This window comes from Malus domestica, chromosome 10 (genome assembly GCF_042453785.1).
Source record: "Malus domestica chromosome 10, GDT2T_hap1".
In the NCBI taxonomy this organism is placed as follows: domain Eukaryota; kingdom Viridiplantae; phylum Streptophyta; class Magnoliopsida; order Rosales; family Rosaceae; genus Malus; species Malus domestica.
In genome coordinates this window covers 5,874,203-5,933,205 of record NC_091670.1, presented here as the reverse complement: position 1 = coordinate 5,933,205, position 59,003 = coordinate 5,874,203, and the positions used below count along the sequence as shown (strand labels likewise).

The window sequence follows — 59,003 nt, the reverse complement described above, 5'->3', positions numbered from 1 at the left end:
AGACTATCTTAATAATGGTTTCGAAAAACCCATATCATGTGCAAACATTGAATCACCATTTAGTTGTAGCTAGCAATCTTCGAATTAATTGAAACTAAGACTACGTCAAAAATGGTTCCTTCAAAGTCAACCATTCTCTTTGATTGTAGTCACCTTAAGCTACCAATTAGCTTATGAAGGTTTCATTATTTCGGGTTAAATGGTACTTTACCATTTCCTTGAGTATATATTGTATATACACTCAATGTAGTCATAAGGATTTTCATTCTTATTTCTTTCGAATTAAGAGGTGTAACTCTATGACATAGTCATAAAGTTCAAACCATTCAACTGAGACGGTTTATAAATCCTTCTTGACTACCTTGAAGCTTGTGGTATGGGAACTAGGTTGTTATATTTGTTGATTACTATCTTGTCTCTCAAAGAACCCATTCTTTGAGTTCTATCTCTCGTTCATTTGCTCTTAGGCAAATCACATTGTAGGATTACAATGAACTACCCAACAAAACAACATTTGTTAGTTGGTTTATAGAAGCGATATCCAAAAGTTAATTTAAGGATATCCTACAAGATTGTTATCAAACAAATATTGCTTATAAGCACACAACCCCAAATCTTAACATGTTTTAAGATTTGTCTTTCTTTCCAACTACATCTTATGGAGTCATGAAAATATTGGAAGATCTTCTAATTGACAATCATATTGTCTTAGAAGTATATATATCCTATATATGGGTAATAGATAACAACCAACGAACTAAATCTTATTCGAATTCCCCAAATCTTAACATGTTTTAAGATTTGTCTTTCTTTCCAACTACATCTTATGGAGTCATGAAAATATTGGAAGATCTTCTAATTGACAATCATATTGTCTTAGAAGTATATATCCTATATATGGGTAATAGATAACAACCAACGAACTAAATCTTATTCGAATTCGTTCTTCTCTTAATGGAGAAATTCATTATCTTATGATGCTATTTTCCTTGATATCTTTCAAGGAAACTCATCTAAAGTGTTACCTTTCCTTGGATCAAATCTAAGGAGGTAAATACTTTAGATGTCTTACTCATCTACTTACATTTCTTGAATTCTTTGAAACATTTTGCAAAGTATTCAGACTTGTGTTTATTCAAAATAAACTATAGTCCAACCGAGAGTGATCTTCGGTGAATGTCATCCAACATGAGTAGTATTATGTTGTGGACAAGTGCCACTAACATCTAAGTGAATTAATCTCAACAACTTTGTGATTCTTTCTTCTTTCCAAAAGAATAAAGATTCGAACATTTCGCCTCCATACAATTTTAATAAGAAGGTATTGGATCCGGATCTAACGATCCAAAGCATCCATCTATGACCAACTCATAATTTATGTTTTAGAGGTATCACAACTTTAGTTGGGATTAGTCACTACCTTGCAACCTTTTGGGTTTTAAGCATCATTATATTCTAAACAGTTAACACTACCATATCATCTCTACTATAGAGATAATTAATTAGATTACAATAATCTAATCATTCATTAATAAAGAACAATGTTTTGTCAAACAAAACATTTATCCATTTTACATAGTGATGGAATTTAGTTCCTTAAAATTGGAATATAAAGACAATCTATGTTTTTCCAATTTCTTTGGTAGTTCATATGAGGAAGTAAGTACCATCTGCTTTCGCAGAGATCTACATTTGATTCACGTTTCGAATGTGAAGTACTTTCTCTTCTCTCATTAATCTTCTACTTCTTATTAGCCACATTTTTACAACGATTGTAAAACATAGTTACTAATACGGAATCAAGAATTCAAGTAGAAGAACCAACTGTTTTGAACTTTTCAAGAACAATTTACAACACCTTCGAAAGGTGTGTTCTTGACACTTGCAAGACATTTCTTGCAAATACCCTTTCCAATGTCCATCCTTTCATAAAGAAAGTTTGTTCCCTTGGAGTTAATTTACTCTTCTTCATTTGACTTCTTCTTTGACTACAATAGTCATGGTCCCTAAACTCCCACTATCTCTCTTGAAACTTATTTCAATTGTGTTATACACATCAAACATTTTGGAAAGCATGTGGTTATTGTTCACTACATAGTTTACAATAAACTTAGTGAACCATTAGGATAGAGACACAAAGGTGAAGTCCTTGCCTAGTTTCCGTCTCGTTAAGTGATTTATCACTTCAACACTCAATGATTCAAAATCATCATAAGTCAATGTTAATGGACTATTTTTGTCAACCAACCATTATGTTCTAAACATAATTACAAACTTTCAAGAGTTGTACAAGGCAACTCTCATTTCTTCATACAACAATTTGTAAGTGAAGAATCATGGCACATAAAGTGTCCATGCCTTTGTGCTTTCTTCCCAAGTTTTTTGTTCATATAACAAAGAAACAAGCACTAAGGGTTGTTCAAAGCAACTCATTATTTCTTCATACAACGATTTGTAAGTGAAGAACTAATAACACTAAAAGTGTCCTTTTCTTTATGCTAATCTTCGTAAGTTCCTTTGTTCATATAACGAAGGAATAAGCATTGGTTGTTTGTGTTGTCCTCTTCATGATAGACTTTTCTAACATGTTCTTCCAATGATACATTATCATTAGGAAGATTGTGAGGATGAGACTACTTAGGTACATATACAATCCATTTAAGACAATCTTTGGGATTGTGTTACCAAGTCCGGAAACTAAAGCATTCGGCTTTTCTTTGTCAAGTTTTGGATAGCGTTTGCAAATATATTGGTAAACAAATACATAACGAATATAAATTGATTGATTTTAAGCCATTTGATTCGGGTCTTTAAATCAAATAGCACCACCCATTATTTTTGGCAAATTCCATATCCCTCATTGGAATTCGAGAGTTTTGGATGAAACTCCTAGTAGGGTATAGGAGGCTCACTATTACCAAGCCCACCTCATAATTATATCATGTTGGCTAGCGTTAATAATAATGAGAGAATACACTTACTCATTTGCATCTAATGCAAGTACTCATCTTATTTGGCCTCTAGAGAATGATTGCCTCAGAATTATATCATGTTGGCGTCATTGCACTTAGTTAAGTCATTCCCACCATGCCTAGTTCGTGTAGGGGTTCAAGCATAGCCTCAGAATTATATCATGTTGGCTAAACTCGTTGCCTACCTCACTTCATCATGTATGTATATAGAACTCCTCATGAGTGTAAGCACGCACTTTGTACTCCCCCATTATAGGGTGAAGCCGGTGTACGAGTCACAAACGATCGGAGCCTACCATGGTGGAAGGCCTCGAAAGAGTGTTCAAAGCACTCTCATGCTTATCAACTTAATAATGGTTTGGTTGAGGGTTTTAGGTCTCATCACATATAAACATACATTTTAATCTCTATTAAAACTATTTTGGTCCTATTACAACTATTGGTCCATATGATTGTTTTTAGTTGTATATAATACTCCCACTATGCTTATAAAACGGTTTTTAAAGCAAGAGTATATGATACTACTAACATAACCTTTGCATTCATTTGATGGACTATATAGTTGCCTTAGGGCCTTAGGATGACTATGAACCTTTGTTTAGATTCAACACGAGCCTTGTGTTGAATCTCGGTCTAGGGAAGTGATTGATTTTAGTTACGCGTTTAATCACATTAAGGCGTGTTGTCTTAGGGGCGTTGGACCCAACTACTTCATTTTCATGCATATCAAATAAAGCAAGAAAGAAGTACATCAAAGTAAAGGTGAGCTTATGCTCATTACAACATTTGCATAAAACAAATTACTTTAAAGTAAAGAAGGGCTTATGCCCTTTTACAACATTTGATCAAATCAAATTACAACCAAAATCTAATCTACACATTCCCATGGTTCAAACAAATTTGAAACGGCCTATCACATAGCTCAATTATATTAGGCTTAGGTTCATAATCACCCTTTAATTAATTAACACTTTAACTAATTAAATTGAATGCAACATTTTCATTTGGTTTTTGTATCCATAAAATTGATTCAAATGGAGCTAAACAAAATGAAAATCCAATTCTCATTTAAAGAGACAAAACAATTTTGTTCTCTACCTAATTTGGGCCATAAAGCAATTAACCTCAACTTTTGGGCTATATTGCAAAACTTTTGGGGTCACTTTGTAAAGACACAAAAGTCCACTACTTCATGTAATTACAATAGAACCCAAAATTTAATCAATGTAAAAACTTCATTAAAGGAGCAAAACAATTTGTCCTTTAGCGTTTTTGGACCTAAACGTAAAAACGTAAACTTTTGGGCCAAAGTGCAAATACACAAAAGTATCAAAACTTTATGTAATTGCATAAAAGGCCCCAAAAGTACCCCCACTAGGGGGTGGCCGGTTTTGGAAGAGGATAGAGTGATGTGTGTGTTGATTTGTGAGTTTTAGACATAAAGCAACAAGTGGTGCAAGTGGTGTGTGTGAAAGGAAATTAATCCTTACACACCCATCACCATTTCCATCACCATTTCCATCACCATTCAAATAAATATCTAATGCAATAAATCATTTGAAAAACATAAAACATAAACTTTATGAAATAAATCAAAACTTTGAATCAAAACACAAACCTTTTTGTTCTTGGCAAAAATGTCAAGAACAATGAAGAACATTCATGAAAAACCCAAAATTTTTCCATGAACTTTTTTCACCCAAAAACATTCCAAAACCATTCAAACTTTAGGGAAATAACATCTAACCAAACTAGAGTACATAGGGGTTCCAAAAGTCACCTTAAAACACTTTTAACAAGTCAAACAAGAACCCAAAAATCCACCCTTTGGATTTGGCCGAATTTTCCCAAAGTCATGGCACCAAATTTTAGCTCCAATATTCATGCTCATATAAACTACATCTACAACATTTGAGATGGCAAATTTTCTAACAAAATTTACATTCAAAGAAACAAGAATAAAGCTTGTAACAATTACAACTTTTAAATCACAAACTATGAACCACAAAACCCAAAAGGATTCACCAACTACTAGACCTAGGCTCTGATACCACTTGAAGGAATATTTTGTGAAAACATGTTCATTTAAGCAACATCTATAAGCATGCAATTAACAATTAAAGGCGGAATCATGCTTGCATGCACTTAAAAAAACAAAACATTAACCATGAAATTCAAAGCCTAGTAGATTGGTGAACCAAAACTCAACTCAAAACAAAGTGAGTTGAAATTGTACCTTTGTAGATTCCTCTTTGCATAAGCAAAGGCTAATCACCCAAAGAGAGGGCCTTCATTCCTTGCATATTAAATCTATGGATTTGGATGGAAGAATAGCTTTCTCCAAGTTCCCAAAATTGAGAACCTCTAACTCTCTTCACCAAGGAGAGATTGGAGAAGAAATGAGTGACCTTGGAGTAGTGGGATTGCAAGATGCACCCCCCAAGGTGGCCGGCCTCTTTAGAGAGAAATGGAGAGACAAGTTCTCACCAATTTTCTCCAAAACAAACCCTTAATGAATTTTGGCTATAAAGTCATATTTATACCTTTATTCATTTGAGTGGCAAACTTGTAAATAAGTCCAAGTTCACTACCCTAAACAATATGGCCGGCCATTAGGATATTTTGGACTAATTGGGCCTTTGTGAATCATTATTCATTAAGTTGTCATACAACTTAAGTTAATGGGCTTTACGTTCGAAGCCCATTGGGCCTTAAGGTCCAAAACTATCCCGAGGTCTTTAACGAACTTATTCGTTTGATTAATTAACATATTAATTAATCCTTGCCATAAATAAATGATTAAACCATTTAATCATTCTTACTCATCTCCATTGTTTCTTCAATCTCCACCTTACACGGTGTGCGATCCATTAGGTTCCTTTTAGCGAGGCAGTGGGCGATTAAAACCATTTTACATCGATTGTGAATTGAAACTTACTTTCAATTCTCCCTTTAGTGATTACACACGTTTAGGGCTTCCACAAACCATGAGTGACACCTTGCAGCATATCATGGTTACCCAAGCTAATCAGAAGAGGTAGAGAAAACCTATTCAGTTTGGGATTACAAATGCAATACGGTCTTTCTCTAATACAATACTCTTGACCACATTGTTTGGTTTGATAGTTTATTTATTCATGTCTACTATCCAATGTGATTCGTGTGCTTATATGATTACCTTGAATGTGATTTGGAACGCATTCCTAAATCTCATTCATACTCTGGCCAGAGATTCTAAATCATATCATAGAGTATTCTCCCCCAACGGTTTGAAGGTTAGAGATCCCTTGTTGCGCATTCACTTGTCTCCATGGCTAAGTGGCTTAACCCCAAAGATGCCGTGGACACTCCAATGGAATGACGTTTGACATAATCAAAGATCAAGGACTTAACCACAAGACAACTGTGTCAAAGGACTACTTTGCATTATCCCAACCATGAGTTTTCATGTGACATGAGTATGAGAACTCTTCGTTGATCGCGTTCAGTGAACTCATTCTTTACTGAGCACCTACGTACTTGTCTTGATGTCACACACACCAATGACTCGAGACTAGTCACTCTCCCTGAGAGAAGACATAGCACGTACTGATCTTGACTGACTGTCAATGCCCAATTGACAATCCTATGATCAGGAACATTTAGGATGTGTCTACGAAAGAATGGTCTCTTGAATCTAACTTCATTAGATTGCATTATCCCAATCACATATTCCTTGGACTTTATCGTTTAAGCATATAACATTTATATGAGACGGCTCAAACAATAATCTTTACCCTTTATATTAAACTAGATTAGTTTAACATGTGAAATGTCCGTAAAGTATCATCATATGATTGGTTTTAGGGCACATTTCCAACATTGAGAACATGTTTAGTAAATATGCCTATACTGTGCCTGACAAGTTCACGTTAGGAGAGCTGTGGACCATGACCGAGGGGAACAAAGTTGCATTTGATTTCTTTGGATGACACGTCGGTCTTGCTGGAAAGGAGAACAGAGTTGCCTTTGAGAAGATGCCCACTCTAAAAAGAAAAAGCTTCATATTATTATTTCTATCATGATTCCTTTTGTCTGCCAGGTGAAGAAACGGAGAGAGGTGAAGCAGAAAAGAGAAAAGAAGAAAGCAAAAGCAATCAAGTAAACTGAGAAAAACGAAAGTAAAAGCAAAAGCAAAAAGAAAAGGGAAATGGCATTATTTCCTTGTCTGTCATCTGCCGAAAGAAAGAAAAATAAAGAAAAAGCAAAAGAGAGGCACATGGGGACACTGCAAAAGCAAGGAATAAACACCCCACCATAAAGATGTGATTTACTTTTCTTGTTTTTGTATGATGTGATTTATTTTTCGTATCTTTCGGAAATATCTGTATAAACCCCATCAGAGGGTAAAAAAAACGGCAAGCCCAAAATAATGGGCTACAATGTCATGTGGAAGGCAAAGGCTCATATGCCCAAAAGAGCCAGGCCTTCTATTATCACCAACCAGGTGATCAAAAGTACGCCCAGTACTCCAAAAATTATTCGGCAACCTGTCGCTATTACCACCAACCAGGTGATGAAATGTACAACCCATACTCTAATATCATTTGGCAACTAGCCATTCATGCCACCAACCAGGTGATGAAATGTACAACCCGTACTTTCCTTCATGCCACCAACCAGGTGATCCAAAGTACGCCCAGTACTTCAAATCATACATAAGCATTACTCATGTCAATCATACATAAACATTCATGAGTATCACTCATCAAATCATACATAAACATTCATGAGCATCACTCATGTCAACATCCATGAGCATCGCTCACGTCAATCAACAAAAACATTCATGAGCATCACTCATGTCAATCAACTTCAAAAGCTTCATTTACAAAAGCTTCATTTACAAAAGCTCCAACTTCAAAAGCTTCATTTACAGAGCTCCAGCCTCAAAAGCTTCATTTACAGAGCTCTAGCTTTAAAAGTTTCATTTACAAAAGTTCTAGCTTCAAAAGCTTCATTTACAGAGCTCCAGCTTCGAAAGCTTCATTTACAGAGCTCTAGCTTCAAAACTTCACTTGCAAAGCTTCACCTACAAAGCTTCAGTGCAAGGTATATAAATACCGCCTCCGAACAACCGCCACTTCGGCCCATACATGGATTCAATTTGAAGTCTCCAGCCAACAGACTCTATTGACCGAAGACTTGGGGGACTACATTATGTACCATATATTGGGCCTCAACTAGGCCTCATGAAAATACTTGGGGGGACTTAGCCCATTATCTACGTACTGAGGAGCGAGCCCTTATTCTATAAAAGGGACTCCCTCACTTTCATTAGAGAGCACTCATGAAAAATACTTGGGGGACTTAGCCCATCACTTATGTATTGAGGAGCGAACCCTTATTTTATAAAAGGGATTCCCTCACATTCATTAGAGAGCACCGCCGCCAGCTGAGCAACCGCATCGCCACGAGCATCACTTCTAACCCATTATTCATGTACTGAGGAGTGAGCCCTTATTTTATAAAAGGGACTCTCTCACCTCCGTTAAAGAGCATCGTCGCCAGCTGAGCAACCGCATCGCCGCAAGCATCACTCCTAACCCATCATTTATGTATTGAGGAGTGAGCTCTTATTCTATAAAAGGGACTCCCTCACCATCATTAGAGAGCATCAACTCTAGCCCATCATCCATGTATTGAGAAGTGAGCCCTTATTCTATAAAAGGGACTCCCTCACCTTCATACGCCACAAGCCGAGCCAACCAAGGCAACATAAGCCACGAGCCGAGCAGCCTTGCAGCATTTCCTACTTCTAGTTGAACATCATTTCAGATTGAGCACCGCCTCATATCGAGCATCAGTTCAAGACAACATCTAGTTACTTCGGCCCACACATGGACTGAATTTCAAGTCTCCAGCCAAAAGACTATTTTGACTGAAGACTTGGGGGACTACTGTTTATACCATATTTAGGGCCTCGTATTTAGACCTCGTATAAATACTCGGGGGACTTAAATGTAATTATGTGATAAAGAAAGGGGCAAATATGTAATAAGTAAGGAGTCCTTATTCTATGAAATGACCATTCACCCTTACAATAACGGGATGCCAACTCTTAGGCCTAAAACCCTCTCACATCCCCTCTTATATTACAAAGGCTCTCTCCCTCACTTCTAAGAGAAATACAATACAATTAGTGTGGACGTAGCCCAAACCTTGGGGTGAACCACGATACATCTTGTGTTATTTACTTTACTTGCAGATTCACGATCGGATTTACGTTGTTCCAAGACCTCCGGTTTTGTGCATCAACATCCCCTACTGGTCCTCTTACCATTGGGGACTTTGTTATGAAGAATGATATGACCGCTGCTGTGGTGGCCTAGAACATTCTCACTCCCAAAGATAACAGACTACTTTCCAAACGTTCTGATGAGTTGGCTGTTAAGGATTCTCTCACTCTCAGTGTTCAGTGTGCAGGTTCTGTGTCTAATATGGCCCAACGCCTATTTGCTCGAACCCGCTAAATTGAATCATTGGCGGCTGAAGTGATAAGTCTCAAACAGGAGATCAGAGGGCTCAAGCATGAGAATAAACAGTTGCACAGGCTAGTACATAACTATGCTACAAACATGAAGAGAAAACTCGACCAGCTGCAGGAATCTGATGGTCAGATTTTACTTGATCGTCAGAGGTTTGTGGGTTTGTTCCGAAGGCATTTATTGCCTTTGTCTTCTGGGGCTGTACCGCGTAATGAAGCTCCAAATGATCAACCTTCAGTGCCTCCTCATTCTTGGGTTCTGCTTAGTACTGAGGCTCCGAATAATCACCCTCTGGTGCCTCCTCTTGCTGGGGCTCTGCCAATTGCTGAGACTTTTCTTAAGCAACCTTTATGAAGGCTCCTTCTTGTTTGTTTATTTTGATTCATGTATATGTACATATTTGTAACTTATCGAAGATATCAATAAACAAGCTTTGCTTCATTTCAACATATTGTGTTAAATACACCAAGGCCTTCTTCACTAAGTTCTTTGAATTTTTCCTTTTGTTGAATCTTGTATGTTGAAGCTTTGTGAGTAAAGCATGTAGGTTGAGGTAGTGTTCCCTTAATTTCTCGAGTGAGGAAAACTTCTCAGTTGAAGACTTGAAAAAATCCAAGTCACTGAGTGGTCGTAAGACTTCCGAGAATCAAGGTGTAGTAGCGTATAGTAGAAGTCCCCCAAGTCTCCAGTCGAGGGAGTTGACAAATGAGGTGTCTTGCTAGTAGCCAAGTTTCCAAAGTAACAAAACTTCACCATTTTCCTTTCTAAGTGGTAGCCCAAAACTCCTTTTTCATATATATTTGTTATGAAAGTTGTTAGGCCCAAAGAAGAGGAGGCCTAGGCTTTTTTTTTTTTTTTTTTTTTTTTTTGAATTTTCTAATTTCCGAATTTCCGAATTTCCGAATTTTCGAATTTCTGAATTTTTGAATTTCCGAAAATATATATATATATATATATATATATATATATATATATATATTAAGATTTATAGGTGAAGCTTTAAGGTTAAAGCTTTGTTGGGTACCATGAATTGATTTTGCTTCACACTATCTTGATCAAGATAGTGTGAAGCTTTTGTAGGTGAAGCTTTTGTGTTGAAGCTTTGTAGGTGAAGCTTTTGTTGGTGAAGCTTTTGTGGTGGGGGAAGCTTTTGTGGGTGAAGCTTTTGTTGGTGAAGCTTTTATGGGTGAAGCTTTTGTGGTGGGTGAAGCTTTTCTTGGTGAAGCTTTTATGGGTGAAGCTTTTGTAGGTGAAGCTATTGTGGGTGAAGCTTTTGTAGGTGAAGCTTTTGTAGGTGAAGCTTTTGTGGTGGGTGAAGCTTTTATGGGTGAAGCTTTTGTAGGTGAAGCTATTGTGGGTGAAGCTTTTGTAGGTGAAGCTTTGGAGTTGAAGCTTTGTAGGTGAAGCATTGAAGTTGAAGTTTTTGTTGGGTAGCATGAATTGATTTTGCTTCACACTATCCTGATCAAGATAGTGTGAAGCTTTTGAGAATTTGTAGTTGTCCTCCATTGATGAAACTTTGTTGAATTTCCCTTTTTTTTTTTTTGGGAAACTAGAAATTTGAAAATGTGGGAGAGACAACATATACAAATTTTTCTTCCACACTATTGAGCAAGAGATTGTGATGCAAGCCACACCTTGTAGTAGTCAAAGGTTTGGATGAACTATATAAATTGAATTTGCTTCGAACAGTCTTGAATTTGTCTCGAAGGTTTGAGAATTGTAGTTGCCCTACATTGATGAAGCTTTTGTTGGCACCATAAATTGGTTTTGCTTCACACTGTCTTGATCAAGAGTGTGTGAAACTTTTGAGAATTGTGATTGCCCTCCATTGATGAAGCTCTTGTTGGCACCATAAATTGGTTTTGCTTCATACTGTCTTGATCAAGAGTGTGTGAAGCTTTTGAGAATTATGGTTGCCCTCCATTGATGAAGCTCTTGTTGGCACCATAAATTGGTTTTGCTTCACACTGTCTTGATCAAGAGTGTGTGAAGCTTTTGAGAATTATGGTTGCCCTCTATTGATGAAGCTCTTGTTGGCACTATAAATTGGTTTTGCTTCACACTATCTTAATCAAGAGTGTGTGAAGCTTTTGAGAATTGTGGTTGAACTCCTTTGATGAAGCTCTTATTGGCACCATAAATTGATTTTGCTTCACACTATCTTGATCAAGAGTGTGAAGCTTTCTACGAGTTGTAGTGTTTGCATTGTTACAGAGGGGAAATGTCTGAAGCTGATGCAAGAGGGCTGAATAGCTTGACCTTCATATGCCATGCACTGAAGTTGTTGTTGGTTTGCAATAAGACTTTGTTGGTGACTATAATTCTTGTTGGGCATAAGTGCTCCCCTAGTTGAGTTGTCAAGCTTGAGCGTTTTTTATTATTTGTGAATGCTAGGAGTTCACATGTACAAGTTGTACCACTCGTCTTCTGATAGATGGAATGAATGGTGAGTTACTTTCATCACTTGGTTGGTGGTACGAAGGTGAGTTCTTTCATCATCTTTCATCACATTTCATCACCTAGTTGGTGGCACGAGGATGAGTTCCTTCTTCACCTGGTTGGTGGCATGAATGGCAGGTTGCCAAATGATACTAGAGTATGGGTTGTACATTTCATCACCTGGTTGGTGGCATGAAGGAGAGTATGAGTTGTACATTTCATCACCTGGTTGGTGGCATGAAGATGAGTTCCTTCTTCACTTGGTTGGTGGCATGAGTGGCAAGTTGTCAAATGATATTAGAGTACGGGTTGTACATTTCATCACCTGGTTGGTGGCATGAAGGAGAGTATGGGTTGTACATTTCATCACATGGTTGGTGGCATGAAGATGAGTTCCTTCTTCACATTTCATCACCTGGTTGGTGAGAATAAGAGCAAGGTGTCGAGGCACATTGTAGCAAGTGTCGAAGACACAAAGTATGTTGAACCCTTTTAAAGCACAGTTGGCTTATGTGTGGATGTGTTGGAATGTATGATGTTTATGTATGAATGTGTTAGAATGTATAATGTTTATGTATGAATGTGTTGGAATGTATAATGTTTATGTTGATAGATATGAGTGATGCTTATGAATGTTTTGCTATGCATGAAGGGATCCATGCTTTTGATATGTGAACCATGTTGGTTGTAACACTTAGTCTCACATACTGTGTCAAAGTACACATGTTGAAGCTCTGAGTTGGAGTATAAGGGTAGGTCAGCGTAGACCAAGTGTTCCAGTGATAGGAATGCAAAAGACATAAAAGAAGTTGTCTGAATTCCCTCTTCTTTAAATATTTGTTGAATGGCTTGTGTGACAAAAGATCTCAAGCGGTTGAGAGTCAAAAACATTTGTAATGTGTATGCCTTCTTTTGATAGCATTTCTTTCAGTACCTAGTCCTTCATTTTGAAAGAGTGAGGCTTGGCCCCATAGTCATAATAGTCGACGGTACGTTCACCCCTGATTGTCTTGATACGAACTTTTATCCCTCTTGTTGTAATGGGCTTACTGAGAGTAAAAATCTTTCATCTTACCAAGAGACAGATACGTTTGGTGACTTAGCGAGTAGCTAAATGAGGCAAGAGATGATGCAATGGGTGTTTGAATGGTCAATATCTCTTCACTTGGTAGAACTTGACTTCCACTTCCCATTTGTTGATAGGGGTTAACCATATGGGAGTCCCCTTGTTATGTCCTTACTTCGGCGGATGCGTGGTTGTAAGCTTGTGCCATCACTTCAGAGTAAGTCTTCAAAGTGTTGGCATTGATCATGTACTTGAAGAAACAATCATGTAGACCTGCCATGAAGGCCTTGAGGGCGGTCTTGTCATCTGCCTCAGCGTAACGAGAATACGCATGGCTGAAGCAACCGGCATACTCTCGTAGTGACTCGTCCGGCTTCTGGCGAATAGTGTACAAGTCACTGCAGAATGCAAGTGATCAGTCTGGAAGATGTTTTGAGAGACAAATAGTTTCCTCAATTCCTCAAATGAGTCTACTGTCTCAGGTGGAAGACCGCAATACCAGTTTAGAGCTCCGCAGAGAGTGTGGAGAGGAAGAGAAGACATCGCTCTTCGTCAGTATGCATCTGATATGCCATGTTGGACTCAAAGAGGTTAAAGTGTTCAATTGGGTCATCCCTTCCAGTATAGAGTTGTAAACTAAGCTTTTGTTTTGTCTTCGCTTGAAGGGGGTGTCGAGGATCCTTCTTGTGAGAGGGTCAGGCCTGGGTTAATTCCAGTTAGATATCTCGGCCTGACTTTCGACCTTCAACTTGTTTACTTCCTCAATGAGATGTAGGACAATGGGGTCATGAGTGGAGTTATGTACCACTGGAATTTTCTTTTGTAAGTCTCCATCGCCTCTTGGAAGTAGGAAAGTTTGAGCCTGGGCGTATGGTTTTTTCTTGGACTCGCCGTACTGACTTCTAGGGCGAGTCTGTCATAATACCTCAAAGTCCCCCGTACCTTTATGTTCCTCTGGGACCTGTCATTCTTTCCCTAGATTGGCAGCTGGACTGGATCGTGGGAAGGGACCGAGTCTTTCAGAAACCCTTGGGTCATTGATCTTCGAGCATATGTGGAGGGGATTCTCTCGACGTTGCTTTAGAAAGTCTCGGCAGTCACGATAAATGGCTTTCGATCTTTCCAACCCTTCTGCAATGAGGTGTCTTCCTCCACTTTTTCTACTTCGAGTCGAAGCATCTGGGTTGAGAGAAGTCTCATGTTGATCAATGTTTTGATGATTAGCTCGCTCCTCATCAGGGATACCCATGTGGAATAGAGGTGACCCTTTGTGTTAGGGGGCACCCAGATGATGATTAATGTCCACAGGGACAACGAGCTCGCATGTTTGAGTACGCCTAATTTCGTGGAGCGTCTCAAAGAGATTCTCATACTGCTCCTGGAGTACCTCATTCTTCATTGCTATCTTGTTATTCTGATTTTCTAACTCATCGACTTTAGCTTGAAGAGCAACCTTCTTTCCTTCCTTCTTTTGTTGCTTCGCACTAGGTGCAATAGGGGTGTCATTCTGTATGTTGTGGCTTCCTTCGCTCCCCATATTGGAAAGGGATGCCTGGTCAAAAGAGAGTGTACGAATGGTGGAAACCAACTTGGCAAAGCTAAAGAGAGTGGAAATAAGTGTCGTTCCCACAGACGGCGCCAAATGTTAATGCACAAAATCAGCGAGGACTTTGGTACAACATAAAATGTTAAGTTTGTGACCCTTGCTAGATTGCTTCGGTCACTAGTGTGGATAAGTAAGTAAATGGATAAGGACAGGGAAGCAAACACAAGATGTACGTGGTTCACCCAGATTGGCTAGTCCACGGAGTAAAGGAGTTCTCATTAATTGTGAAGGGTTTACACAAGTACATAGGTTCAAGCTCTCCTTTAGTAAGTACTAGTGAATGATTTAGTACAAATGATATTAGGAAATATCATGAGAGAATGATCTCTATTTATAGAAGAGAGTTTCTAGTTTCATTCTGACATTGACACGTGTCGTCTTGTGATTGGCTTCTGATGTTGACACGTATTACGCTATGATTGGCTTCTGATGTTGACACGTGTCGCACTGTGATTGGCCTCCTAGTTGGAGGGAAACTCTTCTGGGCCCTTGATGGTATAACGTTGACCGATGCTCAGTAGTTTCGGGATTGGTCAAGTATAGTACAAACAGTTTTAATAGGGTATAGCAGTTAGGGATGGGCAAAATACCCATGGGTGTGGGTAACCGCTGTTACCCACCCATTTAAAGTTGACAGTTATGGTTATGGGTAACCGTTTAGACAAATAAACGGTTATGGGTATAACCGTTTATCCATGAAATTTAAATGGGCGGTTATGGGTATTATCCGTGGTTATAACGGGTATCCATCGGTTATGAGTAATATTCGCGGTTATAACGGGTATCCATTTACCCATTTAATTTAATATATGTAAAATTTAAAAAAAAAATTAAAAACCCTCGGAGAATAAGTTACAACTCCGTCACTCTCTCTCTCCACCACTCTCTCTTAAATGGGGCCCCGAACGAGTTCACGGGCTACGAAACTAACGCCAATGTCGTCAGGGTCCGGGTTCACGGGTTACGGCCAATCTGGGAACGAAGCAAATGACAAGTTCAGTAATTACGGAAATGACCAGAACAATTCGGCAAACAATTTCCAGAGCTACGGCGACGGAGGCAATGCCGGAGTCGAGACATTCACTAGCTATAGAGAAAGTGCCAATGTTGGCGACGACTCGTTTCAGTCGTACGCCAAGAACTCCAACGGCGAGAAGATGGATTTCACGAGTTACGGCAAGTCGTTCAATATCGGGTCGGATACGTTCACCGGGTACAGGAAGGGCGCGAAGGGGCAGGATATCGAGTTCAAGATCTACGGCATGAACACGACTTTCAAGGACTACGCCAAGAAGGAGACCGTAAGTTTCAAAAGCTTCACCAAGGCCGACGGCGGCTAGTGGCAGTTTGGTGAAAAAATGGGTGGAGCCGGGCAAATTCTTCCGGGAGTCGATGCTCAAGAAAGGAGTCGTGATGCCAATGCCCGACATTCAAGATAAAATGCCCAAAAGGTCGTTTCTGCCCCGGACAATTCTCTCCAAATTACTGTTTGCCATTTCCAAAATCGTCGCCCTCAAGCAAATCTTCCACGCGGCGAAATCTTCCGATGACATTGACGTTAGTTTCGTAGCCCGTGAACTCGTTTGGGGGCCCATTGCCAGTAAATGGGTAAAAAGGATAAACGGGCGAAAAAACGGGTAAATGGTTATGATTATGGTTAAATGGATAAATGGTTATGGTTAAATGGGTACACGGTTATGGGTATGGATAACCGTTTATAAACGGTTATGGTTATGGGTATCAAGGTATTAAATATCGGTAATATCGGAAATATCGGTAGTCCGAAAACACGGAAATATCGATGGAAATATCGGGATAATATCGATATCGATAAAAATTACATGGAAACCACGAAATTGTAAGAAAAACTTGGAAATTTTTATTGAAATTTTCCAAGATGTTTATTTAGTCAATTATCTATTAGTTTATCACAAAAAATTGGAAAGAAATGCATTGCATGATGGATTTAACATTATCAAGTTGATTATATAGCGAGCTGACAAACATTATGAGTGTATAAAATATGTAGTAATTAATGAAAGAAGTCTTTTTTTTTTATCATTTATATATAATGAATTAGTACAATATTTTACACTTTATACATTGCATGGTAAGATACATGAGTGACTTAGTACCACATAGAGTTCCTATGAGGTTCAAAATTTTCACCTTGGTGTTTTTTAAAATATAGAAATTTATCCTAGATAATAAATATTAGCTTGCAAGCCTTGCAGACATCTTAACGACCATATAAATATTACAGGCTGAATATGCAATCACAAACACATCTGTAGCGAGTTGGATAAAGCCCAAGTGCGTGGTTGACAAAGGGAGGGTTCGAATATAATCTGTTTGCTTAGTAAAAAAAAACAAAATATTATCTAAATAATTTATATAACATTTATATATATATATATATATATATATATATATATATATAATATCCTAAACTTTTAAAAATATAAATGGATGGCCTTCATTATTAAAAGTTAAAACCATCAGAGGTGCACCTCACCTCTTTCACGTCACCTGTCCACCTCATAATTACAAGTTACAACCATCAAAGCCAATGGTTTTGTTTGTTTAATTCTCCCGTCCACTACCCGTCCACCTTGGGTGGTATGTTAAAGTCTCTCTCTCTCTCTCCCCGCACTGTCTCCTCCCTCATCTTCACAGATGCGTCTCTGTTCCTCAGTAGTTTTTCACCTTCTTCTTCCCTCTGACGCTCTATCTCTCTCTCTCTCCTCTCTTTCAGCCGCTGATCGAATACGATCTGTGAAATGCTTGCTCATTGATCTCTCAGCTCCATCCGATCCGCGGCCTTCCAAAGATGATGATCTTTAGCACTGTAACTGTCGGTCAGGTACTCGATTTCTCAGCTTCTACTGTTTTCTTCCAGATCTTGCTCGAATTCAAGCCCTTGCTTCTCGGATTAGTGTAATTTTGTCACTAATTTTGGTATAAAGTGGTGATTTTTGTTGAAAGATAGTGATGATTTTGTTCCGTTTGGTTGCAGGTTTCGTTCTTGCTCGGAGTTATTCCGATTCTCCGGTGAGGTTGTGAGCAATGAAGAAAAAATCGATAATATCGGCGAAATATCGCCGATATTATCGTTTTTTCAGAGGTCCGATATTTTTTTAACTATCCAAATTATTTTCGTCAAAATATCACGATATTATCGATAATATCACGATATTTTCAAAATTATCGATAATGTCACGATATAATACTAAAAAATACTTAAATATGTTGAGAAAACTCAACACATACTTCACTTGATCATAGCCCAAAGGCCGAACAAGCTATGCTTTTCTCAGCAGGGGAATGTGGGTTTTATAGGGGCGATGTGGGACTCGCCCAATGGGAGAGAAAATCAGAATTTCGGCCGAAAATTTACACCCACTTTAAACGGCCATACCTTTGTCAAAACTCAACGAAATCAAGCAAGAAAAAAAGGAAAGTTGTAGCCCTCGAAGAGACGAAGAGAATGGTACCTCACACGACGTCTGAATCATCGTGGTTTGGCCGAAAAATGCCTCGAAAGTCACTGAGGTCGCCGGAAACTGGGTAAGATTCAAATGAGTATAACTTTTTCAATACGCAACGAAATTGAGTGAAACAAAAAGGAAAGTTGTACTACTCGACGAGACGAAGAGATTGATACCTTGTACGCCGGCCAACTCGCCGTGGTTTGGCAGGAAATTTCCTCGAAAGCCACTGAGGTCGCCGGAAACTAGGTAAGATTCAAATGCGTATAACTTTTTCAATACGCAACGAAATTGAGTGAAACAAAAAGGAAAGTTGTAGCCCTCGAAGAGACGAAGAGAATGGTACCTCACACACGTCTGACTCGTTGTGGTTTGGCCGGAAATTGCCTCGAAAGCCACTGAGGTCGCTGGAAACTGGGTAAGATTCAAATGAGTATAACTTTTTCAATACTCAACGAAATTGAGTGAAACAAAAAGGAAAGTTGTACTACTCGACGAGACGAAGAGATTGATACCTTGCACGCCGGCCAAAATTCAATTGACACACTCCTGGCTTCCAAAATTCAATTCTTTTACTTTATATAAACTTGAAAAAACATAATCGGCATCCAAATTAAAGTTTAGTCTTATTCAATGTATTGATTTTCAATCGTTAATTGATATACTATAATTTGGAACTTCAACGCCTAGACGCATGCTTATGTGTAAGAAATTTAAAGTGTCAAATTCGGCACATTATTCTTCATCATTTTATTCACTTCCCTTTTTTTTTTTTAATATCCTAAATAAAACCTCCAAATATTGTACTAATTAATTATATATAAATGATTATGATGTGTTTAAACTTATTTCATTAATTACTACATATTTTCTACATTCACAATGTTTGCCAGCTCGCTATATAATCAACTTAAATCAGTTAAATCCATCATGCAATGCATTTCCTTCCAATTTTTTTGTGATAAACTAATAGATAATTGACTAAATAAACATCCTACAAAGTTTCATTAAAAATTTCCAAGTTTTTCTTACAATTTCCATGGTTTCCATGTAATTTTTATCGATATCGATATTATCCCGATATTTCCATCGATATTTCCGTGTTTTCGTACTACCGATATTTCCGATATTACCGATATTTTCTTCCTTGGTTGTGAGTGTCGAGAAACCAAAATATCGCGATATTATCGATAATATCGCAATATTTTGACAAAAACCATTCGGATACCTATTAAAATATCCATTGCGTGAAAAACCGATAATATCGACGATATTTCGCCGATATTATCGGCATTTTCTTCCTTGATGGGTATAACCATTTATGTAATTACCCAACGGGTAAATGGTTATGCGGGTATGAACATAAACGGTTATGGGTAAATAATTACGGTTACCCGCCCGTCATAACCATTGCCCATCCCTAATAGCAGTGTCAATCCTATCATGTTAATTGTTAGTGTATTCTGAGAGAGCAGTGGAGAAGCATGAACTTTGGATTATTAATTGAATATTCTGTACATACCAGCCACTAAGGAAAGTATAAAACCAGCATCCTTTCCATCTACAGAAATTTAACTTACATTGATCAAAATACATTTCTCACCCTACATTTTGACATTCAAAACGGCCATGACTTCTCTCGTTTCTCAGCATCCATGCCCGCTTCCATGCGTCGCCACCGCCACAACAAAGAGCACACGACAGGGACAAATGCCGCAGATGAACTTACAAGACATACATACACAAGAACCACTTCGCCTGTGCATTCAAATACTTCGAATTGTGTCCACCCGATCAATGACATCCAGTGCTTTGCTCCGGTCGAAATCAAAGTCAATGATAGGAACGGAGGATGGCCTCCTGATTGGAAATGGATCCTTCCTACGTTCACTTGTCGGGGAGTGGTTGCTACTCTTGCTCAGCCGGTTATGCTTGCTGAACCTGGTCCTTGAGGTGTCAAATTCTTGACTCTTACTAATCCCCGGTGTCAGTTTTCTCTTACTTACGTATCGAAGCATTTCTTGGTCTTCAACTGTTAATATGGGTGATGAGCAGTTGGTTTTGTTCATACATAACTGAATTGCCTTCTGGTTGGGGGAGCAAAGAGGGGATTTAACAGGAGATCTTATTCCACAGTTTCCAACCCTCGTTTGGTTGACGAGATGGTGAAGCCACACCACCAGTTCAAGAATGTAAGACTCAGTTCTATGTTTATCAGCATGGTGCAGTGTCTCAATCCTCAGCAAGTCAGTTTGACCAGCAGGTTTTCGGTTCATCTCGGACCTAAAGAATTACAACTAATAAAATTAAGAAAATATCAGGAAATCTCAAGTAAATGGAAGGCAATCTGCAATTAAGAACTCACCCAGTGTTTGCCCATTCTCCAACCCAGCCAAAGCCATGATGAGCTCTACATAAAACTCATCGCAAAGAGTAATCAGTAAACAGAATTGAAGGAAAATGAGAGATGGTTGTGAAAATAAACATTGTCATAAACGAAGAATGTGGCCACCAAAAAGATTGGATAATATGTTAAACCACTCCAGTCAAGGGGGATAAAAGAAAAGCAAATGAAGCTTTACTTGGTTGTGTTAGTGGCAATGGGAACTAGCCACCGCAACGTTTTCTCCATTTCAGCTTTAATTTCAGCGATTGTATGCTGCGAAAAGAAAAAGCATTCAAAGATAAGTTATAGATCAGTACATGCAAGGGCATACAAATATGAGCTTACTTTGTGGTAGTAAAATACAATGTAGGCTGAGTTGTTAATAATTCCACTTGTTAAATAAAACTATAGATACCTCTTCCTTCAACTGAAATGACTGTAGTTTTGAGCGCAAAGCTGATTTCACACCAGGCGGGAGCCCCTGATATAAAGTATCCCGCGTGTTTGAAGGCACAGAACTTGATCGAGACACCTGGTTACATTCAAACATTACCTCAGAGGTCATGGCCTAAGTGATCTGATATAAAGCATAAAATTCCCATTTATCAAGCAAACATAACATTTGATTGAAGGGAAGAATGATTATTGTGCTTTAACAGAAAATGGGAAACTTCCTGTCATAGACCAGGTAACTACTATAACCTGCTATTTGCTAGTTATGCTATACACAACAGAAGAAAAGCTAATACACATACATTGTCCGAACATCCTACATATATGGAATCCAACTGACAGAAATCAGAACCCAATACTTTACAACCACGCTTGAAATCCCCCAGGCATAGGACTGCTCATTAAAAAAATAGTCTAGAGGTAGCAAAAACTTTAAAAGAACAGTACGGAGAGAAACAGACAGAAGGATTTTGGCACTTAAGAAAAAGAGGTTGCATAACCCCACAGAAATACGTTTCCCAAACTGACCTGGATACAACCCACTCTCACACTCAAAGTCGGTTGTTCCACACTAAGATAACCCCCATCCTAAACACATCGAAGCCTAAAAAGGTATTGAAACTTAAAACCTGCTAGCTTACAGTAAAAAAACTGTATTTTCACCACCGTTTTAAGCAGTTCACTGACGATACCAAATACTTGTTTATACTGAAGTAAAAGAAAAGAAAAAATATTATCACAAAGGTTGAAAATTTAGGAAATGAATATAACATCATCAACTCACAAGAAGATCAATTTGAGTGATAATATTTGCATAATGCAAGGCAAGACCAGCAGACCCCAACTTTTTGTGATTGTTCTGAGAACCTTTCACAGGTTTATCAGTATCTGCATGATCACAAAATTCACACAAAGTCACTTAATAATTGAACACTACGATTAACTTCTAAATAATTGTTATGCACAATTGAATACAAGAGATAAACAATACATGTACAGATATATTACAAGAGACATTAGCTTTAATTTTGAGATGTTATCTTTACCAGATTGGAGTGGTTCCAATACCATACCATATATCAACTACACTTAAATTTGGGAATTGTTATTAGCACTCCAAAATTTAGAAAGAAAAACACTTGTGATGAGTGCACAATGAGAATTTTGGAGTGCAAATAACAATTCCCTTAAATTTTTATACTAATTCAACCATGCCAACTTTTTAGCAGTCAGGTGCAAATTTGTTTTGTAAGTATTAAATTTAATCAAAAACAAGAAATAGCATTATCTTTCTCAGCCTCCTGTCCTACTCCCAACTGTCCAAGCAGACTCCAAGCAGACTCCAAGCAGACTTAGAATACCAATATAAAAAATTCCATCCGAACTTTTGACACATACCTGCATTTCCAAATGCTTCATGAATCTCCATATGTAAGAAATGAACAACATCGACAAGTTTCTCCATGACCTGTAAATAAGAGATATAAGGATAGTTGGAGAACTTCAAGGGAAATTCTATTGGCACAGTGCACCCACAATCATCATTCAACAACCCAGAACTTAAGCACACAAGACATAGAATTCACACATCCTAGAATATTCTCAAAATGTCATAATAAAAAAAACAATCTTTTTATTTCTTCAGAACCAAAAAATTTAAATCAAATAAAAGTAAAGGTCCCCTCCCTATCGCTGGCTTTGTTTGTTTATTTTTTTCTTTTCTCCAAAAAACCAATTAAGTAATTTGTTTTCCTCAAGTGGTTTAGGCTTTAATGTCTTTTTATGACATCCCTTCTAGACATTCGGAAGAAGAGTACTTAAAAATATATGGGTGCATTCTCTAGCCGCAAATTGAAGCTTCCAAAGTTTTATTTTGTGACTAACAAATATATACCATCCACTTTATGTGTGCTACATTCGATCAACAGAAAGTTATTTTCAGTTGCACCTAGGTGAGATACACAAATAGAAATATTGACTTGCTACCTCTTCCAAAATTCGGGACCAAAGTGATTTTTTCTTCAAACTTCTCACATGCTTCCTTTGACTCTTCAACTCTGCTCTCAAGATTGCAAGGCTATCTCCTACACGTGACAAGAATATACAGGCACAATAAACCAAAATTACTTTCAGGCAACTCTAATCATTTCGTTGCAAACAAAACAATAAATAGAAGGAAATCAAAATTTCAAAAATATGGAAGGTTTTGTAGGACACGTTTAGATGAGGCCAACCGCCGGTATTAAAGGTTTATTGGCTTAGACCAACAATGGAAAAACATTTGAGTTCCCCGGCACGGCATTATAAAGGTACAAACAAAGAAAAAATCCGGAAATACCAAAATAGTAACAATTAAAAAATTACATAATGAACAAACTTCAGAACAAGTATTAGCTTGGCATCATTATTAGATATGAGAACTGCCGAAACAGACCATGGAAAAATCTACAGTTCCACAGACATACAAATGTATAGAAAGTAGATTGCTGTACTCCTTTCTTTATGACACTCAGTCATCAACTAAAAAAAAGACTGGATAAATACAAAACAGAATAACTTTATTAACCTACAAGACCAAAATATATAGATAAATTTTCATATGACATTGTAAAGGAAATACAAGATGCAAGTTACCTCTTTGGGTAGTACTTGAGTTGTCTTCCTCTTGAAGCTTCCGCCGATAATCTTGTTCAAATCTGTCCAAGGCATGTAACTCATGATATAATTCCTGTAACCAAGAAAAAGGTTTGCTTTCGTTCAGTAAAGTTCTAAGGAACAACATATGCCCAGCAGTTGCAGTAACATTTTTTAACACCACCAATGCTTGTTTACTAAATTTTAAGTTATCGTTCAGTAAAGTTCTAAGGAACAACATATGCCCAGCAGTTGCAGTAACATTTTTTGACACCACCAATGCTTGTTTAATGATTCTGCAACACTAAAGAGTGCTAAATCCTAAATGCAGAACAGAAAATTTGATTGTCTTGCTTGGAAGCCCTTCAACTGAATTAGGACTACAACAAAGCTAAACAACGTTTTGAGTAATTAACTGTAATCTTCATACGGATAGATGATTGACCAAATATTTGGTACTTCAAGCAACAAAACCTATTATACTTAGAATACAGCTGACAAAATATAAAAATATGGAAAGTTATCAACTTTTAACGCTACAGAAACAAAGAAACGAGGAGAAACAGCCTCTTTGATCCATAATATGAAGCATTTTAATTCAGTTTCATTTGATATCCTAGTTATAGAATTCAACCATGTCAGACAAGAAAGCACATAGCTTGAGGAGGGAACCTCATTCAAGATAACTACAAACAATAATGTAAAACTAATCCAATGACATTCTTATGCCAATATGTTTCCCAGTGGAAAGGAGATATTAAAATATTATTATTTTTCTCTCCAACATGTGCATGCTGTTACAGAAACTTCTAAGGTAAGTCAATAATGTCATCAACTGCTACTAGAGGTTGCATTCTCTATACGTGTACTTACAGCTGTATTTAGAACTAACGTCATCAATTGCTGCATCACTGTCTCCGCATCTTCCTTCAATTGCCTTTGTGGTGTAATTTCTGAACCCAACCTAACATTTGGGAGATAGCACAGGTGGCAGTGTCAGAACATCGTCTAAGGAGTTAAACAGAAACAGACATGAGGAAAATATCAAATTTCTGTATAGGTTTACTTTTCAAAATAGCGATCCAGATTATGCCACTGAGGATCTTTACAACGATTTCCAAAACGCACTACTTCTCCCGAGAAAACTTTGAGCTCTTCTCTGCCAGAATTTTACCACAAAATATTAACTCTCCAACCTTCATGTACAATTATTCAATACATAAACACATGTTAAGAAATAAAAATAGTAATAGCTTGTTCCGATCATTCCGAAAATTATACAAGGAATTTTCAATTATCAACCTCTTGTCAGCAGCAGCAATTCTCAGGAGTTCATCCATATCTCTTGATATCAAATTCTGTACCCCTTCTGATGGAAGCACAACCTCTTTTAGATGTTTGATGTTATCCTTAGAAAGGGACTGCATTAAATTTGAACCCTTGACAACCGTGTTTGCGACTTCAAAAGCCAAAATTGAAATTTTATTCCCTTTTGTTGTCACCCCTGAGGTAAAACCACTGCTTGGATTCAAATTCGTCATGCTACTACCAAGGGTGTCCAATACTTCCACTGCCTTCCCAAGGCCAGCAGTACCAGCCCGGCCCAAAAGGGAGCTTACTTCTGATACCTATAACAAATGAATAATAAGAAAAGGAATTAAATAACGGATAAACTGATATGACAACGATGGTAAATAGTTAAAAATAACATTAAAAGGGAACATCCCTATAATTGAGTTGCATCCCCTGAAAAAGATTTTCACATACAAATGGGAACATCTTTCTGTGAAGCTCTTGATCTGTGTATAATGGCCCTCCAATCGGGAAAAGAATTCCTCTGGAGACCGAAACCCACAAAAAATTCCAAATATCTGTTCTATTCCACAAAGCTTCCACCCTCTCCCCTTATCTGTCAAAAAAACCTTCTACTTTTCTGCATTCACACTACCCAAGAGTCAAGACACAGCCTTTGTTCAACACCTCCATAAAACTAGAGCCTTTATCCCTTCCCCAAAAGCCTATAATTATATTCTTCTCACTAAATAGTGTGGTAGATACTGGAATACCCTAGCTCAAATCTGCTCCTTCATACTTCCTTCCTTACTTTCTAATGACGTGTTCTAAATATTTGTTCAACCAAAAGACAATCTAGAAAAAGCCCTGATAATTCCTGAAAGACTTTCGTGTTTAAAGTATTTCACTTGTATTATCACCAAGTCCAGTCAACTCCCTCAATCCAAACCAAGTGGGAGAAACAGACGGACAAACTTTTCTTCTAGTCCAAGTTTCACGCTCAACCTAATTAAAGCCCAACTCAATACGCAATAACTCATAAAACTGGCGTCTTTGAACAGCTTGTCACCCTCATTCTGATGACTACACTTTTAGAGTAACAGTTCCATCCCAACTTGCTACGGAACAATTTGTGGTTCCAAAGGTATAGAAACTAAAATGTGCGTACCGCAATTTCACATCATTCATTCCAACACAACAAGAAGTGAAGGACTAAAAATTAACATAAAAAAGTCAATATTACCTTTGCCACAGCCTGCTTAGACTTGTTAGATCTATTTTTGTGCGATAAGGTCCTCGACAAGTGAGGAATCCCGTCGTTGACATCATCTGTAATGAGCCCATAAGGTACCATATTATTTGTCTCCGGCAACATAAACGGGTCTCGCAATTGTTTATCCACGCCTTCACTAACTGGGGATGGAGTCGAATTGGAATTCAATTTCGGGGGCAGACCACGAGATCCATTACTAGGATGGCCATTAGCAGTAGGAATGCCTCCATTGGGGGCATTATTTACATTGACATCGTCTACAGTGGATCTCCTCGTCTTGGAGCACATCCCACCCATTGTGTTGATGAGCCACAAAGTATATTTCATACAAAATCCAAAGACAAGAACTTGAAGCCTCTTCAAGAGTTAAAGCCAACCCAACTCCGGACGACTATTGCTGTCTATAAAAAGCTAAAGATTGAAGCAACCAGTGGCGAAATCGGAATCATCCTCAACGAGTCATAAAACAAGAATGACCAACTCCAAAGCTGTGAAATAAGTAATACAGATATCCGGGTTCAACATAGATTACCGCAAAACCAATTCTGATCACTTTTGGAGTTCCAATCCATCAACTCTGGATCACAGAAGCTGCAAATTCAAGAAATTAACCATAACCCACCAATCAGAAACATTCATAACCAACATTAAACTACAATGAGGATGGAATCTGCAAAGAACAGAAAAACCCCACATCCAAAAGTCAGATAAATTGCAATATTTGAGATTTTACAAATGGATACAAAGCAAACCAAGCAATAGTAGTTAGAAATTGTACAAGTTAGAGAGAGAGAGAGAGAGAGAGAGAAGAGGGGAGGGGACTTACAGCTGGATCTGTGAGAAGATGGGAGAGATTCTGTACTGCAATACTTTTGAATAGGTTAAGAAACAGAGATGGTGATAGGAATGGAAAGATGGGTTTTTTATTTCCTTTTTTTCAGTACATGCAAAGGGAGGTACACAGCAAAAAAGAAACTAAGAAGAGCAGAGGGAAAACTAGAAAAACCCAGCAAAAAGCAAAAGAGCAGCAGCAGCAGTGAGTGAGAGGCAGTTTTTGCACTCACTCACTCTCTCTCTCTCTCTCTCTCTCTCTCTCTCCTTATTCTCTCTAGGTTTGGTTAGTGGAGGCTCTGGGCCTGGCACAAACAGTCTCTTTCTTTCCCGTTTGAGGAGATAGTGAAGGTAGTCAAAACAAAGTCACCAACTGGACTGCTAATCTTATGTATTTTGCTCAATTTATTTGCACCAAATAAAAATAAAGAAAAACCAATGAAAAGAGTTTCAAAACTTTAAGTTTTAACGATATAAACAAAATAAATGGTAAAGTGAATAGTATCAGGATTGACTTTTTAGTGTAAAAATGTGATTTTTCGTTAAAATAAACAGTATTTGGAGCTTTTTATTAAAGTTCCTTAAAAATAAAACAGCAATTGATCATTTACTATAGTAGTGAAAAAGTATTATGTTTTTACATGACGGCATGAGTTCAAACACCGTTGATAAATAATTTAATATCTAACTTACTAATGTTATCGCTCGGCTCAAAAATTAAAAAAAAAACAAAAAAACAAAATTAACCTGTAATTGTCAACTGAAAAATCATTAGCATTTGACAAAAAAAAAAAGAGTCTTAACGATTAAGCTTCGGTTGGCACTCAACTTTTCTAATATATGTTTGGCCCACAAACAGAAATGGATCTATCTTATTAAAAATACGGTATAAATGTGATATATAATTTTTAATAAGAGTAACATTTTTGCTAGGTTTATTTAGTTTAACCTGACTAGTCAGAATGAGGATCTTCTTCGGATCTTTTTTGTGAGAATTCTAGGAATCCTTAAATAGTGTCCGTTTATCGTATATAGTGCGATCAGAAATTATTTTAAATACTTTTATTTAAAATTAAATATGAATAGTAACTGACGAAAATTAATCACGCAATGTACGATAAACAGACACAATTTGAAAATCTCCAGGATGCTCACAAAGAGTATCCTCATTCGACTAGTCATATATCAATATTGGTATACCGTACGAGATGTGTTAAGTGAATGTGTAAACATCACATTAATTAAAGATTCTATCTTATCAAGTATTATTTTACCTTTTTAGGTGTTGATTGAATATTACATGAAGTGAAACTAAAATGTATTACAAATATATGGTAAATCTAACATTATTTTTTTGGTGAATTATATTTTACAAATTTGTCATTTTAAATTCTCATTCATAGAAAGTTAGAAATGATACTTATTTGCATGAAATTTAAACTTAAGAAATGGTAGTCCCAAATGTCAAGTTTTTTTTCAAGCGGAAATTCTAAATTTATTTACTTATGAATCTAAACAAGAGAATTGGTACATGTCAATTTATAAACTATGACTTTTGTCAAAATTAAGAGAAAATTCAAGAAGAAATCGGCAGTTCACTCCCCGAATATTACCAAACAATACTTGTCTTGGTAGATGTATGAACACTGAAAATTTGTTGCAAATAATATAAAGTGAAGGAGAAAGACACACATACACATCTAAAGAAAATAATATTTTTATTAGGTTTGCAGAATGCGACCAAGGAAGGCGTAGTTTTCATGGATTAATAATGCATGTTTTCTTGTAAGTAATGCTATGCTTTGTCTTTGATTTAAATCCAAAACTAGTTGGACGACCTTCTTGTCGATCTATGATGAACTCTTGCCGAGTCAACTGAGTCATGAGATGTAGGGTCCTTTTTAAAATGATGGTTGTCAACTTTAGCATTTGGATTCTTTCTTGGGACAAATATTTTTTTACAAGCAAGGATAAAGAGGTTTCCTTAATTAACTAATACAATTACACAAGTTGTTAAATGGGTAAATTCTCTGATGACTAATAATTTGATTTGAGGAAAACTCTTACATGACCGCCATATGAACAAGAACCACTGAGAACACACCAAATTATCACCAAATGGCGAGACCATATCACCTGTTAAAGTAGTACAAACAATTACAACAAAACTAAATTAATCTTAATTAAAAAAGAACGAATCCGCCAATTAGCTTCATCTTCATAGTGAGTGTGAAACTGACAGCGTCAATGACATAACTATATGCCTACATTCATATAAGATGAACAATTGATGGTCAAGATTTATTTGGTGATGCCAAGATGGATAAATGATGTGTTGCCTTCGTTTTGAGCAAGACCAAGTCAAGTATGTAACTTGGAAGATCAAACAAAGACTTTTGGGGCATTTTTCGTCTCAAAAATGGTCATATACTTTACTTTGATCTACGGGGTAGTCGAAAGCAACCTTTCCTAAAATCAAAGACATAAATAAAATGATTGAATGTATTTGACTGGGAAAAACTTACGCAAGGGAAATGGTAAGGAGACTCTCTCAACGAGATTGTTTATGGAACATATGTCACCTCACAATTCGACATTGTTGGAGAACAATTCAGAAATAAACAAAATAACAGAAATTCTATTATTTTATTAACTAAAATATACTTGCTGTGCAGAATGAAAATTATACAATAAATACAGAAATTAATGTTACTAACTTGATTGCAGAAGGTAGACGTTAGCGTAAAAGCTATGTCCTTCGAACAGTATTTTCGTCCCACTCCTGTGCTTGTGGTTCTACAACGTCTACTCGATTAGGATTCGACTACCTAATTCTACAATCCGCACTGGATTCTAGAACTCTAGCGAATTTGTTTTTTGTGTGTTTACTCTCTAGAAATTCGTACATACGTCTACTCGACCAGGATTCAACTACCTAATTCTACAATCCGCACTGGATTCTAGAACTCTAGTGAATTTTTTTTTTGTGTATTTACTCTCTAGAAATTCGTACAGAAGAAAGGAACAAGAAAGGATGATCCATTTGGAAACTGTGATTACAGATATATAGGTTATTTCACACCCTTTCAAATACCTGTTCAGTGTATTTGAAGGTAAACAACTCTTTCTAAGAGCTATGTCTTTTAATCAAAACGTTTTTAATTAATAAATTAATTAAAGACTTAATCCGAAAATTAAAATTAATGAATCAGATTAATTTTAAATTCTAAGGCCCAAGGCCCTTGTCTTGATTAATTAATATTAATTGTATTTAGGCTATATTATACAAGCCTAATCCACACAACCATAAGGTCCAAGCCTTCAATCCATTTTCAAATGGCCCATGTTGTAATTACTAAACTAAAACATTAAATCTATATAAAGGCCCTTGGGAATTTTGTTTTCCCCAATGTGGGACAAGAGTCTCAAAACTTCTAACAGACATAATATTTTATAATATTAGCACGAAAATTAATGTTAAACTGTGAGATGACAAAAAATTCATAAAAAGTCTAACTTTTGAGATAGTCTCCTTAGAATTTACACAATATATATTTGTAACTTATGTCGTAAGAATGTTCCCCTTACATTGGGAAGAGTAAGGGAGGAAGACTTGTAGCATTGCTACTCTTTCATGGGCTTATAAGTTGAGTTATGTATTCCTTTATCGTCAATTGATTTTATAGTGGAACCTCAACTTTCTTCACACTTCCCATATTGACAATTAGTTTATGGTAGAATCTCAACTTCTTTCATGGTATCGTGGAGCCTCAACTTTCATCATACTCCTCATATTACAAATTGATTTATGATGAAATCTCAACTTTCTTCGATTTGAAATTCGCTCATGTATGAGATAAATTACACATTCTTAATTGATCTGAGATTATTCATTAAAATATGTTGACTACTTTTTAGATTAATTCCATATGTGTTGGTAAAATGTACAGTGTTGGTAAAATGTACTGAATGTTACTAATATCTTACCAACCCATTCGTGATAACAATCTACTAAAAAATTAATGGAAATTATTTCTATATTATTATTCGATATGCTACTGTATCCATGATTTATTTAGAGTGATAATTGTCACTTTCTATGCAATATTAATAGACAATTAACATGATGCTGAAACTTTTGTCATATTGTAATTATGAAAAGCTTTTTTTTTTTTTTTTTCTTCTTTCATATATGTTGTGTTACTTGTGTATAAAAAAGGCAACCTTACTAGATACACTAGAATTTCTATGAATTTATTTTGTTCACACACAAAAAAAAAAAAAAAATTGAAAAAAAAGAAAAAAGGGCAACCTTGAGTCAATAAAGTTTTTCACCTTGCAAGAATCGGGAGAAACGTCTATCATACACAGTCTTATTCTTACTTTGCAAAAAGTCTTATTTTCACAACTTGAACTAGTAACTTTTCGGTCACAAATGAGCAACATTTTCGTTGCATCAAAATTACGTTACTTGTGTATAGATTGTGCAAGGTCTTAAAGATTGTGCAAGACTGGCAATTTTCTAGTCCGAAAAACAAAGAAGCTTACAGCAGCATACACATAAAGCAAGTTGTATGGTCAACATCGGGCGGGATCCTGCTGGAGTCTAAAATTGTGGTCAAGATTTAAACAAGTAGCAGCAGCTAAATTGCATTTACATCCTCAGATTTGGCAAGAATTGAATCTGCATCTGAATTATCAGGCTTGCGTTGCAGGCTCGCTCTTGCAAGTGAACCAACATTTGATGTCGCTACGTGCCATATTACACAGCCACTATGCATGCTTGAAATACATATCACATCCAATTAGCAAAATGTTGAGCAGGAATGCCAATGAGCAGTTAATACAATCTTTCGACTATCGGAGTTATACGATTTAGACATACAGAGTCATACTTGTCAGAATCATACGGCAAACACCTTTGAAATGCCTAATCATTACGATCCCTAGTGCTCTTGTGTCTCTTGTGTTATGAAATAGTGGAACAGATGATTCGGGAAGAGTTGATAAGCTCTCAGCAGCACTCTACTTGTTCCACAAGAATAATGATGCATCAGATCGCTGCGAAGTGCACAAATACCGGCAGAGTTGGTCAATAAGCAAGCGGACTAATTCCAGCTTTAATGAGCATTGCCGTTATCATTAAGCTACTGCCAAAGGAACAGGAGACAAGGAACGGACAGATGTTATTCAAGATTAACACAGCTATATGTTTAGCTGTTCAACAAAAGTGCTATCTGCTGCACAAGTAATCCTAAAAATACTGCGGACAATCTTCTTTTAAAACACAAGAATTAAGAACGACAAAGGGCATACCTATTTTGAGTTCGTTTCGCTATTCAAATTTGACATGAGCTCTTCCAATTCATCAACTATGGCAGAATAACAGAAAATATATTGCTCCTAATAAATCACAAGTTCAAGAGAGTTAGAACAATTGTTTTAGTAAAGTTGGCACACATAGTGACAGAAAACAGTAACCTAAAATATTATTCTTTACAACAAAACAAACCAGTATTCTGAAATATCAGTGACATTTGCTATCAAATTTTATGAATTAAAAATTTCCAATAAGACCTAAATGTTATAATTCTGACTCTCTGGATCTTGCTCTTTGATGTATCAGGTGGCAATTGACTAAACTTAGCAAATTAGAGAAGAACTAGAAACAAACAAGATTTATATTGGTTCGGCAGAACTTTTGCCTACATGCAACTGTGATTTCCCTGAGTAGAGAAACCATGGCTTCTTTGATTAATAATAGAGTTGCAGCACTTTTGCAAAACCCTAGAACTAATCACCCTTTATCCCTCTCAGCTGTCTCTAGCTTTTCTCTATGTTTCCCTAGCCTTGCCGCACCCTATTTATAAATATAGGGTGTGGTTTATAGCATGTGCATTATGATTATTTTACTCTCTTCAGTTTTGTCTGCAATTAAGTCCAAGGGGAGTTTCCAATTTGCATTACTGCAAGATAGGAACTGGGTAATTCATATAATTATCAAATACCTACTTGGCATCTAGTTAAGTTTTCGACAGTGTTCTATTCTACTCTCAAAGCTGCCAAAAATAATAATAATTGCATGCAGTGAATGGCGCGACGAAATGTTATTGGTAATCGTTTGGCAGTTCTGGTTTAAGCCTTAAAAAGAAGGGAGTTTTAACGAAAAGCCCGTGGTACTGTTCACTTTAATGAAAAACCACATTTTTACAATAAAAAGTCAAACCTGGTACTATTCACTTTACCCTTTATTTTGTCCTTATCGTTAAAACTCAAAGTTTTCGAGCCCTTTTCATTAGTTTTCCTAAAAAGAATAATTAACAGTGGATATTTAGACAAATGAGGAAGAAGTTACCAGTGTCTGGACCATTCCAATTCGCTGAGACCTAAATGTGGTTATTGTATCAACAAGATTTAAAGCAGACATGTCCCCAGCAAGAATTCTTTGTACTGCATTATGAATTGAGCAGTATGTTCCAGTTCTCCCAATACCTGCACTGAGGAAGATAGTGAAGGTGTCAGGAAAACATGCACATATAAATTACCAAGCATCACCCGGACATGCAAGTCATAAAAGTGAGTTTAACCTGCAATGCACCACAATTGGGCCAAGGTTTGGTGGTACTTGATATATTCTTTTCAAGATTTCACGGACCACAAATGTGTTCTTTGGAACTCCATGGTCAGGCCATTCAGGATACTGAATATGCAAAACAGACATGGGTGGTTCTTCGGACTGCAGCATAACAATAAACAAATAGAATGTGAGGAAATACCACTCCAATCTATGCACAATGGTGGTCATAATTCCAACAAACCATTCAATTAAAATATGAGGGAATACAAAATCCAATCTTTTCATAAAACATTTGAACAAGAAAAAGGCACATTTAAAGGATTATGGACCAGAACCCAAAAATTGAGTTTTATTTTCTTTTTCTAATGTTCAAATGGCAATTTCGGGACCAAAATGTGAAGCAATGGACAGGCACATAAAAATAACTTCTAACGGGGGGAAACAACAAATAGAACCTCAAAACCGAACTTAAGACAACTAAACACCATATAAATATCAAATTACCGAAAAAGGCCCATAATAAGTGCTTTTCCAACATTCAGAATTTCAGATCCAGCAATTATTGGAATCATATTACCACGAATGACTCCAAAAACAGGTAAACTCACACAAAACAAAATAAAAACCCCACAACAAAAGACATAAACAAAGATGCACACTATCGTTTATCGAGAATGCACATCATGGGGTTACGTAGCGTGCTCCAAGACATCTGAGCCTCAAGGTGATGCAACAGAAACGCCAGAGTATTTGGCATATGCCTCACACCTTTATGCTGAAGGACATGCTTCAGCCTTCAGGGGTATCATGGCATCGAATTTGAATTACATATAAGTTATAACAGAAACCCAATTCCTCGATCATTCCCGGCCTAACAGCATTCTCCTTCTTTGTGTTCCCTCATTAATGGCTATCTACTGTTTTCGGCAAGAATTTTCCTTTGATGTGACCAGAAAACAAAGGAGATACGAACAATGTTCAACAAAGAAGATTATAGTGCAGAAACCCTAACTGTCCTACAGCCATCGTCATGACTCATGCATAAACTTCAACTCAATCAAGTCAACTAAAGGTCTTGTTCAGAAACAAAGTTTGGGATTGCCAACAAACTATGGAAAAGGAAAACGCCTCATAGCTCCAAAGTCGTCCCTAATCCGTAAAACGTGCATCAAAACAGTCAAAACAGAATTGTTTCATCTTGAGAGTGAAATAATATAGAAAATCTGTTCAGAGACCAGTCTATTTGGGAGACTGCTATTAGCGCATTGCTCAAGATCCCAATTCACGCAATAACTATTAACATTAGATAGACTCTTCAATGAAGCTTAACAGACAATGAGTCTTAAATTACATTTTGCCATTTGATTACCTCCTACCAAATGAAACCCTCATTACTATTCAGAAATGACTGCATTATTATATTCCTGATGTACCAAAATGCTCCCCAAGTAATCAAACTTTTTAAAGACCCTAGCAAAATCTATCGCTCCTGTCCCCAAATTCTATTAAAACAAATAGGATAACTGATATAGCATGAGTCTTAATTATGTTCTTTAAATTGGCTTAACAACCATTTGTATCCTGGACAAGAATGAAAATCATGTGATGCCTTACCTCTTTGGAGTTAACCTCCAAAAGGCGCAACACTAATGAAGTGTCAGTAGTTCTTAGCCACTTGGTGCTTATGCATATGTTACCGAATTCCCTAGGGCCATCTTCAGCCTGAAAATAATCTCCACATTTAACCATCTGCACATACATGGGAAAAAGGTTAAGAAATCAGGAGAAAATAATACTTGTAAATTTATTTGTTCACGTAATTTCAAAATGAAGTTGTCTCAAAACCCATAAGCATGAAAGGGCAAACTAACTTCAGTAGCATTATTTGTTAAGAAGAATATATCATATGGATTAACAAATAAGTAAGTAGCATCTCTCAAAAAAGGTCTGTACAATGTAGAACAAGCTTCTTATTGCATTTTTTCATGACAATAAAAGCCTCTTTAACTGTATATCTTCCGATGAGATGCCTGACAATGCAACTCAAGACAGGAAAGTACCGTGTAACAGTCAACTAAGCGAGTAAGCATGATGACCACCGGGCAGCGTTGCTCAAGTACCATCTCCCAGAAATCCTCATATGTGTGCGGAAGTGGACCTTGTGTTGCTATAAATCGAGAAATGCTTTCGGATGAACTAGTCTACAATTAACAGATTACTGAATATGAGTGGTCATTAATGTGTTACTAATATCATTTCAGATCACAATTCTCTCTTTCGGAAACATGAATGTAAATACCGCGATTAAGCTGGCGTTGATGTAGCCCCTCGCAGAAGGTCTGTAATCCTTACAGGAGTTGAGAACAACCCTATTTTTGTCAACTGAATCCAACAACAAAAACTCAAATCAAATTATCAACATTGTCAATTGTGTAAAAATTTAAAGAGAGCCCAGATTGAGGCATACATGGTACGACATCAGTGTATCGGTTTTTGCCGGAATTGACACTGTCAAGAGCCACAGTGCAGTTCCTCTTCATCTCAGATAATGTAATCCTCTTGGCCTATTAAGCATTCATGGCAGATGTTAATTATTAATTTTTTTTAGAGAAATTAAGTAAATCAGGAGAAAAGCAAAGACCTGTAGCTGAGCGAACTCCTGTTTGATATGGTCAGGCATCTGGAGCTTTTCTTTGAAGAGCTTGAGAGCCTGAGAGCAGTACTTGTACTGGTCGGGGGTGAGGGCGAGTTTCGGAGGCGGAGCATCGGCCGAGACTTTCAAGGAAGGGCGGGGTTTGGCTGCGGCGGAAGAGGCGGTGGCGGCCATCGCCGTGGATCTCCGGTGGCTGCGGGAGCGCCGGGAAGTGGAAGTGACGTTCCCCAGTTTTTGGGGTTTGGGTAGTACAGAATTTGATTGGGTAATTTTCTTGGAATTGCAATATTCTGTCCACAGTTGCGATTTGGTTGAAATCAGAGGGCGTTGGTTTGGTTCGATATATTTCTGGGTACACCCCGACCCGAATATTTACCTGGATACCGAAATCGAGGGTATGCAATGCAACCAACCAATACGCGTAAAAGGTACGAATAAATCAAAACTTAAAACTAACTTTATGAACATTGTGATCTTGTTCTTTTCACTTTTAGTTAAGCTTTTAAAGATGAAAACTGGACGAGAGCATTGGATGAAGAGAGTGTGTGAAAAATCATACGTTAATCATACGTTACACGGGAAATATGTGATTGGATTAGAATGGGTCAACAAAGAAGATGACTCTGGCACAGGGCACCACTGCTAGGGATGGGCAAAATATCCATGAATTTGGGTAACCACAATTACCTGCTCATTTAAAGTTCACGGTTACGGTTATGGGTAACCGTTTAAACGGTTATAGTATAACCATTTATCCGTGAAATTTAAATGGACGGTTATAGATATTATCCGCGATTATAATGGGCATTACCCGCGGTTATACGGGTATACATTTATTCATTTAATTTAATATATATATATATAATTAAAAAAAGAATTTATCGCAAGTGTTCGAAATTATTAAAAAAAAGGACTTGATAGCGTAATTTTTTTTTTCCAAATTTACCCCTGACATAACCTACAATTACTCAGGAACTTTGAACACACAGACACGCACACACATACACAAAACAACAAAAATAAAATAATTAAAAAAAAAGTAACCGACAATGGTGGGTGTGGAAAATGAGGCAACACCAAAAGCCCCATATGCGACAGAAAAAGGCAAAGACAGTGAACGGGCTTGATTAGGTTCGGTCAGGGGTAAATTTGGAAAAAAACATTTACTGTTAGTTGGGCTTTTAATTCAGTCCGTGAGTTTTTTTTTTATATGGCTTTTAATACATCAAAACATTTATTTTGGAACTTTGAATCATCTCGTATTCAAAATAATAACTACTTTTTGTTTTTAGAAACTTTACTTTGTAATCATATGGATTATAATTAAAGACTTGCTTGGGTGTAGCAGAAAAATATCATTTGTAAACTATTATTTCAATTTATTGGAATTGTATGAAGATTTAAATGATTAAAATAAGGAAATGCATGCTAAAATGTACTTATAACGGTGTTTAATTGTCAAAAAACGAAAATTATGACATTTTTTTTTTTTTTGTAATTTTCAAATTGTTAAACAAAAACATATAGATGGGTGAAAAAGGGGTAAATGAGTAAAAAAAAGGATAAACGGGTTCAAAAACGGATAAACGGGTAAATGATTATTGTTAAATGGGTATACGATTATGGGTATGGATAACCGTTTATAAATGATTATAGTTATGAGTGTAACCATTTATGTACTTACCCAACGGGTAAACGGTTATGCATGTATGAACATAAACGGTTATTGGTAAATAACCACGGTTACCCGCCCGTCATAACCGTTGCCCATCCCTAATCGGTGCAAATGGCTTTGTTCGGTTCGGTTCGATTCTAAGTGATTTCAATAAAATCAAGTCAAATTGAATCATAAGTGCTAGTTGGTTCGATCATGCTTTTTATGTCAAATCAAATCAAACTAAAACGCACCACCAACCATTAAGAGAAGGGATTTTCGCCTGATCATCTTAGCGATGATTTCAAAGATCTCAAATCATATTCGTTCATCGTACATCGTATGGTCAGTTTTTGTCAGGTATTATTTATATTCAATTTTAAATAAAAAATTTACAATGATTTCTGATCTCACGATATACAATGAACAGATGTGATTGAATAATCTCTGAAATCCTCACAAAAAGGATCCAACGATGATCCTCCTAAAACCCTTAATAATAGGGACAATGATGTGTCACACCACTACGTAGTACCATGTGGGGTTGCACCAGTAGTTGTTCTTCTATGTCACAAGATATTTTTTAGTGTACTAAAAACACGAACGGAATAACACATGTCGTTGTATAATTGAAGCAAAGTTTTCTTTAAAGTGTTTCTTCCCATTGTATGAGGACATGTGATATTCTCTCCCGTGTTCTGGCACATTAAGAATCCTTCCTGTCTCACGGTCTTAAGGAAAAACGGTGCAATTCGATAAAAAAAAAAAGAAAAAAAAAAGTGCAATAACCCAAAACCCTCCTTAAACCCTCACCAAACGGAAGAGCGAGGAACCAAATGTCTCCAATATACATCGCCGTCCGCCGCTCTCTCCCAAAATCATATTCTCAGTCCTCCCACCACCGCCACACCCTCCACAGAACCTTCTTCGTCGACGCCACCACCACAAAATGGGTCCGAGACCGAGGCCTCGACCACGCCGTCGAGAGGGAGAAGAACCTCAGGCCACTGATCAACATCAAGAACTTCATCAAATCAGAGCCGTCCAAGTCCCTCCCCATTTCCATCATCGCTCAAAACAGAGAATCTCTCATGATACCCACCCGCTCCATCGAATTCATCCGCAAATACCCTTCGATTTTCGAGGAATTTCTCCCCGGCGGCGTTGCAGTCCACCCCCATGTCCGGCTCACTGCCCAAGTGCTCGATCTCGACACTGAAGAAGAGCTCATGTACCAGAGCGAGAGCTACAAGCAGGACGTCGCTGACCGGCTTTTGAAGCTCCTAATGCTGGTAAGAACCAATAAACTGCCCCTAAATGTGATTGATCGCTTGAAATGGGATCTGGGTCTTCCTCAAGATTTTGAGAGAACCTTAGTCCCTGAGTATCCGGACTATTTTAATGTCGTAGCTCGCAAAAGTTCGCCTTCTGGGTCCGAAAGTTTGCGGGATTTGGAGTTGGTGTATTGGAAAAATGAATTCGCAAGTTCGGTAATACAGAAGAAAGCTTTAGCTATGGAGAAGAAGGCTTCTGCTAGGAAGAAGAAGGCAATGAGTGGGGATTCTGCTTCAAGGGAGGAAAATCAAATTGTTTTTCCTATGGAGTTTTCGAGAGGTTTTGAGGTGGATAAGAAGTTCAAGAAGTGGATTGATGAGTGGCAGCAGTTGCCTTATGTATCTCCATATGAAAATGCAGCTCACCTTTCTTCAAAGAGTGACGAATCAGATAAGTGGGCGGTCGCGGTTCTGCACGAGCTTCTGCATATTTTGGTTCCGAAGAAGACGGACAGGGAGAATATCCTGTGTCTTGGAGAACATTTAGGTCTTCGGTCGAGGTTTAAGCAAGCATTACACAATCACCCAGGTATATTTTATTTGTCAAACAAGATAGGAACTTATACTGTTGTTTTGAGAGAGGGGTATAAGAGGGGTGTGATTGTTGAAGATCATCCATTAACGAATATGAGAAGCCAGTATATTCACCTTATGAACACGGTAAAGGAAGATGGTAAAACGATCAGCGTGCCAGGTAAAAGTACTCAAGAAAACAAGAAGGTAATTCATGCTAAAGGAAAAGATGAAGAGGAAGAGGATGATGAAACTGAGGACCAGCAGGAAGGGGAGTTGTGTGATTCATCTGATGATGAAGTTGAGTCTGATGATGTTGACGATGATAGTGATGAAGAAGATGAAGATCAGAGTGAGACAACCGTTGAACAAAATGCTATCAATAACAGAGGACGAAGAGGTCGAAAGTCTAATTTTGATGGGAAAGCACCTTTCAGAAATGCTGAAAGAGGTAGGTTGGACGGCAGAAGAGCTAGGAAATCTGATTATGATATGAAAGAACCTTCCAGAAATGCTGAACGAGGAAGGTCAGATGGAAGAAGAGCTAGGAACTCTGATTTTGATGGGACAGCACCTTTCAGAAATGCTGAAAGAGGAAGGTCGGATGGAAGAAGAGCTAGGAAGTCGGATTTTGATGGGACAGCACCTTCCAGAAATGCTGAAAGAGGAAGGTCGGATGGAAGAAGACCTAGAAGATCTGATTTTGATGTGAAAGAACCTTCCAGAAACTCCGAAAGGGGTAGGGATGGTAGACAACACCCTGGTAAGAGCGGAGATGGGGTCTATTCAGAAACTTCTAGAGGAACACAAACTCATTTGAGGCATGATATCCATCAGAATGCAAGAGGAAGATCAAATTTATCTCGAAGCAAGGGGAGGTCATTACCAGAGAAGAACACTAGTTCTTAGAGAAGATTCAGCTAATTTTTCTGCTACGACATTTTGATAGGTTTGTATCAAGTTCTAAATCTTCCTTGTAACGAGCTTCGAAATTTATAATTACCTTGACCTGCTTAATGATTTTGTGATTGATTATAACTTTGCACTTGGAAGCACATGAAGACTAAAGGAATAGCTAATGGATAATAACTTAATGGTTTTAGTTATATATATTGATTGTGCGTGGAAGGAAATGGCGAAAAGTAATTGAGAAAAAGATTAGTGACATAAGACATTGTCGCTTAGTACAAAATTTGGTTAGGGAAAGAGTGTAAACTCTTCAAAATATTGATCAATATCTCCGAGTCTGTTAGCTTTGATACTGTGGTTGGAACTCTGCAATAGAGTACTTCCATGTTGCTGACAGTAAGAGTTAAAAGTTCTTTGGGAGGTTGGCATGACTACACCACATACGCTTTGTTGATCTGAAATTACATTATCATTTGTTGGATCTTTGGATTTTCCATCATAAGTAAATGAACTTGTATCTATTAAAATAGAAAGAAAGAAAAGGAAGAGGCATGATAAATGTCTTCAAGCAAGAAACTTACAAATTAGTTTCATCTTTATATTTTGTTTTCCTTCTTCATTTGCCATATAGGATGAAGTTTCATCAAAATCCAAAAGGCCTTTTTACATATTTCCCAGCACAAGAATTGCATTCCTAGTGTTCCCACTATGCATGCCTCTAGTTTATTTCTCCTTTTGATGAGACAACGGGTTCACAACTTGTGGATCTATTGGGCATGGTAGGATGGCTTTCCAACTTTTATACCTCTCTTAATGAGTTCCCTTTTTTCTGGCTAGTTATTTCTGTTTTCTTGTTTATCGTTTTATTCCCCTTCATTTCTTAAGATCCAGTTGTACTGTCGTTGTAAAAGTTGATATTCATAATTTCATACGGGAAAGTGTTTTCCCCAAAACACTTTTATTGAGGAAAACCTTGATCCTAAAATCCCTCCTCAACAATTTAAAAGTACATGCAAAGTAAACTGTGGTCAAACAGTTTTTACAGTTTGATGATGGAGAAAGTAGAGGGTATATTGTAGAGTGGAAGAGATTTCAAGAGGTGGAAGTTTATTCTCGATACCAGCAGTTTTAAGTATCTTGCCAATTTATTATCTTCCATATTCCAAGGAAAGGGGCATGTGAGCTGGAATATTGAATGAGAAATGTTTTGTGGGGAAGGCCATATCAGTAGTAAAGGTAATGCAGAATGGACTAGGGTTGTTTTTATCTAGGGCTGCTACTTATTCTGTTTTTCTTTTTGTTAGTTTACTCTTTACCTATTAGCTCCCAATTTTTTATCATGTTCAGCGTCCTGTTTCGAGAAAGATGAGGTCCTTGTAAATACTTACGTTCTTATTCAGGAAGACAGACTCAGATGTTTGAATAAACAGATTTTTCTCCCTGAGTATCTTCTTTCTGTGTCTTCCCTTCTATCTCAATCCTCACTCCTCAGGGCATGTTTCCATACCCAAAACCAATAGGACCCACCTATTCATTCCTCTAGTTAGTAAACACACGAATAGGAATGGTATCCATTCCTTGTAAGCAAACATACCCTAATTTCTGTTACAGATTATCAGTTTGTTTTTCTATTCTTCTCATGTAGTCTACCTATTTCTCCCGCTCATCTATTTCACTTCACTTGAACCCTACTTACGCTTCCCTTCGAAATCCACCCCAGGTGCCATAGTCTTGTTACTGGTTTTACATCAGAGTGTTCTTAGAGAAAGACATTTTCCAATGCTATAGTCCCTTTTCTTCTTGCTGTCAGGCTATGGGGAAAGGTTATGTTTGGGAGAAAAGTTGGGTAATCAACTTTATTTGTTTAGTGTAGTCATTTATAAAGATCTCCGCCTTTCATGCCATGCCTATTGCTATATTGTCAATCTGCTAGTTTCTTCCTTTGAGCTGGATTTTGGCTTTCAAAGAAACATAAATGAATCTGCAATTGGGGAACTCACTCCTCTGCTGTCTTTGTAAGAGAATGCCTGAATAGTATCAGATAGCAGTTATAATCTTCTGGGGTTTTGTTATATTTTCTAGGAATCGCAAAGGACATGTGTTCAGTTCTGTCAGTGCGACTATATGGTGGTGAGCGATGACTTCAGTTTGCCGGCAGAAATTGTTCTAAGCAGGAGACTTTCTGCCCTCTAGTTGGCTGTTTTCGGAACAAAGCATCGTTCCTTTTCTACATTTCAACTCGTTTGCAGTTGTGTTAGCTGATCGTTCTTCTTGCATGCGAAAGTACAGCAGCAAACTATATAGCCACTTTGCTGGCTGTTTTTGCGGGTTAGCGATTCACCAAAGACCTGGGAAATGACAAATCTTGGAAGGCTTTCTTATGTAGCTTGGTTTACATTAGTTATTGTGTTGTGCTCAAATTAAGATTACTTGATTAACAAACTTGTTCGTAAATTCTCTGTTTAATATCTTTACACAAAATAGTGGAATTAAAAGAGCGAATGGTCTTGTTGATTTGGGGATAAAATATCATTTTCGTACATGTAAAATGTGGGCTTCATACCCACAACAACTTACCAAAGCGAAATATTATTGCCACCCAAATCCATTGAACCGCGTTATGAAAATACACCTCATGTGCTAGGGGCGGGAGCAATTGAACTCGAGATTTTGGGTACAAAGGTAAATGCTGGTATTTCTTGACCCGTTGAGCTAGAAACCCCTTGCACATTCGTATTCAGTTACAATACTTACATGTAATTAATACAATATGGTGATTGTATTACATACATATATTCACATAAATTATATCTCAACTTTAGATGGTGAGTGTACTAATATAAATATTGTAGACAATCCCATCTACTTATAAATTTATGTATAAGTCACCCAAGAAAGTTACCCCAAAACACCATAAGTAATTGATAGGGGTGATTTTCAGTAGGATTGGATAAGAAACAAGCATTCAAATGCCAATCCAAAAAGGTTTCGGAACCAAATATTAGTTCTAACATCTAGAAATAAAAATATTAGTTTCAATTTCTAAATTTTGGATTACATGAATTTTTTGAAAATTTTGAAACATATTTCAAATCTCTTACGTTTTGCAAGACTTTGAAAAAATTGTAAACTTTTTATGTATCCAACGTTCAATTTTTTTTTTTTTTTTGAATTTTCACAATATTTGTAGACCGCTATAATATGTGTATGATATAAATCATATTAGGCAAGAATAAATAATATATATGATTATACTCTTCATATTTAAAATCTAATCGTAGGGAGTTTTCCTCTCCACTCTCTCTCTCTCCTCTATTTGCACTTACTATTTCCAATTGCCATCCAATTTTTTTCAAAAATTTTTAGAATTGGAAATGTTCGGATTCAGAATTTGGAATTTTCAATCCATCTTGAACCCTAGTAATTGAACACCCACATATGCTTTTAAAAATCGAACTCACCTCTCACATCATATAAGATCCTCAAAAATTGTACTCCCATCATATTTATCGCGACGAACGAGTGAAGGCTCCACTCCATCTCCCCCCAAAGTCCCGATGAACTATTATTTGTTCCCCAAGTCTCTACTTTTGGCTAGGGCCTCCATGGAGAAGCTCTTTTATTTGGCCGTTGTATACGGCAACATGCACAACCATGTAAATCTTGTCTAGGATTGCTCCATTGTTTAGTGTCTGTAATCATACGTGAGAGATATTGTCCAAATAACCAAACTCAAGAATTTCTCCATCTCTAGTTTTGAAAATTAGACACAAATAATACAGTTGCTATGGACCAAAAAAACCCTAAAAGTAGGACAGTAGGCCATATTTAAACTTGGCTGGACCCTGGCGGGCGAGTTGTCATTGCAAACTGCAATGCCCATCAAAACTCTAACTTTTAAAAATCCAACCAACCAAATAGTCAACATAAAAAATAAAATAAAAAACTGTTAAAACTACTACAGCACAGTCAACAAAAGTAGAGTCTCCGACAAAGATCCCACACAAAACCTCTAAATAAAACCATCTCCACCGTTCATCATCAGTAACCCTTTGCTTTCTTCGTCATCTTTCTCATGCCCTTGTCCTTCGTTTTTGCAGTCACCCATTTCTATCCCGGTCAGCATCTTTGCCTTCAAAGACTCTGCCTCCCAATCAGTCCTCGCCACCACAACATACAGAATGGACACAGCACACGCCACCTGAGCAGATAAAAGCCCAAACCAGAGCCCGCCAAACCCTACCTTGAGCCAGAAGGCAAGTCCGACCGCCACAGGGGTGCCCACGAAGTAGAACGACCCCAAATTAATGCGGGCACCCACAGCCGGGCGTGCTGTGCCACGTAGGATGCCACAGCCAGTGGTTTGGGGGCAGTTGCCTAACTCACAAAGCCCCATGATTGGCATGACTGATGCAACCAAGGCTTTGACGAGCTCGTCCTTGGTGAAGAGGCCTGCCCACCTCTCTCTTAAAATCACCGTCCACGTCACGTTGATGATGCCGATCACAAATGCACATCCCAATGCCACCATCGCTGCTAACTTCGCCTTGTATGGCTTCCCACAACCAAGCTCATTCCCTACCTGCAAACAGATATGCAGATTCAAACAACCATGTAAGAAGCAAAACGCTTGCGTAAGTGATTGTCAACCGTTGACAACAGTGGAACCCATAATATTTTATCAACGGATGACAGTCACGCTCCCGTGCCCTAGCACGGCTCATATCGGCTCGTATAAAAATGTCATTGTGAAATGTGAATATAAAGATTGTGCTTCCCACGCTCATTCCCAACTTGCAAAACATGGGTGCACATCACATTCAAACATATTTATAATAAGAAGCAAAACTATACTAACAGTCGTTCACACACACGTAACTGTTAGCTGTTGACGAAATTTCAAAGGCTCGAGTATGGATGTCATTATGAATATAAGATTGTGGTCGTTACTATACCACTAACAAAATCAACATTTTCAGATATTTTATGGGACCCAGAATCCCAGATATTGTTTGTAATGGGTAGTGTGAATGGTAAACATCTAAGGGAAGAAATGGGGCTGCTGGTGCTGGATGGTCTCGCAGAAAGTGGAGGGAAGCTTTAACAAAAAAGGAGGCAATTGAATTGGGTAGCAAAACACAAGTACTTGCATGTCTTATACAAATTTTGTCATATCATATCGCATGTGTGACCTATCTGGTTCCATATAAGTGATGCAATCCCCTTCACAGATAATGACGGCATATCTTTCACAATAAAATAAGCGCTTATTAATTTCCACTTCAAAAAGTAGGAATATCTCTACTCGATATCTTATGTTTCGAAATATTTTATACTAAAAAATTCTCAGTGTTAAATCTTTTTGTATCTTTAAGTAAGAATTTAAGAATTAAAGTTCTAAAATATAAAATACTCTGAATCACCGTAAAAATCGGAGAATTTATTCTGCAAACAGTGAATTATACTTGTCTTGGCGTTTGGCAATGTTGCAAATATTATAATAAGAGCATCGAATCTTGTTTTAAGTGGGACCAATGAGACTGTTCACCCATAAAATGAGACTCGAACACGACAATATTCTAACTATACTAGATATACAAGTTCACATAAATCTTTGTTGCATTCATAAATCTTTGTTGCATATAAATTTAAACCAACTTTAGACTCTAAATAACTAATTTCAAGTATAAAAAAACAGCAGCTATAGCACTAGAATCCTCATTGTGTTATAATTAGATGTATGGTAGGAGATGCAGATTCGAACTTGCGTTTGTCAAAAGAAAGGGATGATGAGACATATTTTAGCATTGAGGAAAGAAATCGATTATATTTAAAACTAGCTAGTACATTGAATAGAGAAATTTCGTTGAATTTGACCCACGAATGCTATAATTGGTGTTGGGAGGGCAAATCATGCATGTAGACTTCTCGGAAGTGCTAATAACTAGTCACTTAATTGACTTAAACCTAAGATTAATTTTGTCCTTTTTCTTCCTTCTCAGACCAAGTTGACCAAAAAGCAAGGGAAAAAACAGTATAGATATGTGTGTAACTCATTGAGTTAACAATCTAAATTCTGTTATTCAGTATTACGGTTTGATGATATTCTTATTCATTTGAAAATGAAAGGTCTTAGGTTCGAATCTCGTGGATGGCGAATTCGATACCAAATTAAGTTACCTATTGTATGGTTTAGCCAAACTTCGCCTCCCACTAGTGTAAAAATATCAATATACTTATAAAAAATAAAAAATAAAAACAAGGAAGGAAAGTTGGAAACTTACCCTGGCAGAAACACAGCCAGAAAGGGCCAAGGGGACAGTGTACATCATGCTAGTGGTCTGAATAAGAATCCCGGTGGCGGCCACCGCCATAGTGGGATTCGGCAGATATCCAGCCATGACAGTCACAATCTCATACCACCACCACTCCAAACATATCCCCAAGCAGCTCGGTACCGCCAGCTTCACCAACGGCCCAATCCCACTGCACAAATATCCAATCCCAGCTGTCCATCTCATCTCCATCTTCCTCCACCTCCACCACACGTACCCCGCCATCAGCACGGCCATGTTCAGGTTCGTCAGCACCGACGCCACCGCCACCCCTGGCACTCCCAGTCCCATCACCACCACCAAAACCACGTTCAGCGGCACGTGAAACGCCACAGCTATCATAGAGCAGTACATCATGGGCTTGGTCACTTTCTGCGACCTCAAAAAAACCCTCAGAGGCTGCAAAACCGTGTTTGTCAACAAGTCCGGGAGAGAATACAAACAGTAGGTGGCGGCCATTGCAGTGATGGCCTTGTCCTGTCCCATGAAAACCATGATGGGCTGGAGATTAATCCAGAGGAGGCTGATGGGGATTACGGCCAGGAGTAGGATTAAAACCATGCGCTGGAGGGAGAGGGAGAGGAGGTCATAGTTCTTGTTGCCGTATGCTTGGCTGCAAACAGGTTCAAGGCCGGATGCTAGTCCCATCAGGACAGAGTATCCGGTGATGTTGGTGAAGCCGAGGGACAGTGCGCCACCGGCTAGCTCTAGACTTCCAAGCCTGCCAAGGAATAGGACTGACACCGCGGCTCGGATAAACACCAAACAGTTCATGGCCGTTATGGGAAACGCCATCCCCCATAGCTCTCTAAGCTCTTCCAACACCTGTAAAAAAATAAAAATAAAGTATATGTTTGAAGGCAGAGAGACAAAGTAATGGAAATTTGACGACATGGGTTGGTTAAACTAGTACCTGAGAAGCAGAAGGGAACTTGTGGGAGCAAATATCCGGGTCCTTATCTGCCATTTGTGTTTGCTGCACAAGAAAATGGTGGTGTTTTTTTCTTCCTGAAAGAATCGTTTAAAAAACAGTTGGTAAACTAAAACCAAATGGAACCCAATAAAGATTTGGAGTTGTATCCTTTACTTGGTAAATCAAATGGAGAAATAAACAGAAAAGAAAGCAAAAGATTGGAGAAAAATTAAAGGAAAAACTCACTTTTGGTTAGCTTGTATAATCTGTGTTTGCAGAAAACCGAAAGAGGAAGTATAGAGTGAGGGAGAAGAAAAGTAGAAGGCTTAAAATGCAGAGACAAGAAAGAAAGAGAGAAATAATGAGAGAGAGAGAGAGAGAGAGAGAGAGAGAGAGTTGGGGAATGGGGTTACTTTTATTCGTCGATATGAAAGGTGAGGAAGCAGAAGAAGCACGCAGGGCTACTGGCGGATATAGAGTGAGAGTGTATATATAGACTGTCTGGGTGTGGGTGGGGTTTTAAATTTCGAGGCAGATGAGGGGAGGAGAGAGAAAGACAAGGGAAAGGAACGTTTTCTATTGTTTGGGAGGCGGAAGCAGAGAGAGAAGGCATTTTTAAGCTTTTCGTTATAACTATTGCTGCAGAAAAAGAAAACTTTCAGTAAAGAGAAAGCTACAGATTTGAAGATGAGAGAGGGAGGGAGACGTTTGGAAAGACCAAGGGTCGGTTAGATTTTCAAACAAACAATATAAATGAGTATAAGTAATTCTCACTTTATTACTTTCATGTATCATCAAATTTGCACTTTATTACTCTTAATTTTTTTTATTTTTTATCAAATGCTACTTTTATTTTTGGCTTAAATGTCAAAATGATCCTTATGTTTTACTCATTGGGTAAATTTAGTTCATGTGTTTTCAATTTGGCCAATTTTGTTCTTGTGTTTATCTCCATTAGCCAATTAAGGACATTCCATCTAATTTATGATTTTTTTTTTTATAAATAATTATATGTTGTAGGCATAATTTACTGAACAATTTTGGAGGCCATAGAGAGAGAAGGGGTGCGGCACATAAAGAGAAGAAGAGAGAAATGTGTAATTGTGGGTGTGTTCTATTCCACTCCATTGTGCCTTTATTTATAGTAGTATGATACGTAAAAACCTTTCCTTTTAGGATTACAACATTTAATAGGTAATCTACTCCTAATAGGAATATAAGATGCATTCCCATATCTATTAGGATTTACACAATCACATTCATATTCCAATAGGACTGCAACACTCACCCTTGAGTGTGTAAATACTCAAGTAAATGACGCATCGGGTCTTCAGCGATGAAGCAAGTATAGTTGATGAAGTCGTCGGCAGAATGAGTGAGTGCGAGTCTCAAATCAACGGAAGAATGCATAAAAAGTAAAACTCATAAAACCTCGCTATGGTAAAACCCAAGGTGGGAGAAAAACCCATAGATTAACGAGAAAAGTGAGAAGTTGCATTAAGTTAAAACTATACGTCTTTTGGACACAAGTAGAATAGCTCACAAGGGTATGATCAGCCTAGGATGGGTGCCTCGTTAAAACCTAGTTAGGTAGCAAAAACCCAGTGGGAAAAATGCTCCTAACCGTAGGGAAAAAGAGTACATTAAGATCAAGTGATTATACTTCTAGATACTCCCCATAAGTTTGACATAACTTCCAAATGAGAACTACAAGCATTGCATATGAATAGTTAGGCATACCAATTCCTCGGACAAGCTTCTGGAAGGTTGACTTTGGCAGTGACGTCGTGTAGAGGTCGGCAAGGTTGTCTGGGATCGGCTTGCATGACTTCAATCTCCTGAAGCTTTGCTAATGTAGATGTATACGCAATATGTCTTGGTGTTGACTTCGTTGATGTATCATGGCTTAGTCGGGTGGATACATACGGCATAATCTTCATGGATCGTTGTTGGGACTCAACGATAAATGAAAACACAACAAGTACTTCGAAATTGCTCAACAGAACTCCTAACCATGTCTCATTTGTGGTGTAGTGAAGTGAGGTGAGTCTTGGAACGACTTGAAGATTTCGCAACTAAGGTCATATCATGGACCTCCAAGATATTGCGATATCCCTAATGCTAAAGACATAACCATTTGGGGATTTTGCCTTGTGCGGGTTTGATAAGTAATTAGCATCAGCATAACAACAAGGCAAACATCGTTTCGAGGATCAGGGGGGTTGGATCTGCTCGAGATGCTTTGGGATTTGCCCATGTAGTACCTTTATGGTACGTCTTTAATACCAATTCAATGGTTGCGTGTAGGCGCGGTACTGCATCTTTACCAAGATCAACAGTGAAAGAGATGTCCTGCCTAAATACAATGAGCTAAGTACAACGAAGCGCAAAGTTGAACTCAGATATGGAATTTCGGATTCCATAACCTCTTCAAGGGTCTTATTTGCTTATAATGTATGGACGATCATAGGTATACTCAAAGGTAACACATTCAGGGTGTAGTTTGATTGGTAAACCAAAATACCGTCAAAACAATGCTTCAACTTCAGGTCAAGGCATAAATGAGTTTTCCTAAGATCCTTCATCTCAAATTCCATCTTCAAGTGCGAGGTAGTTTTCTCAAGCTCTTCCAGAGTCTTAGTGAGATTCGTGTTAACGACATAAACTATAACTCTAGCAATTTTGAATAAGACTTCATAATTTAATACGCAAAGGCATAATTCATATCCCTAACTGATCAAATAATCACTTAGACAGGTATACCACATCTATCAAATTTTTCAATCCATAAGTGAACGCCTCAAAACGAGTTAAGAGGGTGTTCCGTGGTTTTGGAACTATTTGAAACAGTCCATGTAATTCTTCGGGAACTTACATGTAAATCTCCGTATCTAGATCCCCATGGAGAAAACATTAACCATATTTCATAATGTTGCTATCAATCACATGACGTTTTGAGAGAAACCTTAAGCCGTAAGACGTGCATCATATTGCACTATTTCATCTATCTCATAACGCTTCCTTTCCCACTTGTAACATAATAGGGTTACCTTGGGCAGTGTAAGAACGACAGGTTCAATACACACTTTGGTACGGAATTTGACCTGGATTGTAACTTCAGTTGTCCAATCAGTTCTACGTTGTCACTTAATCAATGGAACAGGGTTTAATATCGTCACTTTTCATTTATGTCGGTAGCTACCATATAAGTGAAAACATCATCGATGATAATCTCATTTCAATTCCATTTAGCTTATCCAAACTAGTATACTGGACCAAGAACTTTAAATCTCGAGAGAAATCCGGATTAATCTTATGAGATGGAAATGATTTGAGACAACGATTGAGTTTAGATTCATTGTTGTGCCGTGTTATCCTCTTCTAGGGAAGTGAATCCTACGAACCAAATGATTTGTCGTGCTCCAGGCCAAGACAAATTGATTGGCTATCCGTTGGTGTACTGGACCGTCCAACAGGGGCGGCACACCCTCCAGGGATGTTGACTCGACGTCCGTTAAGTACGTCTATCCTTGCAGACATGTTTGCAGTTGGTATATAATCTCGTCACTTTAGCTAGATTAGAGGAATGCGTCTGGGGCAACATTCTGAAAGCTAGAATTCATTGCACTTGCTTATCACACTTATGCGGTATGGGGATCAAGATGAGACATAGTGGGCAATGTCCACGCAAATTCGCGCCGTTTAGCAGGAACGTTGACGTTCTTATCTCCCCCTAACGGCAGGAAGACTGTCTCATTAAAGTGACTACCCGTAAATGAGCGGTAAAGAGATTGTATGCCAGGGCTCGAAGAGAGCTAGTGTGAAGGAGAATCATGATCGACAAAAGATACACATCATTCTTTAAGGACCATGGTGGTACGTTGCGGCGGCGCAACTTGGCATATGGAATGCACACCCAAATGTGTAAATACAAAAATCGTCAGGTTCGTACTCGGTAACCAACTGTAACATCATATAGGTTGGGTGGCAATGGGCCTCAAGGTGGACCAACATAACTGTGTACAAGGATTGCATAGCCCTAGGCAGAAATCAAAAACTTGGTACGTTTACCAAAATTACGACGATCATTTTAAATTGCACTTTATGATTACTAGGCTAGGCTATTTGGGGTGAATCATGGGAATTAGATGTTCAATTATAAACCCAAAATGACATGCAATACTTTATCGAAAACTGTCGATATAAACTCTCCGGCATTATTCAGTATCCCGGACCTTATGGGATAAGTATGGTGGTGAACCCTTAATCGGCCATGAGGTTTAGCAGTAATGTGTGTTGACAAACATGTGACCAGTTTATCGATTCATCAACCAAAACCATAAGTATTTTATATGGTCCGCATTTTCATTGGATTAGTCCACATATATTCCATTGAATCCACTGTGAAAAATGAGGCATTTTGTATCTTCGCTATGGATGATTTAGAAATCAAATTTCCCAAAATGAGCAGGCTTTTGGCAAAGTGTGCTTGTAGGTACAAGATCCTTACGGTGGGTAAGGAGATCCGTTGTAGCATCATTGTTTGACCTAAGTGTCCCAAAAGGTCATGCCAAAGCAAATAAAATGCTCAATCACCTGGCTACAGGTCGCCCATATGTGTCGTGTGCCCCAGTTGGGAGACAACCCATTGGCCCTAAATCAAAGCTTCGAGCTTATTTTTAGAGGTGGTGCGAAGATATGTCACTCGATTTTCTTCAGTGGTTCATTTATGATTATTGTCATCTCGAATATCCTTAAAAACTCAACGTCAGGGAGAATTTAGGGTCCCTTAAATGGTGATTCAGTACCATTCATACAACGAGGAGCGTGCCAATGCTCTTAATCGGGTTGGATAGATCTAAAGTCGTTGTTAGAGATGTGATTTAGATGTAAAGTTAGTGTGCGTTGTACGCATTCATCCAGACAACTAACTTTCCCACATTCCTACCTAATCACGTGTTTAATTAAATCGGTCACATGTATTAAGAAACATGATTCAATTAACTCATATTCGAGGACAATATCAAGAAGATTATCCATAAGTAAAACATACACCAAACTTGAATCTAAGAACATGGAAAAATGTTCACAAAGTAAATGGTTTACTACGAGGATTCAACCAACAAGGCTATCCATGTCAAAATTCTGCTCTTCCAACGATGTTCGGTGGAGCAAAATTAGTCTCACAAATTGACTACGAGAATGGTACTCTTTAACAACATTGGTAGGGGTACGAACAGGTGCATAACCAATGATTTATTCCATCAAGACGAAAATAGATTCTGCAGGGGTTAAGGTTCATGAATAGTTGCCCTTATTCTTGAAGTTTTAGGTCTTAGTTACCAAGGATCATGCTTCAGGCATGATGCCACACCTTGGCAGGTTCCGATTCTCCCATATGTTCTAAAAACAAACTTGAAATTGGATTGTGAGAGAATATGCCATTCGGTGTATCCCTGCTGAAGCAGTGCATCACCATTCGATAGGCTTTGACCAAACTGGGTTGAGCAATTTGGTAAACGCCAGCCGAACTGGGTCTATACATTTCTTTCACATTTGTGGTAGTAATCAGATTCAAGAATTTGATAAACTTCTGCTATCTACCATGCTACTTCAGGGGAAAGTTAGAAACAAGGAAGGACGAGAAAAGTATTCTCAAGTCAAAATTCGATCGGATTTATACATTTCATAATTGTACGCATTCATGGACGTAATCATGGTGTGCTGCAGGCAATGTCTTTCATGATTAGATAGTTCGTAGGAGCGAGTCAAAGAGCCATAGAATCCTCGATCGGGAGGTATTTCTATTTGTAATGCTTTGAGTATAAGTCTTCGAATGAAGAACAGAGGCTGATTCAGCTCTTCCATGCCATTGTTGGCGTCAATGGTTTCTCAACTTTTTTATAGTCAAGTGGAGATTCACGTCTTGTACCCCACATAAAGTGGTTTCTCTTAGAAAATGTCCAAATCAGGAAAATCGAACTTGTGACAGTTCAACAATCCACTGAATTTGGAGGGAACAAGGTTGTGATTGGTGTTATGGGAATGAATCATCCATAAGCATCAAAGTTAGAATATTTGAGCTCTAAGACATGGTTTTCATGAAAAACGTCGGGTTTTCATGGGTATATTGTTTTATGAAAAATTCGGGTTTCAAAAGCTCTAAATTTGAAACTACAGGTTCAATTTAGTTTATAAACGTTTAGTTCATAAAATAGAGGTTCCTGCAAGAACACAGAATGCAATATACAACTAAGTGTAGTTGATTTGGGTTGCTTCAGGAACTCAAGTGTGAGTGCTTCGGAACTACGATTCAAAGTATAAAAATAAATTATTGAATCGTTAATGTCCAAAAATGATATTCAGGTCAATAATTTTGGATTCATTATCAGATTAATGAAACTGTTGGTCACTTTTAATTAATTCAATAAATCGAGCCATACATGGTTGATTGTAGAAGCAAAAATAATAATAACATTTGGGTTAAAATTATTTAAAGTGCTAAAAATTAGCATTGGGTCGAAAAAAAAACTTACAAGGACACTGCCCAACACGTGTCGGCTGGTTATGTAAGGCACGGCCCTGCAACAAGTTGCAGGCCTTGGGTTATATTACACGGCTGCACAGCAGCCTAATTTTGCTGCAGAAGCAGCCCAAAAAGGGCAACAGGCCATGGGCTGAGACAAGGAGCCCAGCAGCAGTAACAACTAGTGTTTTGGCCCGAGAATTAGGCACGGGTGCAGGCTCATCAAAACGTTGGTCTGGGGTCGGGTTTTGGACCATGGGATAGGCCCAGCCGACTGGACTGGATGTGGTACACACGGGCTAGGGTAATAAGAAGCCCAGCAAGCCAAAAAGGCTTGCGTCGTGTGGGCTAAGGCAAAGCGGAGGCCCAACAAACACCTTCAGGACGTGCTTAGCTTGGACTCGGGGGTGAACCGAGGGCTGCAGGCCCTTATGTTTGTCAACCCAGATATTTTTTCTTCGACATTGTTAGGTTTAGGACAACCTTATAATTGCTTCTAATTTATGAATATACTTTCACTCACAAATTCCACATAGCGATTTTATAATTGCGTAATGCATGAAACAAATATATATTGACAAATATATGAACATATACAATATATATATCGGAAGGAAAATAAAAACATAGGGGGGTTCATGCATCATGGGGAATGTTTTCATGCTTCAATGTCGTTTCAAATATCTTACTTTATTTTAAGCACACCTGATTGACGGAAAACAACAAGAGCCTTTGAATTTGTAGAAGATCCTTCTCATAAAGCCAGAATTGTATCTCCAATGTGTTGTATCACATTCAACACAAAAAATTAAATTGAATCAATAGCATGTAAATCAATTCAATAAAATAATAAATTAATCACAAAAAGAATGATTAAAACGTAATACTCCCCTAATTAAATAATAAACTCTCTTGTTAGCGTAACGTGAAGAGTGTGCTGATAATGTGTTGTAGGCATAATTTACTGAACATAGAGAGAAGAAGAGAGATATGTGTAATTGTGGGTGTGTTCTATTCCACTCCATTGTGCCTTTATTTATAGTCGTAGGATAGGTAAAAACCTTTCCCTTTAGGATTACAACATTTAATAGGTAATCTACTCCTAATAGGAATATAAGATACATTCTCATATCTACTAGGATTTACACAATAACATTCATATTCCAATAGGACTGCAACATTATAAACTTATTTATAAAATTATTTATTTGATTTAAAATATTTAAAAATTTGAAATTTAAAAAAAATTATTCTCCTCCCAACTCTCTGACCTTCCCCCTAACATTACCCCCTCTTTTCTATGTCACAACCTTAATCATTTTTCAGATTGGAAGTTTTATCTTTGTTATGAGTTATTTCTCAATGTCACAACCTTAATCTTATTTCTTTTATGAGTTATTTCTCATCGACTTTCATTTTTCTGTAAAGAGAAACAGTAATTATATATCATATAATTTTTCTTATGAAATTTTTAAAAGAGATTGTGTTACATCCCGGCCCGGGCCCCCACCACATCTCGGGCTCAACTCCGCCTTAGCACGATATTGTCCGCTTTGGGCCCCAACCATGCCCTCACGGTTTTGTTTATGGGAACTCACACGAGAACTTCCCAGTGGGTCACCCATCCTGGGATTGCTCTCGCGCGAACTTGCTTAACTTCGAAGTTCCGATGGAACCCGAAACCAATGAGCTCCCAAAATGCCTTATGCTAGATTGAGATGAGAATATACATATAAGGCTTACAGGATCCACTCCCCTGGGCGATGTGGGATCTTACAGATTGAATGAAATGTCCTTAATTGGCTAACATAGACAAACACGAGAACTAAATTAGCCAAATAAAAAACACGGGGACTAAATTGGCCATATGACTATAACACAGGGACCACTTTGACATTTAAGCCTTTATTTATTTATTTATTTTTGTCTCATTTTCATACTTAAAGTTCCATTTTTTTTTTAAATCATACTTTCGTTAATCTAGCTGTTAAGTTCTATGTTAAATGATGATGTGGTAGGCCCTAGGGACACCAAAAAATTTAAGATAGTACAGAAAATTATCATTAACTAAAAATTAAAAATTGAAAAAAAAACTACAAAATTAAAAAATCTTTGCCTACACTTTTCGACTATCATTACAACTCCACCCTCCTCTTCCTTTGTCTCTGCTAGGAAGTGGGCACAACATATGTTCTCGGCGCTCAAGTAGCTCATATCTCTAGCATTTAGATCTTAACACTTCATTTATGGGCATACTTGCCCCCACCACGCACCCACCGAGCAAAAACCGATTGTGGACTAGCTACAACCAAGTCATTGTCACTCCGATTCTTGAATTCCACTGCCAAACCAAACCCATTTCTAATCTATTCATACCCACTTCAGACATGTACCCAAGACTCTGCTACACAAGGTTCAAGCCAAACAACATGATGAAGAGGAACTACGTGAACATGGTCGGTGTACAGATGGATGCCGGTGAGAGGAGTACTTGCTGAGATAAAGATAGAGGGGGATGCGTTCTTGTAGATTTGGAGTGGGTTGCGTTCATGTGGGGTGGGTGAGAGTTTGTTTGTGGTAGGGATAGTGGATGAAAATTTCCGCCTGTCTTCTCCTATAACGAAAATGCACCTGCAAAATAATAACACCTAAGATCAAGGTCAAAAACCTCACGCACCCACGATGAATATGGGGGAGGGCGTTGGCCGAAGAATCTCTGATCCCAAAGTGAGAATTTGAGAGAGAAAGTGTTTAAGGAATTTTTAGGGAAGGAATGAACTAGCTTTTTGGTGGAGAAAATGGGATTATTTATAGGGGTGTGGCCGTCCCTATTTGAAGAATAGGGTCCGGCCATATATGGTGGGAATATGACTATAATTGCAAGATATTATGTGAAATAATATCTTGCAATTAATTTGTCAATTAATCCTAAATTGAAATGGGAAAATTGAGAGTTACCTTTTGAGTGGGGATTTGATGAGGAGTGATAAGAGGGTTTTGAATAAATACCATTTTGATCATCTTTGACTCTTCCTTGATTGAGCCGTTATTGTCTGTTGCAGGCGCTTGGGGGTGATTCCCAAAAGTCCACATGTCGCCTCTATAATTTTCTTGATTATTTTTTGCTCCACAAGGATGACGTGCAAGAGGTTGCATAGGAGGATATGGGATTTGCAGAGAGAAATTTTGTTTCTTTTGTATTTTAATTTTAGCTTTTCAATATTTATGTTTATTGTAGTAATAAAAAAAAGATTTTTGATTTTTGATTAATTTTAAATTTTTTGGTGGGGCAAAAGGCATGCCACGTCATCGTTTAAAGAAAGATTTAACTGATAGACTAACAAAAGTATGATTTTATGAGCAAATTGTAACTTAAGGTATGAAAGTGATGCGAAAAAAAATTAAATAAGGGCAGAAAAATGTGAATTTCACAATACTTGAGGGTAATAAAGTGAGAATTACCCTAATTTATACTAGATTGTAATTAGCCTTTTAAATTTGGATGTTTTTAAAATAAGTTGCAAAGAGTTTGTAACTCAATTGATTAACAATATTTACCATTGTTTGTTGAGTTTGATTCTCTCATCCCCTAATATCTCTTGTATAAAAAAATAATGTTACACCCCAATACAACCAAAACCCTTAAACAATACTGCCAACACCTTAAGTAAAGTCATCATCAAGCTCGTCGTCTTAACGACATTATAAAACATAGAACGAATTTGAAGATAACATAGTGTTCAGTGATCCAACAACGGATAATAACAAATATGGCTAGGATAATAGCAAAGAAGAGAGAGTGATTCCATCGAAGGAGCGAAAGAAAGTAATGGAGTAATCAAAGAAACAACAAGAAGAAAACATGAAAATATTGGTATTTGAATACAAATAAAAATGCAATGCCACTATCCCGCATCGCTCAAAACAAGTTTTACATTAGGTTTTATATACTTTTGTGCCTTAAAGTCAATGTAGTTAATTAAATAAGAGTTCCAAATCAAAAAATTATTTTTTTTGTTTTATATTTTTTGGCTTTTTTTTCCTTCCCTTGGACTCTGATATAATGCCCAAAACTGGAAGTAAAATTATACATTAAAATTTTAATATTTATAAATTATACAATAATTTAAAGAAGGGAGGAGAACGATGACAAGGAATTCTTGTCTTTGTTTTTGTTTTGAAATACGAAAATTGAAAAGGATGTGAGTTCAACAAATATGATTCAATGTAAAGACAATCTCTTTTTTTGTCTCGTCCAAGGTCTGACCTCCCATCTCGGTATCATTCGTGATTCGAAAAAATAGAATTTTGAGATGAGAAATGTTGAAGAGATTTTCTCAAAAGTGGAATTCTTTATGGAGTCTTCATGTACTAATTGAGGAAACTGGCCCATCGCTTAGCAAGTAGATTCAACCCGTCCCTAATTTTACGATTTTATTAATTTTATAAGAGTGAATTGACGAAAATGCCCCTAGAGGCATGGATGTTGACTTTCGTTGACTAGCGTATAGTCAGACGTACAAAACATTATTTTAGCGTATCCTTGAAGTACTCGACGGTATGAACGCGTAAGCGCAAGTGGAACTGAATTCGGATACAACGAAGATTTTACAAATCA

General features: G+C 37.6%; 4 protein-coding genes and 1 pseudogene across 7 annotated transcripts; 2 read left to right on the top strand and 3 right to left on the bottom strand.

Annotated features, from left to right (window-relative positions):
- The first annotated feature begins 15,329 nt into the window (after positions 1 to 15,329).
- LOC103412017 (polygalacturonase 1 beta-like protein 1) lies at positions 15,330 to 17,668 on the top strand (annotated as a pseudogene).
- A 1,908-nt stretch (positions 17,669 to 19,576) lies between these two features.
- On the bottom strand, positions 19,577 to 27,351 carry LOC103412013 (protein PSK SIMULATOR 1-like). 3 transcript variants are annotated; one of them, XM_029109446.2, is made up of 13 exons: positions 26,967 to 27,351; positions 26,111 to 26,810; positions 24,877 to 25,202; positions 24,641 to 24,733; positions 24,448 to 24,538; positions 23,575 to 23,668; positions 22,927 to 23,024; positions 22,339 to 22,408; positions 21,725 to 21,828; positions 20,903 to 21,019; positions 20,684 to 20,760; positions 20,467 to 20,511; positions 19,577 to 20,384 (listed from the first exon to the last, which is right to left on the bottom strand). In XM_029109446.2, exons 2-13 carry the CDS (start codon positions 26,465 to 26,467, stop codon positions 19,868 to 19,870), a joined length of 1,989 nt encoding a protein of 662 aa, XP_028965279.1. In that variant the 5' UTR covers positions 26,468 to 26,810; positions 26,967 to 27,351; the 3' UTR covers positions 19,577 to 19,867. The 3 variants fall into 3 exon arrangements, with proteins under 3 accessions (XP_028965279.1, XP_028965278.1, XP_070661770.1); XM_029109445.2 differs by having other exon boundaries at positions 26,111 to 26,731; positions 26,967 to 27,340; XM_070805669.1 differs by lacking the exons at positions 26,111 to 26,810; positions 26,967 to 27,351 and adding an exon at positions 25,342 to 25,570.
- A 4,400-nt stretch (positions 27,352 to 31,751) lies between these two features.
- LOC103444833 (protein-tyrosine-phosphatase PTP1-like) lies at positions 31,752 to 36,830 on the bottom strand. Of its 2 annotated transcripts, none has more exons than XR_003776602.2 (9): positions 36,190 to 36,746; positions 36,016 to 36,112; positions 35,848 to 35,930; positions 35,609 to 35,749; positions 35,163 to 35,297; positions 33,559 to 33,707; positions 33,327 to 33,463; positions 32,288 to 32,374; positions 31,752 to 32,121 (listed from the first exon to the last, which is right to left on the bottom strand). XR_003776602.2 is itself a non-coding variant. In XM_008383775.4 (9 exons), the coding sequence occupies exons 1-8, from the start codon at positions 36,373 to 36,375 to the stop codon at positions 32,288 to 32,290; spliced, it is 1,020 nt and encodes a 339-aa protein (XP_008381997.2). In that variant the 5' UTR covers positions 36,376 to 36,830; the 3' UTR covers positions 31,752 to 32,121. The 2 variants fall into 2 exon arrangements, 1 of the variants encoding a protein (XP_008381997.2); XM_008383775.4 differs by having other exon boundaries at positions 33,327 to 33,468; positions 36,190 to 36,830.
- A 1,721-nt stretch (positions 36,831 to 38,551) lies between these two features.
- On the top strand, positions 38,552 to 43,151 carry LOC103429476 (protein WHAT'S THIS FACTOR 9, mitochondrial). Its single transcript, XM_008367626.4, has 2 exons — positions 38,552 to 40,651; positions 42,694 to 43,151. The coding sequence occupies exon 1, from the start codon at positions 38,692 to 38,694 to the stop codon at positions 40,609 to 40,611; it is 1,920 nt and encodes a 639-aa protein (XP_008365848.2). The 5' UTR covers positions 38,552 to 38,691; the 3' UTR covers positions 40,612 to 40,651; positions 42,694 to 43,151.
- Positions 43,152 to 44,325: 1,174 nt separating this feature from the next.
- On the bottom strand, positions 44,326 to 48,322 carry LOC103429475 (protein DETOXIFICATION 54-like). The gene is made up of 4 exons (XM_008367625.4): positions 48,106 to 48,322; positions 47,860 to 47,954; positions 46,896 to 47,771; positions 44,326 to 45,193 (listed from the first exon to the last, which is right to left on the bottom strand). The coding sequence occupies exons 2-4, from the start codon at positions 47,911 to 47,913 to the stop codon at positions 44,624 to 44,626; spliced, it is 1,500 nt and encodes a 499-aa protein (XP_008365847.2). The 5' UTR covers positions 47,914 to 47,954; positions 48,106 to 48,322; the 3' UTR covers positions 44,326 to 44,623.
- Positions 48,323 to 59,003: the final 10,681 nt, after the last annotated feature.

What these genes read in the sequence shown, in the direction of transcription:
- LOC103412013 (XM_029109446.2), bottom strand. Translation starts at nt 26,467, where the DNA reads ATGAAATATACTTTGTGGCTCATCAACACAATGGGTGGGATGTGCTCC. An exon ending in ATTGCTGCTGCTGACAAGAG is followed by an intron (nt 24,734 to 24,876) that starts GTTGATAATTGA and finishes AAATTCTGGCAG; the next exon opens with AGAAGAGCTCAAAGTTTTCT. An exon ending in ATTGCCACTAACACAACCAA is followed by an intron (nt 20,512 to 20,683) that starts GTAAAGCTTCAT and finishes AGTTTTATGTAG; the next exon opens with AGCTCATCATGGCTTTGGCT.
- LOC103444833 (XM_008383775.4), bottom strand. Translation starts at nt 36,375, where the DNA reads ATGGCCGCCACCGCCTCTTCCGCCGCAGCCAAACCCCGCCCTTCCTTG. An exon ending in AGGAGTTCGCTCAGCTACAG is followed by an intron (nt 36,113 to 36,189) that starts GTCTTTGCTTTT and finishes AATGCTTAATAG; the next exon opens with GCCAAGAGGATTACATTATC. An exon ending in CCAATTGTGGTGCATTGCAG is followed by an intron (nt 33,469 to 33,558) that starts GTTAAACTCACT and finishes TATCTTCCTCAG; the next exon opens with TGCAGGTATTGGGAGAACTG.
- LOC103429476 (XM_008367626.4), top strand. Translation starts at nt 38,692, where the DNA reads ATGTCTCCAATATACATCGCCGTCCGCCGCTCTCTCCCAAAATCATAT.
- LOC103429475 (XM_008367625.4), bottom strand. Translation starts at nt 47,913, where the DNA reads ATGGCAGATAAGGACCCGGATATTTGCTCCCACAAGTTCCCTTCTGCT. An exon ending in AGTTCCCTTCTGCTTCTCAG is followed by an intron (nt 47,772 to 47,859) that starts GTACTAGTTTAA and finishes ATTTTTTTACAG; the next exon opens with GTGTTGGAAGAGCTTAGAGA. An exon ending in CTGGCTGTGTTTCTGCCAGG is followed by an intron (nt 45,194 to 46,895) that starts GTAAGTTTCCAA and finishes ATCTGTTTGCAG; the next exon opens with GTAGGGAATGAGCTTGGTTG.